This window comes from Sinohyriopsis cumingii, chromosome 13 (genome assembly GCF_028554795.1).
Source record: "Sinohyriopsis cumingii isolate HCF-2022 chromosome 13, ASM2855479v2, whole genome shotgun sequence".
NCBI classification, from domain to species: domain Eukaryota; kingdom Metazoa; phylum Mollusca; class Bivalvia; order Unionida; family Unionidae; genus Sinohyriopsis; species Sinohyriopsis cumingii.
The window spans coordinates 74011022-74083110 of NC_142973.1; the positions used below are offsets into that span (position 1 = coordinate 74011022).

Here is a 72089-nt window from a genome sequence, read left to right on the forward strand (position 1 = left end):
ATTGGTAAACTCGCAAGCGCTGCAAAGGTAACAAAGGCCACTGCGGCTAATTGGTTATCCAGACAGGCTATATGGCAAATCTATCTACCACCGCCTAAACAAATCAACTTCTCGCGCTTTGATGTCAGCGTACCTAATGAAGTTCATCAGGCTGATATACTATTTCTGCCGCATGACAACGGTTACAAATACGCGCTAACCGTAGTTGATGTTGCGAGTCGATACAAACAAGCGGAGCCGTTGAAAACAAAGTCGGCAACTGAAGTAGCCGCTGCGTTTGAGCGGATTTATCGAAGAGGTCCTCTGCGCTGGCCAAATCTATTACAGGTTGATCCTGGTAGTGAATTTCGCGGCGCTGTTTTATCAACGCTGAAACATCATAGCGTCGCGGTACGACGAGGTCATACTGCGCTACATCGTGATCAGGCAATTGTTGAACGATTCAATCGGACTCTCGCTGAACGGTTATTTGGATATCAGTACGCGAAGGAATTATCCAAGAAAAACGATCTCGTGAATGGGTCAAAGGGTTGCCAGGCGTAATTGCAGCGTTAAATAACGAGATTACCCGAGCAATCAACATGAGGCTCAGCGACGCGATTAAATACGAGTATATACCCGGAAAATCAAAAATAAATAGCGTTTCCAAGCCGATTCTCGGCGATGTCACTGTTAGATATCTGTATGAACCAGGAGAACTTGAAGGCGGTAAAAAAGGGCTACTGATCCTATTTGGAGTGTTACCACACATAACATATCAACGATAACACGATCAACCGGTAGGCCACCGATCTATAGACTGGATTCAACTGCTCCTCAGCGCGGATTTACACGCGAGCAACTACAAGTGATACCTGACGATACTCAATTACCCCCGCGTGGTCTTAACTAGCGCCGTTGCGTCTATTGCACTCAAGACAGGTCAACCTCACATTGTTTTTGACATGACCGAGACTGTTATCGATTCTATCCATGGTAAATTGGCGAGCGTCTTTATCCGAATAGCGCCAACTCATTATACAATTGCAACTCGCGCAGTGATTATTCTGTTGCTGCCGTAACGCAATTATTAATTCGGCATCAATATCAAAACGCCACTGTTTTTTTTTATCCTGTTGGCGGTAATCCGAGAGTTTTCTATCGATGACGCTTGCATCGATGGCGACTTTGTCGCCGGCTTCGTCGGTGACTCCGTCACTGACTCCGTCAATAACAATTCTTCGAAGTTGATTTATCCTCCGTACTCTGGACACTGCAAGATAGACTAGATTCGACCATTCGATGCGATTATCAACCATCCAAACAATTGTATCCGCGATAGTCAGTCCCTGCGAGGAATGTATTGTTGTTGCGTATCCTAGCGTCCACGGGGATTTATCAGCACGTAGCGCGTCCTCGACGACGCTGATATCAACGAGCACGATATCATTCAGCACGAGAATTTGTTTTTTTGTCCCTGACGCTGTCGGGCCCGGGATTTCAACTTCAGTGTTCTGCCGCCGTGTATCCGCAGGTCTATAACATAACGGCACTGGACGCGTTGGAAACTTTTCCTTATGCAACGTAAACAACTTCCTCTGAAGTGTATCCCTGACTATCTTTCTACTCGCTACAATCAAATCATTTGGTCTCCATGTTTCCCAGAATTCATTTAACGGTGTTTCCGGAATCACCTCGCGGATTGTTTCACATTGAACTCTATCCGGCTGTAATCTGATTAGTTTTTTAACCTCGCGCAGTTGTTCATCAAGTGCCCGGTAATCAGTATCGGTTTCTTCATAATAGTCCACGAACCCGCTCAACCAATCATGTGGACCCTCGCCGACAAATGGTGGTGGTTGGCCATGGTCGCCACACATGATTACCGCTGTATTCGCGCGCAGCAACCCATCAAGAAATGTTTGTAGAACATCTAACGAAACAGTACATATCTCATCCCAAATAATAACGTCAGGAATAAATTTTTCTCCCATTCGATCAGGAGTCCACTCACCGCCGCTGTATCGAAAAAAGCTGTGATAAGTAACGGCGTCAACATTTCGTTGTTTTATCTCTCGCGCTAGTCTATGGGTCGGTGTAAGCACGATTATACTTGCCCGCGTTCGAAATAATTCAATTGCCCGAGTCGTCTTTCCTGACCCGCCACAGCCGCTTAAATAAACCGTCTTGTGTCTACAAATTGGATCAGAACACGGTGGTGCATTAGACCATTCTGATAATTTATCATCGCGTAAGTAGTTGTTCTTAACGGTGACATCTGCTGACGGGGAATAATCGCGTCGCATTTCATTTTTAATTCTCCATGTACCCCAACTCTCGTCCGGACTGGTAAACTCGGCTATGTTTCCCCTATACTTCGCGTCAGTATAAAACGAATCAACGGCTACTCTAACCGCGGTGTCGGGGAATCTATTTATCATCGAGAATAAATTGATAGCGGCATAACCCAGCATAGATGCCCTCAAATGCGGGTATGCGGGGCTGTCTCCGTCGCTGTAGGTAACAACTGTACCCAACTTTGTTCCATTGGACAAGAAAGCTGTTTCACAGTTCACGTATCTATTTTTCGCCACTGCGTCCTTGATTACGAAATCATATTCTGCGTCATCTATAATCAGCCGTGAGCAATATCGTTTGTAGTCGTAGTTTTTTCCACCCTGTGTGAACTTACCGATTATTCTTCTACCGAGATCTTTTGCCTCTCTGCTTCGTTGGTTGAATACCCTCCTGGACCATTCGATGATATATTCCTCGTCGGCATCAATGCGCTTTCTGGACTCGTCAATTATACTATCTAGACGCTCCGGTTCTGGTAACCAGACTTCAGTCTGCGCCCGGTATGATATAATCGCGTCACTGACAATCAACGAAACTAGCATTTTACAATCAATCATATACCGTAGCAGCGCTATTGGCAGCCACTTCTTTTCAGCCATGTGTCTACCGATCCAAATATAACAACAGCGATGAAGTCCTGCCGCGAACTCAAATGATACTATGCGAGCGAATCCAGTTAAATCAAAATCAGGCAGTGGTCCATTAATAGCAACACGAGTCATTTCATGTCTGGGGTGTCCAAATCGTTTGAAATACTCAGCGGCGGATCCATACCCGAGAAAACTCGCTGGATAACAGGCAACCATATCAACCGAGATCATAGCGTCGCGGTTGTATTCAGTGTTCCATAGTCCACCGTGATAGTATTCCAAACAACTGGATTGTATATCCGGCAGAAATTCCTTGCGTGTTGGCCTCCACGCATTTTTCCTTGCTGCAACATGAGCTACAACCGATGGAATCGTAAAACAATTTGTTAGCAGTTGTTCATCATGCTCCTCAAATTCTATGGCGGTTTTTTTCATCTTGTTGTGAAACGCTTCAGTGCGATATAATTCACCGTTTGGTCTTACAAACTGATCAAAGGTATCCGCATCGTTTTCAGCGCTGCGAAGTAACCACACTGATACAGGGTCGTTTTTACACAAACAAGCAATAGCATCAAATAGTTTCCTCTCCGCGAGAAAACCGTCCTCTCCCAAAAAGTCCCCGGGGATATACTTTACCGTTCTATCCCGTGGAAACATTGTGACCGCGGGCGTCCACGCGTGTTCGTTATGATCAATAATTTTGATTGGGGCTCCCTTCGATTTGTACTTTGATTCGTGTAATACTTCACCGGTTATCGTTGTAACGGTTATTGGAAATCTCAACGACGTTTCCAATCTCGCTATGTCGCCGATGGTTGCTCCTCGCTCTTTTACGGTTAGTTCCCACTGGTTGATTTTGCTGCGTCGTAAATCAGTCAATTTGTTTCCTCGACACGCATTTGTAAAATGCTCTATTATTCGTTCTGCGACACAATTTATCCCCGTTGACTGTTTCATTGGTTTCAGTTTTCCGATATCAGGTTTCTTATTTAACGGGTATATTCCATAAACAACTGCTGTTTCAGGATACGCTCGTTCATAGTATGGTCTGTCAACTCCGGTTAACAACCCCGGCTTGGAGTCGCGGCTGACAATGACTGTTTTCTTGTCGTTGAGAACTGGTTCAAATTTATCACGTATGATCCAATCACCTGATTCCACCCGGACAATGAATTTTACTCTGAAGAAATACTTGCTGGAACCAAGTTGTGATATTATCGCTGCTGCGCGGTTGTCGTTCATGGTAGCATCAACAACACCATCAATTCGAAATGTTGACCAACTATGAGATGCACCATCACGCTTGAATTCATCGATACAATCGCGTATTTTACTCAACAGGGTTTTATCGTTTATTAACGCTTTTGGTACGTCCTTGAGGACTCTATCGAGATTGAATTTAATATTTTTCCAGGGCTTAATTGCTGCTAATCTCTCAAACTCATCCATAAAATTAAAACAAGTATTTAAATGAAACAATATAGTATAATGAATCACTGCAAATGGTTAATGATTGGGTCGACAACCCCGTGCAATAAATCATGTAGAGGTGAATTCTGCGGGTATCATTTACAAAGCGTTCGTAATGGTTCTCTTGGCCCCCTCCCGTGCTTGGTTTGTCGCGTTGGTGTAAGAGGAAAATCGCAGTTGTGTATCAATTGTGGTGGAAAGAGATACAGAGAGTTAAAACGTTATTATGACAAACGAATTAAAAACGCCGTCATTGATCCCACCGCTGACTTCGTCATCAAAACCCCCCAAGACTACATTGAAAGGTTTATGATTAAACCAAATAATGAATTAGACAAGTAGTATTATTATACAAATGGACCAGGAATTTCAGCCGCATCCCCTGCTCGTCAATTACGAGGCATCTCGCGACGGCGTTGTTAGGAACCGTAGACTGAAGAAGCCGGTTGGCGCCGTAAATAATCACGGGTATTTGATATTTAGTGCTGGAGGAAAAAAATATCTCTGTCACAGAATCATCTATGAATGTTTTTGCGGACTGATCAACGACGGTCTCGTTATTGATCATATTGATGGATGCCCTCAAAATAACAAACTGTGTAATCTGCAAGCTATCTCTCAGAGCGAAAATACTAAAAAAGGCCAAACTGGTAAGTGTTCAAAGAAAGCAAAACCCGTAAAGTCATTTGATACAACAACGCACGAAGAAAAAACATTTCAGTCGATGAATGAGGCAGGAAAATACTTCAGTATTTGTATGCCCGCAGTACGATTTGTTGCAGAAAATATAACTAAAACAGCGATCTCAAAAAGGACCGGACACAGAATTCGATTTTCGTATGTAAATATCAGCGAGTGACAAGGTCACCGTGACGAAGTCGCCGTGACAAGGTCACCGTGACAAGGTCACCGGTGCCTATGGCGCTGACGAATTGTCTGTAAAAATAACACACTGCGGGGGGGTTCATTTTTTTTTATTTAAAAACAAGATGTTCTGTAAGAATAATGAATATCGAAGACGTCAAAAATATATTATCCGAGATTTCAAAATTAAAAAATCAGGGAATTGAATTATCTGATGGTCTCGACAGCGAAAAAATACTATCCGATTATGAGATTATTAACGAACAATCGAAACGGGGGCGCTTTACCCTGGCCCGCGAGTACTTTTTTATAAAACGATTACAACATACGATTAATGAGAACTTGTACCACAATGACGCAAATGCATTCATTGGACTATTTACCGCCGTTGAAATAATACGAAAAAAACTCGGACGTGTTTATGAACGACGCCGGGAGATTGCTAGTAAAATCAAAAACATTAGAAGGATTATAGACGGAGCCCCCGATGGCACACTCGGCGAGAAATTAGAAACTGCTTCGCAATTGCAATAATGGTAGGTGAATCACTTACTACTCGGCTGGCCAGAGAGCGGCTAGCAGCGCTTAAAAAGTTCATACCGTTACGAGACAGGGTCCGAGAACAACTTCAAACGCGGCAGCAACTACAAACTGATTTTACTGTTGGAAGCGAACAACTGTTTGCCCCGGTAACTAAAGCGACTAGGGATGTTACAGCGGCAACAGAACGGGCAATATATGGAGATATTCCTAAGGAGGGCGAACGGAAAGAGGCGCCTCTTCTTCCTGTACTTGAAAAGATAGCAGCAGAGACAGAACAAACACAGCAACGGATAAAACAACTTTCCAGTGATATAAAAACCCAACGAGAGAGTATCAACGATTAGCTGATATTGATGATTCTGAACAGGGTGATGTTGGTGAACTTCAAAAAATCTCCACTCAAAGAGGGGTATCCTTTGTGGATAAACTCACTGAAGAGGCTATAGCACAAATAAAACGACCTCAATTACTGAAACCTGACGAGTATAGGATTTTTGGTAATTTTGCCGCTCAAAGCTATCATTCAAGAAAAAACTTTTTAAAAGACGAGTATAAAAACAGTAGTATAAAACGAGATGACTGGGTTAATTGGTTGTATAAAACGAATAAAGAGATTGATCGCTTGGATACTAAAGAATTGGGATATAAAGAATTTAAAAGGGGAATCGATGATTATGATATACAACAACAGCAAGAACAGCGAAAAGAAAAAGTCCAAAAAAAGCTGGTTCTAAAAAAACAAGCGGAGAGGGGTATCCAAGTGGTAGTGGTCTAGTTGAAAACGCTTGTCCTGGTAGTGTTCTCAGTGATATATCACGGCTGGAAGTACTAATCGGAGGGAAACGAGCCGGAAATAACTCTCCGGAAATAATCAATGAGGCCGCTGATATCTGCAAGCGGTTATTTGCAGGCGGTATCATGGACATTAATGCATATCGAACGCTCATAGACGAGTTAGTGGATGATTAATTGAAAAACCGGTGTTTTTAATAAGGATGATCATACACTACAACCATGATAAACCAGTACTTGTCTACGTGGTAAACTCGCGATTGCCTGTTTACCGCGCGTACTATGGAGATGGTCTCGGTAGCACCATTGCGGGGTTATTTACAAGAATGGCTCCAAAAGTAGCGCCGTTAGCCAAACAATTAGGAATGAAGGCTATTGATGTTATTCGTGATAAGGGTATTGATGTTGCCGGAAAGGCGCTTTCAGCCGCGCGGGACAAACTAATGTCGTTGGTGAGAAGAAAAAAACAGAAACTACCGGTGATGCCATCAACGACAGTAATGCATGCGAATGTCAGTAAAGTAATAAATAACGCCGTGGAAGAAAAACTAGAGTCGTTGGCGATGGCTGAGCCATCCACCGATGCGGCAACCAACGCGCTCATGAACGCAATAGCGGGAAGTGGTCTACGACGAAAACGACGTTGATGGATTTCAATTGAAAACATCAACACGATAAATAACAGAAATGTTTGCGCGAACCGCTGATCCCGCGTTTGATATGGATGCCCCAGTGCGCAGGGATGATTCTGTTCGTGATTATCAGTATTATTCTTATTATGCAGCGCAACCCGACCTACGATCGCGAATTGAACTTCAAGTCCAAGATACCAGTAAATACTTTCTGCCGTGTGAAGCGTTTATCGAAATTGAGGGAGAACTCGTGACAAATGCTGCCGATAATGCACCGTACGCAGATGACGATCGTGTTCGAGTTGGTTTTGTCAACAACGGTATCATGGCGTTATTTGAGAGCGCCATATATCTTATTGACGGGCGAGAAATTGAATCAATAGAACGCGAGGTTGATGTTGCAACGACGATAATTGGGTTAGCGAGATACTCGGATGATTATACAAGATCGGCGGGCCCATCTATGATGTTCGCAAAGGACTCCACCAATAACGCTGATCATCTTCAGTACATCAACGTGCTGACGGCAAGAGATACCGCAGTTGCTGATCAAGCTGAAGCAGCCAATTCAGACCGCAGGGCAAGACCGGGCGCTGATTTTAATATTATAAAAAGTCTTAACGGTAATTACAATATGGGATTCGCAACACGAGTAGGGATGTTGCAAGGACAACGCCGACAGTTTTCATGCGCGATTCCACTGCATCACATATTCGGATTCTGCAGAAACGTCAGAAAAGTTATCTATGGGGCTAAGCATACAATCGCGCTAACGCGAAGGGGCGATGATAACAATGCAATATGGCGTACTGCTGGCGTCGCTGCCGGTAAGGTTGTTTTAACTAAAATGGCATTGTGGATGCCGGTGCTAACTGCATCAGTTACCACGGAAGCACAATTGTTAGCATTTATGGAACAGGGAGGGAAATCGTTGTTGAGTTGGCTAGCGGTAACAACTGATGCTAAAGAGGATAACGTCGCCGATACGTTTACATGGCACCTGGCATCAAAACAGGGTGTTTCAGCCCCGCGTCATATATTCATAGCGCTGCAGAATAGGAATCGATTGGGCAGTCAAGAACACAGCCATATGATATTTGATCAATTAGGAGTCAGGGATGTTTCGCTGAGAATAAACGGACAACATGAACCATCCGAGGTTATACAGCTTAATTACGGCGACAACCATATCGCACGTGTGTACCATCGATTGCTGTCATATATGGGTCGCGATCAAAACGTCGACACTGGTTTGCAAATATCACAACTTGATTTTAAAAAACTGTATCCGATTTATTATTGTTCGTTGGAACATCTTGATTTAACGAGACAATCCGTCGTTGATATACACTTCCGAGCTCGTATAGCCCCCCCGGGTGGTGTTAATTATAGAGCGGTTGCTGTCATTCTCAGCGATAAATCAATGCTGCTAGAAGGTGTTGGTGGACGAATGAGAATCGTTGATGCGCCAGTAGAAAACATGTAATTGAAAACACAAACGCGTTTACAATAAAATGTCGTATAGTGTTGTCGGCGTTACACTAACTGATGGTCAAGTCAAGAAATTACGATCAAAGTCGGCTAAACAATGTGGGACCACAATAACGCTGAAGCCGTCGCAGATGGCGGGTGGTAATCATAAGATATCGTTGACGGCGCGTCAAATAAAACATTTCAATAATGCGATGGAGAATAAAAAGGGTGTTCAAATAGATTTCTCAGCCGCAGCAATTAAAAACATGGAAAAAACCGGTGGGATATTTCCGCTGTTAGCTGCGATTCCAGCGTTGATCGCCGCGGCGGCTCCAGCAGTGGCTAAGGCGGCGGCGTTGGGGGCCGTTGGTACCGCGGCGGGGATGGCATTAAAAAAGGCAACCGGGAAAGGATATAAAAAAAACGACCCGTAGCCGGAAAGGGTCTAAGACTACCGGGAACCCCGTATTCATGGTACTCGGGAAAAGGTCTGAGACTACCGGGAACCGTTTAATGACTCCAATGTCTAATTTTGATTTAATAGACGCCGCAAACGCGCTAGCGATAAAAAACTTCAGAGGTGTTTTCATGAGGGATCAATTACCGGCGGCACCAAGGAGTATTGAAACCGGCATAATTAACCTCGATGGGTCCTCCGGAGCGGGAACTCATTGGGTTGCGTACGCGATTGATCCGCGTGCGATCGTCTATTTTGATTCATACGGGTTAGCCCCGCCGAAAGAGTTCATGCGGTATATCCGGGCGTGTTCAGCCCGGGTTTTTTATTCCACGCTGCCAACACAGCAATTAAGTGACCCACCAATATGCGGCCGTGAGGTGTTAAACGTACTCGCGGCGATTTCATCATCGCGGAAACCACCTCATGTGGTTGTAAACGAATACACTAGTGGGGTCGTAGAGGCCCGGCGGGTTAATTAGAAACGCTGTTTTTTTTTTACAATAACGATGATTGATATCTGGGGACGACCGGTTTCGGCGCTGAAAAAACCCACGGAAACGCCCGCCACCGGTGACATAAAAAAAACTAATTGAGAATGAAATCGCTGATACGTTGAATTTAACCAGTGTTGACCCGGGCGAAATAGTTGTATTTCAAGACCGCCAGGGTAAATTGAAATCCAGTAATGTGTCGCTGGATGACGTTTTAATACGACAGCGTAATGCCGCCGAGAACACTATCGCGTTGTATACCAGTGACGGACGACTCAAACCGGGTGAACATATATCGACGGTGACGGATAGGATAATGTCAATCCGAGACGGTTTTACAATGTTAGATAAATCGGTAACCGAACTTGACGCGCAGGTGAAAAAATCTGTCACCGAGGTGGAAAAGTCTGTCACCGGTATACAACTCACTACCGCTAGTTTTTTTGGGACCCCGACGGTAACCGAACCAAATCTTGCAACAATAAAAAATACTATTTTGGAGTTTACAACGCTGTCGGGCCAATTTCACACGTTACGAAAAAATGTTAATAGGATCGATGGCAACGTTGATAAATTCTTTGGTAAAAAAAATGTCAAACCGGATGAGATTACAACAACTATAAATGATATCACTGCGTATGGACAGGAAATAAGAACAATCAAAACTGATGTTACAGCGAATACATATGAAATAGGAACAATCAAAACTTATATTGCAGCAAACAAAAAGGATGTTGCAGCGAATACATATGAAATAGGAACGATCAAAACTTATATTGCAGCAAACAAAAAGGATGTAGACGCGCATACACAGGAAATAAATACACTCAAAACTTATATAGGCGCGGATACAGGGGAAATAGGAACACTCATTACTAATGTTGCAGCGATTAAAGACAAACTACCTAGAATGACAGAGCAACTCGAAAAAATAAAAATCCATCATGAGAAAACCATCAGCACGGTATACACAATTCAGTATGGATTTTTAGATTGGACTCCTACGAATAATACAGTAGATATCACCGCAACTGTTTGGGGTATTTATCGATTGACATTGATTTCAAATGCGAAGTTCAATATATCATCGCCGAATTCAACCGGGTTTAACAATGCAATATCAACAATCATTGACAAGAATGCAACCGAACGGTTTATAATTTATGCCGTTGATAGTAATATATTTAGGGCAAACATTACATGGTATGTGGAATTTGTAGCGAATCTAAGTAATTAAAAACACTAGCTCTTTTAAAATAAAAATGACCACCAGGGTAATTGAATCAGAGGTATCACCAACGTCACATCAATATCGATTCGATACCGCAAAAGAATTCTCCGCAAATTTGAAAACGCTTTCCGAACAATACCGCGCAAAAATAAAAAAATACCGTCGTAAAATAACCGCCATCGACGCGGTCGTGTACTCGGTGTCGGGTATAGTAGCCGGTACCGGCGTCGTTTTATCCACGGTGACCACGATAGCCCCGATCGCTGTTCCAATCGCTGTCTCCGCGATGACAACAATTGCTGGAGTCGCCAACGCAATCACCAGGAAGATATCATCGTGTTTTCAGAAAAAACTCAACGAGTATACAGTAAAACATCAAATAGTATCCGACGCGTACTCGAAATTATCCGGGTTGATCTCGCTGTCGATCGATAATTCGTTTATATCCGATGTTGAATTCTCCACGATGGTCCAGTTGTATAACTCCGCGATGTCAAAAATCGAGGATTTTCAACTGGAAGCCGGAACCACTTCAATAGACTCTGGTTATTGAAATTAGACACAACGAATAATAATAATGTCGCTGAACCCCGAAGGGTTTCAATTACTTCAACGGATCGCGGAGAACACCACTCCGGTACAAACAAGCATGATATCGATAACGTCAACGAAACCCGAATTCAGTGTGAACTTTCCATCACCGGTTCCAGTGAAGGAAATAGCGCTGGCAAAATTGCGAGTATATCACAGTTGGCCTAATATCCGAGCGGAAGCATTTAACGGACAACAACCCAATAACTCGCTGGTTTTCGCATGGACAAATAAACCCAATGGAACCCCAGACTGGAGGGAGGTTACAATACCAACTGGGTCATACCAAATAGAACAAATCAATAACGAACTTCAACGCAGGATAAAATCGATCACAGGAAAAGAATCAAAAATCGCTATTACGGTTCATGAACCGACGTTATCGTCGACGATTGAAATAAGCACACCGGGGTATATGGTTGATATTTATGGTAGTTCAATAAGAACCATACTGGGTTGGCCCGAGAATCCACCTAATGAAATTCCCGCGGACTTGCACACGAATGCGCAATCGTATCATGAAATTATTACCAGTTATCTGGATGATTTGTCTATTATAAAAAGCACGTTATTACCCAGCAGGTTCTTATTTCAAGACAGGAATACCATGCAATGGTATTTTCCGTATAAGGAAACTCCTGAATCGTCCGCCGTGGTCACAATTAGTTTAAATGATATCGCTAGTGCTTTTATCGAGATTAATCATGATTACCAATCACAACTAGAACAGCTACGGAAAACAAAAGCACGAAAACACGTTGAGGTGTTAAATCAACTTGTATCAGACATGGAATATATTAATAAACGAATCGTTGAGACAATATCTGCTAACAGCGATGATAATAAGCAAAAATTCCTGACCGAGTATAATATCATAGAAGCCGATTTACCCGATTTCAGGTTTCCAGGATACAACGCGCCAGAACTAAGAAAGTCTCTTGATGATTTTCTCAGTCCATCAACTTATATTCTCAGACACGATAACGGAGATGGTGGTAGGCATATTGCCCCACACAACGTAAATATCGCATCGGTGATAGCAATCAATCTAGTGTGTGATGCTATCGAAGGGAGTTACCAGGTGGATACCAAGCAATCAAATCAGGCTCAACAGGGGTATATCCTTTATTCGTTTTCACCAACAGCCCCTCCGGGATTTTTAATCGTTGAGAGCCCGATTAATCCGGTCTATATGCGATGCCATAATCGGTTTTTAACGAGAATTAATTTCAGACTTACCGATCAGTCAAATAACCTAATTGATCTGCAAGAGGAGGAGTTAGTGATCACTCTGTTTGTAAGATCATAGCAGCAGGGGGGGCGATGACATCGACGCGGTCGTCGATGTGTTTACGACGCTGGGGATCGACGCGCAGAAGGCATTAATTAAACCAAATGACGATTGGACGATCCCCCGACGACGACGTCGTTTTTTTTTTACCAGGCGCTGACGACACCGGATCCGCAGAGTGCAGAAAGTATTAATTAAGCCAAATGACGATTGGACAAAATGTCGGATTCGCCCCCCCCCCCCCCCTGCTGCTCATGTCCAGCAATTGTCAAAGACGTCCTAAACTGGAAGCGTTCAACGTGTTTGGACTCGATGACAAAAAGGCGGGCGATAAACAGTTCGTAGTCTATCCACTGTTGATTTCTGCCACAGCTTCATAACGCAGTATCAATTTACTGCATTACCTAAACCAATTAAGCCGGTTATGCCTATCTCAATACATGGAGCATAAAAATCACGGCTATTTCTGTTATCGCAGCTTGCAATGCTTTCCTCAATCTCAGCGACAAACAGGATCACCTCTCGTCGGGATACTGTCAGGAACTTCAAACTGTACAGATGTCACGCGATTAAACGCTGCAGTTCGAACATAACCAGAGAAAGTACGTGCACACGTTTTATATCCGTTATAATTGCGAGGCCACACTGGAAAAGGTAGAAGGATCCTCGCCAAATCCAAACCATTCTTTCACCCAGATGGAACATAAACATGTCCCGCGCTCGATCGGCTGCTCCATCGATGAACGCTTGTCTTCTCCGTATCGTCAGTATCTCGGATAGGATTGCACCCCTGGTTCAGTGAGCAACTCAAAGCAGAATTGAAACTCATCCAAGACACAACAACGCCGATCAATGCACTTACCAAAGTACATGTACAACTTAGACAACACACCTCAGCTGAACAATGCCACATCTGCGAAGAGTACTTCAAGCTGCATGATCGCAAAGTCAGAGACCACTGCCATATCACCGGTCACTATTGAGGAGCTGCTCATGCCATTTGTAACCTACGCTTCAAAGATTCAGACTTTCTTCCAGTCATTGCGCATAATCTACGAGGATATGATGGGCATTTCATTGTGGCAGCTCAATCATCCTCGTGTCAGATCGATTCTTGCCGAAGTAGGAACTCAGATCAAATGCACACACACACATTCTAACAGCATCTCGATCACCACTGGACCTTTCCGATTCATCGATTCGTTTCAGTTCATGTCGACATCGCTGAAATAACTCACTAAACACTGTCCTCAGTTGACCTGACTCGAAAAGGAATTTGATGATAAAGCCGACCTTCTCAAGCAAAAAGGAGTTTATCCCTACGAGTACATCGATTCATCCTCACGCTCTGACGAAACATCGCTACCATCCCAAAAAGACTTATATTCTCATTTCAGTATGACAAGAATCTCCGATTACGAATATCAGTACGCGAAAAGATATGGAACAAATTCGGATGCAAGACTCTGCGAGATTATCACAATGTTTATCTCAAAACGGATGTGCTCCTGCTCGATGGTGTCTTTGAAAATTTCTGACTCAAATGCTTAAGCCATTACCAACTCGATCCACTCTGATATTTCTCCTCACTGGGTCTTTCCTGTGACGCCATGCTGAACAAATCGGTATGACCTTAGAACTCTGCACCAATCCATATATGTTCATGTTCAACGTTCATGTTCATCGCCAACCATAAATGCTATTTTACCGAGATCTCAGCTATCCACCCCATCTCCACGACGATCATAACGAGTATTCCTTCTGTGCTGAATAAATTCTTGTCGACAACTCGATGCTCTCTCCTGAACAGCTGAAACAAAAGGAGCAGTTCGGACTCGGAGATGCTATTGTGAAAACTCTCATACCCAATCTCAACCATAAAACCCACTACAAAATGCATTATCGTCTGCTCGAACAAGCTCTCCAGCACAGACTCGTTCTCGAAAAGTTCACCGGGTACTCAAATTTCGTCAATCTCCGTGGATGAAACGCTACACCGATCTCAATACCCAACAACAAGCCAAAGCCACCACGGACTTCGAAAAAGACTTCTTCAAACTCAAGAACAATTGCGTCTTCGGAAAAACCATGGAAAACATCAGACATCGCAAGAAAATCGAAATCGTCAATAACCGACGACGACGAGTTAAGCTCGTGGCCAACGATGCCTTTTTCAGCATGAAAATCTTTGACAAAGAACTCGTCATCATCGAATCCAGAAAGACCCATATCTTGCTGGACAAACCTATCTCCGTGGGAGCTCTCCAAAATGCTCATTCTCGAGTTTCACTACGACTTCATCAAGCATAAGCACGGTAATAAAGCCCCACTATCCATGACCAATACCGACTCGCTCGTCTACGAAATTCACAATGACGATGTCTACGCAGACATCTATAAGCAACGTGAACTCGTTCGACTTTAGCGTTTATCCACGAGATCATCCCTTCCACTGCGATGAAAAGAAAAAGGTGCTAGGACATTTCAAAGTTGAAACATGTGGCTTACCCATCACGGAATTCATGGGACTAAAATGTACTGCATCACTTGTGACGATGGCATCCTCATGAATAAAGCCAAAGTTGCTGCTGCTTACAAAAGGCCTAAAATAGACTCGTAGCAATTATTTTTTACAGAGATTTATCTACATTTATGTTGAAAAGTCTTTGGCTACTTTCTTCAAGATATGAATTTGAATTTTGAGCAGATCAGAATACGCCTACTGGAAAACCAAAACCTAAACAATTTCACAAATTGCGTCCATATAATAATCTTTAGGCAGAATATCTAAATATCTGAAGAAAAAAAAAATTTCAGTTTAGTATATGAGGGATAACAACGTCCAGTATTGGGAACTACTTGTAGTACACTACAAGAACAGAAATTGTGTATTTTTTATAATTAATCCTTTGGAATTGTCACTCGACAGAAAGACGCAACGCAGCGCTGTTACGTATGGTACAATACAAACCCAACTTTTCGAGCTAAACAAGCTCTTCGTCAGGGAAAGATACAATTGACACCAATCACAAATTAATTATTTTGCCTATCACTTAGAGAATGAAAATATTTTGACCTCATATGTGTGTGTATATATATATATATATATATATATATATATATATATATATATATATATATATATATATATATATATATATAGTTATGCAAAATTATGTATTTTGTATTAAATCATAGCCTATTTGTGATCTAGATTTTTAAAGACGCATCTTATGCCGGTACCAATTGCACCGGTAATCTTTTGTCAATATAGTGGACTGGTTCAATGATGTATTCATTTGGAATGAGTATTCTCAAGTATCTAATTTTGATACCGTCCGTTGACCAAACAGTATGAACCTGGTGAATATGATCGTTAAAAAAACACTTTCCATGGCCTCTTCAGATATGTAAATAGTTGGTCTTGATTGGTTTGCTTCATCCACTTATACAAGGCAGTTTTATTACTCTGAATTTTCTTTTTTTTTTTTTTTGTTCTTTGTAATTTTTATTGAAAACAAACATTTCCTCGTATGGGTGGTGGTTTTGCTGACATGGAAACTCGTGACACGTTTAAGCCACAGGGACTCGTATCGTTGCTTGCAGTTTACCAGTCATACTTGTACTATCTAATAACTAGTTATTATATAGTACATGTATGACAGGTAAATTGTAAGCAGCGATAAGAGCCTCTGTGGTTTAAGCCTATTCGTAAGAAACTATCTGGCTTACATGTTTCCTCCAAAAGAAAACGACAGAAGTGTAATCTGTTTATGGTAGTTTGTAAACATTTATTGCTACCAGAGACCAGTTAGTAGTACAGTTGCAGTCGATTTCGCATTCCAAACTTTCAGCATTTGCACTTGAATGCTGATAAAGTAAATCACACTAAAATGTTAAATGTTGATACGAGAGTGTGGCAGCCAATGTTAAAGGACTGCACCAGAGGCCATTGGTATTTCAGAAATCACAACAACAATTACACGATTGTTATCATATATAATTGCAGTTCTGTATTTCTGGCATAATTCCCTTATGGAGTTGTAATTACAAGATAGTGCCTTCATTTTAAATCATATATGGTTATAATTTCAAGATAAATTACCATCTGATTTTTAAAGCTGCATGCAGTTATTAGAAACACCAAAAATATGCTCCATAATGGAAATACAAAAGTATTTGTGTTTTCAGTATATAGATATATAGATAGATGCACACACACACTAACACACACACACATCAGTGTACTTACTACAATTATGGTTTTTATTTGTTTGGATAATAACACTCGTCAAAATCAACTTTGATTTAAGTGATTTTCATACAAATTATTTACTTCATTCATTGCATAGGTCTTACTAAGATTTTAAAACTAGGAGTCCAGGGCTCCTATTTTGGTAAAATGTGTAATGTCAGTGAATCCTTTGGTACTTCAGTACTTTGCATTCTGTCTTTATGTTATGATTTTCCATTTATCATACCTGTCCAGTCAAGTACAATGAAGTGATGTCACTGCATGAATTGTTCTAGAAATATTTAAAACATAAACAGCATCATTATCAAAATCACTTAAAGTTGATTTAATGATGAGCATTATTATTCAAACAAATACAAATTATAATTTTACTGTGTAAATCTATGTTATATACAGCAAAAACATGTAAATACTTGTGTATTTTGGTTATTGAGTGTATTTTGCTGTTTCTAGTGACCCATGAGTCAATATAACCATGTGAGCCTTTTTAGCAAGAGAGAAAATCCAGTGTGGTTTGAAGGAATTATAAGAACTATTTCTGTAATCGGTTTTTCTTTTATCAGGTTATGAACTTTTAATTCTTTAAATCTGAATCATCAGCGGCATGATGATTATCATCGGCTTTACCATAGGATTATCACTCCTTTGGCAGTGTTGTGAACAGTGGCAGTGATAAACATTGGCTGAGGTAAGATAATTCCCCTGGGTTTGCTCAGCACTATAGTGGTTATGGTTTTTGTTAAAGTTTCGCATACTGACTGGTCACACGTCTTCAAACTTATGAGGAGTAGTTGTCAAACATGGACAGTATAGTGAGGAGAACAGCTCTTTCACATTCATACATTAACATGCAGGAAAATGTGTGAGACAAATAATTCTTTTTAATTTATAGTTTCATATTTACATTTTCAGCCTGTGTATGAAAGGCACAAAACAGATTTTGCCATCTCTACAGACAAGTCAATGATTGATCTCAGAGAACCAGCAGTCAGACTTATGAAGACTGCAGAAGACGCAGAGTCAGCACTTTTTCTCAGATTAGGAGCCATGACAATGCCGGAGATCACCATCATGAACCTTATCAACTGGGTGGCAGCATCGGCCATGATCATTGGAGGAGTTTTCCCCTTTATCCCACAGTACTTAGATATAAGGAAAACTGGGAATTCTGAAGGGTTCTCTACATTTGTCTGTCTCAATCTACTTATAGCGAACACATTAAGGATACTGTTTTGGTGAGTACATTCCGTGAGGATATTATACTCCTCAATAAATAAAATAGCATTTTTGAACATTAATGAAATAGAGTTTAAGTAACATACCTTGTATTTAAATCATTAAGCTCTGTACAATACTTTTACTTTCAAAGAAAGAATTTTTATATAAGAAATTTATCAAAACTCATTTTTAAGATTTTTTATTCATGCATTGGCTCACTATAAGGTGAGAACGATGACTTGGAAACCATGCCTAAATGTTTGGAAAGTATAAGAATAAAATTGCAGATGTTGAGTACTGTGGAAAAATGGTCTATCCATTTTCAATATACAAGCCTTTTAAGTTTATGACTTGAAATCTTATGTTTATTTTTTGTCATTGATATTTGAATCATATTTCCTGCTTTATTTTTAAAGTATGTTAATTTGATAGCAAAAAGTTTTATCTAGATAACCGATTCATCGTTTTTGGATATTTGTTTGTTATTGAAGTATTGAAAAATTTGACTTCATAATTAGGTTGGACAGATTTCACTTACCTGATGCCTGGGACAAGCTAAAATTTGACAGGCCCAAGTTTATAAGGCTCTTACCCACAGCAAGTCTTACAGAAAGAGACAGTTTGTGATGCTATGTGTTTTGCAGATATTATACTCAGCAAACTTACATATATGACTTTTATTTAGCATATGTATGTAACACATACTTCTGTATGTAAATGTGTGCAATTTAATTCAGATCTCCTTTATTTCATGATATACTGTCAAAATCTGTCACTTTCTTCTTGTTAGTGTCAAGGTAAGTCTTGCATTTTTTCGCACAGATATAATAAGAATGCTTAGAACATGTATTTGAAATCAGACAAATAGAGAATGAATACAGTCATGTATAGTTAAAGATTTAAAATTTTTAGGAAAAGTCAATTGGGTACCTGTCAATCTGAATGATCGGTTACCTGGGTACCCGATCAGAGTGAAATTATATTAACTGTGAGCCTGAATTCCTTTTGTTGCAAGTTCATCCATGCCCCTCCTCAAGGTATAAACATAATTGTTACTAATACGAGTGGCAAAATAGCGCAGTCTGAGCATAAAATGAGTAATCTATATATTAAATGTCATAATTACAGAAAACTGCATGAAAACATACATTTATTTATGCTACTTACTTCGATCTGCATTTAAAATTCTTGTCACAGATTGACTAAATCCATTTGGATTAGTACGAGAATACAGACACAAAACAAAATGATAAAATATTTAAATACAACATTCACTTTAACTAATCTTCACATGTTTAACTTTTGCTGAAAGGTCATAAAGTTATGTAGACAAATCCTTAATGCTGTATTATGTCACTGACCTGTTTCAGAATTGATAAAGCGCTGTTTGTACTTTTCCTGACACAACATGTTCTTCAGTTTAGCAAATCCTCTCCTAACATTTTTTAGTCATATAACAACCACAAGCCTCATCGGTTTCACTGAATATTTGGCACCGTGTTTTTCTTTTTTTAATATAGACTGGTCTGCTACATAAGTGTGTATCAGACAATAATGAATCCATGACACATGGTTTCAAATTCAAGAAACCCATCTACTTTCTTGGAAATGCATCATGAACAGTTACTGTAAATAGAAAAAAAGGAAACTGTTTGATGTACATAGACAAATGGTCGCAGACATTGAAAATATAAGTTGATTAGTAGACGGAGGTCTGCAGTGTGACATGGGCCTCAAACTGTACTCATTATTCTTTCTCACTTGCTCCTGACGTTGTCCACATATCTATCTACATGTACTGTTAGATGTATCTTTTTAGATAACTTAAAAGCTGATAAGAAAACCCCAAAAATCTGTTTATTTGTAGAATTTATGTAATACATTTTTAAGAAACATTATTTTTTTTAACCATATTTTTTAAAATTGTGATTTTATGTTATCATGGTTTTGGGCAAATTCCAAGGGATAATTCGATATTCCAGTTGGCTTGCAAATAAACTATTTCACTTTTCCTAACATTTGTCCATCCCGAATCCTATAATAGTTTTTTCGTTTAATTTGTAGTGTTTTTAAGTACTTAGCTAAAAGTTGGGACTTTTGATTACATAGCTTTCAGATATATAGTAACAGTAATATGTACCTGTCACCTCTTCCTGGATTCAAGTCATCACATCCAGGCTCTTAATTCCAACCTCCAATTGGCATAGAAAGTTCTGTAACAGAAAGAACACAGATTCAGTCTGAATCCCAGTCCTATTATTCTTCTCTTTTCTTTGGATGCCTTTGCTGTAAACTTATACAAACTCACTCATGGAGAATTGCCTTTGTTTTGTGTTAAAAAGATGCTTTTTGGCATTTTAGCAAAATGTTTCATAGTGCAAATCACTTCTTTGAATGTTATTTTAGCTCAGATTTCAGGACTTGATTGTGCTGTGTTTAGCAAGCAGTGCCCAGTTAAATTTGTCCCTTTCCCATTATCTGTTGTTAGGCTAAGCATTGGTTGCCCATTTTTGCATCTGGTGTTTTATTGCCATTTTCTTCTAGTTGCTCTACAAGAGTGAATTCATAATGGTTTCCATTTTAGTCTGATATGAGAATATTTTTATTATACTTTCCACTTTAATGTGAAATTGAAATGCAGTAATTTCAATTTCATCATAAAATTAGAATATCTGTCATTTCAATTTGTGGCCCTGAGTGGAGTGTTGTCTAATGCTCTTGCCTTTACAGATCACTCGCACATCTCATTTCTCTCTGTGTGAGTTTGCGTCTTGGCTCAACCCATGTGAGCATGTGAGAAAGCTTGTTAGTAACTTCCTGTGGGTCGGTGGTTCTTCCCAGGGTCTTCCAGGTTCCTTCCTCCCAGAATATATTGGCTGCCATATATGGTTCATCATGTGCTGAAAAATGGTGTTAAAACCCCTAAAACCAAGCCAGTCATTTCAACATGAAATTTCACAAAGTGTGGGGAAATGTAGACACCAAAAGGCCCCATAGGAAAATCACCACACCTGTTTGGCTTGTACTAAATGTGTATGCATGGATGGTTGTCAGCTTTGCACTTTATGGTCTGATGAAAATATGGACTTTACCGTGTTAGCCTACTTATGAAAAATGAAGAAAGACCTTGTTTCCTCGATCACAGGGGGATATGAAATCTTTTTCACCTCTATCCAAGGAGGGTATGGGATCTTTCTCTGAGTCCTGTGGGGCTCAGAAAAGGACTGCTTGCTTCAAGGAGGGTATGGGATCTTTTGCTTCTTGATCACAGGAGAGTATTGATCATTGTCTTTGTTAGAGAAAAGTTGTGCACCTTTAGGGCAAGCATGTTATGGGTTCTGTTTTTAAGGTATGCATCGAATGAAGCTGTGAATAACAAACACATCAATCCTAGATTATATGTTTCAGATTTTAAAAGTATACAGAAAGTTGTATATATGCTACACTTACGAGTCGTCACTACATTATTATTAGTGACTATCTTTTGTTGATTTTGCTTACCTCTGTGAACTGGATTACTAGGTCAGTATATAACCAGATATATTAGTCTCTGGGGTTACTAAAGCTTTCAGCTTTAATGGTCATCCTTAAAATATACTTTGTTGTTTGTTTTTTTTTTTTTTGTTCTTTTAATAAAGCTTGCCTCATTTATTTATTACTATTTCATTTCCAGTTTGCTCCAGTTCAAAATATGGATAATCATTCAAATCTGCTGAGAATGTTTTTGTATTTAAGAACACTCAGTAAGCCTTAAACTTGCGTAATTGCATCCAAGTTACCTGTGATTCTTATCTTAAGTAGTAGTTGTTCTGTAATTTACATACTATTCATTTTACTGTTTTACGATCGAGCTGGGTGATAATTGGTTTGGGACAAAATCTGTTATTTCTGATGATTATTGAAATTTAGTATCTAAACTTGTATTATGTAAACTGAATCTAAACCTTTCTCAGATTGTGATTGACATGACTGTGAACAATTTATTTCAAAGGCTAATCCCTAAGATGAAAATGCTTGCTTGGAATCAAGATTTCCACAATATTGCGCAAAGATTAAAAATTTCCCAAATTTCTTGGGTGTTTTTGTTACTTTCAAAAATCCTTCTCCGATGGATGGATTTTTCCAGCACAGCCACATAGCTCAATTTGGATAATAATAATAATAATAATAATAATAATAAAGGCTTTATTTTCAGAGGGTGACAGTTACTAATGAGAACTAATCTACCTTGAGGTCCTCTATTATGTACATATAAAATACAAGCTAATAATAACATATTCACACACACACACACATATGAACACACACACACACACTATATATATAAACTGTTCACATAAACGCTACATTGATGCAGAAATGTAAATGAAGTACAAGAGGTGGGTGGTGTAATGTGTACTGTAATAAGTGCACCATTTTGTTTTTTATTATTTGTTATGATTTTATCCATCTAATACACCTATTGTGGAAGGAAGAGCTATTTGGAGCTGATTTAATATCATGTGGATATTATTCCAAACATGGACACCTGCATATTAAAAGCTATTTTTTATTAGCTTGTTTTATAGCTTGGGTATTTTTTCATTTTGCCCTTTTAATGATCTTAGATTTGGGTTACCAGTAGATTCTCTGTAAGATTTTCTCTTGTTAAGTTGGAGGAAGTCAAATTTAAGGCTACAGTAACACCAGATGTTTTATATTGTACAAGATGTACTCACTTGGATCCAACTGCAAACAACATAGAACCATATCTGCTTTGACATAATGAAAGCAGATCAGGGTCTATGCTGTTTGTTTCTACTGATTAGACTTATCATGCTGCATATTTCCAGATCTGCTATGTGACAGTTGATCTGGGCCTGTGTACTTTGCAGTTGGATTTGACTTGTAGGGGAGTATATACAGTAGATTGTTATTTCTTAAAATTGTATATTTTCTGTTTCCAGGTTTGGTAAACATTATGAACTTCCCCTTCTTGCACAGAGCATCATCATGATTATCACCATGCTGGCCCTAGTACATGTCTGTGTCACAGCCAAGCACAAGTCAGAAATAATTTCCTCCAAAGTCAGAAAATTTTCAGGTAATTTGTGCTACATTTTTTTTACTGGTAATTGTTTTATAGAAGTATCTATGATTCTGTGTATTCATGGATATCTTAGGATCTTTAGATTGTGAATGATTTGGCATCTGTGTTTGAATGATTTGTTGTTTTTATATACGTCTCACAATACCACATGTACCATGCAATGCATAAATGTGGTAAATATTTGGAATCTCTACACTAGGGGAAGAGTCAGGCAAAAGTTACCCACCCCTACTTATGGGTTACGGAAAGCTTTCATGTTCTGAGTACAATATCAACTGCTGTCTTTTTTGTTCTGACTTCCAAAAAGACAGCATTGTGTAGAGTGTTCCACAGTTGACTGGCAGTGAAACTTTAGGCTAAATTTTCAGGAATATCTCACAGACTTAGCAACTCATTTTGACACTTTTCCACAAATTCAAATTTAATTGATTTTTTCAGACTATACTTTGATATATTTTTCCTGATTGAATCAAATTTTGACACAAGCAGATAGATGTGTTTTCAAGTTCCATTGACAAACATTTCAGTTATCTGAAATTTGATAGTATCCAATGAATGCCAGTTTTAGATGACGTCAGAAGTTGGTTTCTTTAAACAAATGATATAAAAAAAAACTTACTAATGTTGACAAAAGTGATTAGATAGCTGAAATATATCTCAGTGAAACTTGAAACCATGTCCACTTGTTTTTGTCAGAAAAAAATGTACAACAAAGTCTCAGCCCTTGGATAAGAACAGCTACATTTTTGTCTATAAGACAATGGAAGGGGTCCACAGAGTGCCATTGTGCTATGCTCAGTATTATGCAACAGTCATTTAACTGGAGATAATGATGAATGCACATTCCCTAAGTGGTGGTGGTAATGGGTATGAGCATAAGTGCAAAGCTTGTGCTTCTACTGCAGAGTTAACATCTTAATGAATGCAAGAGTTGATGGTTTATTATCTGTTCACATATATGTGTCAAGATCAGTCTGTAGACATTGTGACCCACTTTAATTTTTTGTTAGATTCCATACAAATCTGAATAATGTACAGTCAGACCTATCCTAACCTTTACATAGTAGTCATCTGGTGACAATGGCATTCTCATTTCCCACAGTAAGTTTCCTACATAAATGTTCTATGTAATGGTCACCTGCTTTCTGTGGTTAGTGGCCAGGTGTTTCCTAACCAAACACTGGTTTATTGCTGCTGTAAGCAGTCAGAGGAGCATTTCTACAGTGACCACGCTGTCTATGTAAACTAAATTTTATTTGCAAACCTTTCTTATCTCACTTTGACTCACCTTACTTCAGTCATATTGTCATTGTAAGTCAAAAGTATCAATATGTCAGTTTTAGAAGTGAGACAGTTTGTATCATTAGGGTAGAGAGTCAAAGCATTTGCTGCATGGTGGGAAAATAGTCAGGTTATTGCTGCAGAAATGGAAGTCATCTTTTATGCCAGTATGACACATACAGTTCATTATCTTCAACTATTTGCTTGTGAATTAATGTTTTCTCTGATAAAAATAAGTTAATCTTTAAGAAAAGATATCAGTTACATCCCTTTTCATTAGGGTCAGGGGTCATTAATTATCTAAAACTTGTCTGTAAAGGCAGGCAAAATTTCAGTTCATGGGTCACAGTGAATAGCTATATGCTGCTTCCCTATTCACTACAAGGCTTCACAAAATCTTTTGGTCTCAACAATTTGAGCAGCTGGCTAATGCTGATAATGTCTTTGTCAGCTGTTAATCAGGAATGAAATTAGTGCTTTCTCATTGTGCACAAAATAAACGAAGATGAGTTATTATTTTAAGTCAGTAATCATTTATTTTATAAGATGGAACAAAGTGGGCAGGATACATTAATCTTGTGTGGAACAAATTTGGAATTATAACATATTTTATGATTTTGTTGTATAGTTCACCTACAACACTCTTGACAACAAAATAATATTAATGATAATAATGAAAACAATAATGATAAGGATTATGATATTCAGTACCTTGTGCTTTTTTCCGAAACCAATTTTGAAAGGTGAACCTCTTTACAGTGGTCACCTGTGTACAAAGGCCAGTTTTGCCTTTTCGCATGGGTAGCCACTACTTAAAGGTTTGACAGTACCTAATTCTTCTGATTACAGCATGAGTAATTGTTAAGCAATGAATGGAGCCCTTTTTTCTGGATGGACTATATGATTCACTATTAGATTGATTGCATGATGATTTTCAGACAACATGGCTATTTAAGCTATGTTTATATAGAGACAGCTTTATTATTTTCTGGGGCCCCGAGTGGCCGAGTGGTCTAAAGCACTCTCCATTACAGATCACTGCCATCTCACCTCTGCGTGGGTTCGAGTCTTGGATTCGGCTAATGTGGGTATGTGACAAAGCTTGCCAGTAGCTTCTCGTGGGTCGGTGGTTCTTTCCAGGGTTTTCTCGGGTTCTTCCTCCACCATTAATACTGGCCGCCATGTATAGCCTATCGTGTGCTGAAAAATGGCGTTAAAACCTACAACAACAAAAAATCATTGATTTCTATTTTTTGTAAAGCAGCAGCTGATAATTTCAGCAACCTGAAGCAGTTAGAATGAATTGATGATTAGCAATTGCTCAGTTAGGCATGTAGATTAACTGATGTATAAATTTGGGTGAGAAACTTTTTTGTGATCAGTTCATTGTTTGGTGTTTGGTTGTATATGCCGATTGACTAAGCAAACATCAGCTGGCTGTTGTTGACCTGGACTAAATATGGTCATACCAGGATGCATGAAGACAAACATAAAGAAGACTCATTGGTATTGGTTCAGTATTAATTAGATTAACAGTTATTGGCTTTTTTAAGTGCCTGCCGACATCTTTCAGAAATAAGCTAAGATCAAAATCCATTGATGAACTATTGACGCAGCAGAAAGTAAAATATACTCAAAATTAGAAAATTGTAACATCTTTATTTGTATGAGTTATTTTCTGGTACAAAAAAAACAACATATCTTGCCATATGATTAAATCAGACTTTTTAATTTTGAAACTTGGCACTAAAACTTTGACTTTGTGAAATTTTAGGAGCTAGGCCATGATTATGTTATTTCCATATTTGTATTAAAGCATGCTGTAGAGTGGTTTCACTGCATATCTGTGTATGGTATATCTGTATATAGTATACATATTTATGGTATATCTGTGCATGGTATATCTGTGCATGGTATATCTATATATGGTATATCTGTATATAGTATATTTGTATATGGTATATGTATATATGTTATACCTGTATATGGTATTTGTATATATGGTATATCTGTGTATGGTATATCTGTGTATGGTATATGTGTTATGGTATATCTGTGTATGGTATAGCTTTATATGGTATATCTGTGTATGGTATATCTGTAATGGTATATCTGTATATGGTATATTGGTATATGTATATATGGTATATCTGTGTATGGTATATGGTATATCTGTGTCTGGTATATGTATATATGGTATATCTGTATATGGTATCTGTGTATGGTATAGCTTTATATGGTATTTGTATATATGGTATATCTGTATCAGATATATCTGTGTATGGTATATCTGTATATGGTATATGTATATATGGTATATCTGTATATGGTATATGTATATATGGTATATATGTATATGGTATATCTCTGTATGGTATATCTGTATATGGTATATGTATATATGGTATATCTGTATGTGGTATATGTATATATGGTATATATGTATATGGTATATCTCTGTATGGTATATCTGTATATGGTATATGTATGTATGGTATAGCTGTGTATGGTATAGCTGTATATGGTATTTGTATATATGGTATATCTGTGTATCAGATACATCTGTATATGGAATATCTGTGTATGGTATATATTTGTATGGTACATCTGTATATGGTATATGTATATATGGTATATCTGTGCATGGTATATCTGTATACGGTATATCTGCATATGGTATAGCTGTATATGGTATATACTTGATTATAGGTTGAATCCAGCTGCAAGACAGAACAGGCTCAGATCTGCTACCACATAATGTACCATCAGATCTGGGTCCGTGCAGTTTGTTCTTACTGATCATTAAAACAGACATGAATCCTTACTTGAAAATTTTATTTTAGCAAAGTATTTCTTGTCATATAACTAAAAGTATATATCTTATACTACATTGAAATTGACTAGGTATTTTTCAGTATATAGTTTTACTTTACAGTTGTTTTCATACCTGGGGTAAAATTTGTATGTAATTTAATGTCAACATTGATCTTTTGTCATTGTATTTACTGGTATTGTCATGTTAGTGTATTGATGCATCAATCATACTAATCAGTCACGTCAGTCGTGGTGTTTAAATTTTATATCCTTGCAACCATCTTTTCCATTCATGGAAGTCATAAATGCAGCATATGAATGTGAAATGTGTAATTGTTAAAATCTTATCAAGTGACCATTGTTCCCACAATAATACCATGATGTTGATTTTATTGACTTCAGATTCTAGTGTCCCACACTCCTCACTTCATTCATCTAGTCACAATCATCAGACTGATTCCACTGAAAGTAGTTTTTTGGGTAGGTAACTTAAATATAACCCTGTGACAGCAAGCTAACCAGTCTGCCTCATGCAAAAGAGTGGTTTTCTCTTAGAATGAACCTAGGGTATGTAAATATATAAACACTAGGAATTTCAGATTTTAAAGTTTGAAATTTTAATTTTATGTATGAATCATTATTATTTCATATTCTTTAAAACCTCTGCTAGTCAAAGAGAAAAAAAATGTGTTACTTCTTTTCAAACACAATTGACATAATTCCTAACATCTTTTGGAATCTGTGCATTTCCACTAAATTAAATTATGGGATTATGGAGTATTATAAGTCACCAAATGAACATATTCTTTGTAATTGTCTGATTTGGAGAACATTTTTAGTGCATTTAGTGTAACTATGCAGGCAGGAAACCATATATGGGCATTCTGCTGTTAAGTATGTAAAGTTATTATATTTATTTGTCTGCAAGGTAAACCTTTAATCTAAAATATGTAGTTGATCCAAGAGATAGGAGGGCAGATTTTCTTCATTTATTTGCTATACATGTATAACCATGTGCAGAAAGACATAGGTAGAATTAGACAGACAGAAATAAAGAAATCTAATGCATAGTATTGCTTCAGCATTGCTTCTTAAATTTAAAAAAGTAGCAATAGTAATGAAACAGATAAAAAAGGACTGGAAATTTATTTTATATCTGGGTTCATTCTGAGATGGGAGATTTGATCAGTCCAGCGCTTGCTTATCTCGCACTGCTGCATTGAAACTTGCTGCAATTCTTCTGATCAGCAGTCAAATCCAAAGCATTTTCCCATATATGCAATGGCATGTTTCCCATACATTCCACTACATTGTGCAAGCATGTTAGTTTTTATTTTGCACTTCTTTCTTGGTTCTTCCTCCTTTAATTCCCTGTAAACCAAAAAGCACAGGAAGATCTCTTTAGTATGGTAATTTTCTGAATGCCAGTTTTGTTCCATTCTGAATAGTTACCATTAGTGAAGAACTGTACAGTCAAAGCTGTGCATGTTGGCCCCTTGTGTGATTAAATGAAAGTGTTCTTTCTGGAAAAGTTGTTCTTACAGACAAGTACATGTTATGTAGGCAAACCAGAAGATAGAATGAAGGATGGACAGAAAAAGTCATGTAAAGAAAAAGTATGCAGGTTGATCACATAAGGTAAAGATAAAACTATATTATATTAAAAAATAAACACTACCTATATGATAACTGTTTGCTCTATGCAATATGTCAGTGGGAGTAATAAATAGTGGTTGTTGGTCATTTTAGGCAGGTGATTGCTTTATACAAGCAACTTATATGGGAAGGGAATATAAAGATATTTTGCTGTTAACTTACGAATGGTACTGACAGTATGTATGGTTGAAAGGCCAGGTTTGACTGTATCAGTTTAGGAATTTTAAAATATGACCCCTCAGACCATGCTTTTCTTTTCGTCCAAGTTTTGATTACAATATTTATATTTATATTGGTGCATTATTGTGCCTAGACTCCACCCAACCCCTTCTCACTCTGCCAGCAAGTACCGTAGATGATGGGCACAGATTAACATGTCGCATTATGACAGCTGTTTTGCTGTATTGAGTAAGAATGTTAAAAGAGCCAACAATCTACAAATGTTAAATGAATCAATCATTTGCAGATGATTTTGCTTTTGATTCAACTTTGTCTGCAGTAACTTACATTATTCATGCACCTATGTTAATTTGCATCAATTTATTTTCAGCATGGGATCATGCACCTGATCCTAAATCATTTGTGTTACTTGAAGTTAATAATCTTGCCCCGGATCTAAGTCAGTGATATCACTCTTAATTTAGGGTCATGCCTCTGACCCAAATGAATCATGTTACTCTCAGTTACGGCTAACATTGGTACGTGAGAAAGCCTGCCAGTAGCTTCTCGTGGGTCAGTGGTTCTTCCCAGGGTATTCCAGGGTTCTTCCTCCACCAACTATACTGGCCGCCATGTATAGCCTATCTTGTGCTGAAAAATGGCGTTAAACCCTACAACAACAACAACTACTCTCAGTTAAAGGCAATGTCCCTGGTCCAAATTAATTAGTGATGTTACTGTCAGTTAAAGGTAATGCTCCTAGTCCTACTCACTGTTACTCTTAATTTAGGTTTGTGCCTCGATCCAATCAGTGATGTTATAGTCAGTTAAAGGTAATGCCCCTGGTCCAATTCAGTGTTACTCCTAATTTAGGGTATTACCTGCAATACAAAACTGATGTTACTGTCATTTAAAGGTAATGCCCCTGGTCCAAATTGGTGTGACTCTTGATTTAGGGTTGTGCCCCTGATACATATCATTGATGTTACTGTCAGTTAAAGATCATGCCCCTGGTCCAAGTCAGTGTTAATCTTAATTTAGGATCGTGCCTCAAATCCTAATCAACCACTCCAGTGGCCTAGTGGTTAGAGCGTCCACCTCGGATGCAGGAGATTGTGGGTTTGATCTCTTGCTGAGTCATACCAAAGACTTTAAAAAATGGTACTAACAGCTGCCTCGTTAGGCACTCAGCATTAAGAGGTTTGTATCAGGACTGGTCAGCCTGGTGTCAGGATAATGTGACTGGGTGGGACATCATGCTACATGACTGTGGCATGATGTCCCAGTGCTAGACGTCACTATAAACTGCCACACTGCAGACATCATAACTATATAACTGAAAAATTGTTAAAGCTACATTAAAAATACAAATCACACTCACACACACTCAAATCCTAACCAGTGTTCTTTCTATCAGTTATAGATCATGCCCCTATCCAGATCAGTGATGTTATTTCTTTCCAAACCAGTGGTGTTAATATCAGTTAAAATTAGTGATGTTGCTCACATTTATTTGTCATGCCCTGATCCAATCAATGGTGCTACTCTCAGTTAAGGGTTATGACTGTTATCCAAATCAATAGTACTACTATCAGTTAAGGGTCATGAGTGTTATCCAAATCAATGGTGGTGCTACTCTCAGTTAAGGGTCATGACTGTTTTCCAATCAATGGTGCTACTCTCAGTTAAGAATTGTCAAGGATATTGCTGTTTACTGTTTGGTCTATAATGGGGAAACTAGTGTGAATTTATTTATATCCATTGAAATAAATTTTGCAGAAATATTTTTCTTTTACTGTTGGGTATTCATGGAAGTGCATGGAAACAGGAAGCCATTGATGGTGAAGGGGTTCCTGTAGTCTTCTAAGATGGGTCTTTTTTGTTTTGGTCATCTAATTCATGCTTTGTAGTAGCCATTAAATCCTCAAAAAAATAGGTACTCCACTAGAATAAAGGAATTTACTGTTTTGATGCTAAGCGATGTATGCGCTTTATTTTCATGCTTTTGCAATTTTTCTTGAAAATGATTACTGCTTTGTAATTCCTGTGAAACAGCTTTCTAGCACAGCTGTAAAATTTATATTGAGTTGGTTTTATGTTTTGTTGATGTTTGACACACTGATAATTAAATAATTGCATAGATTTATTTTATCCTCTGTATACCATAACCTTACATTATAGGATATGATATGAAGATTTGTTCACCTAAGGCAAGTCATATTCCACAAGGGTGAAGCCCCCCCCCCCCCAAATGGAACATGACTTGTTGCAGGTAAACAAATCTTTATATATCCCCTAAACAAGGGCAACAAATTGTTTATTATACTGAATCAAACAAGAGAAAAACATGATCATATGATGGACGTGCAATATTTGGTTACCTGACATATGTCATGATGTGGGCATTCAATGACACTTAATTTTTTGAGGTTTGATAAAATTGGTATACAATTCAGCCATCATGACTTTGAACTTTTGATGTAGTCCATAACCAACAACCAACAATCACATTGATCTTTCAGGATCATCACAATAGCATTGACCTTTCATTAGCATAGTTACTTAGTCCACTCTAAAAATATCTATAATGGTCTGCATGCTGAATGTGTCAGCATTCTAGTGGTTATCCATTTTTTAGGTTTATCTGAGTTCACATTTTTGTTCATCTGATGCTATTATTCCTCTATCTAAACTGTAAGGTAAACAAAAACTTTCCATGTGGGATTTTTGTTTAATCATTACCATATAGACCAGTAAAGTATGCAACAGCAACTGCAATTGGTTTAGTTGCTTATATTTACCATATTCTTGTAGTTAATGTTAGCCACTAGAAACAAGTGTCACATGCCCTACAGCAAGTGCCCATGTCTTCCATCGGCCAGTTTGAAATTGTACTCCTAGATCACAGGTTTTCAGTGTTTCAAGTCAAGGAAGAAAAATACTGCCACCATATGTTGACAAAAGATGAGCACTTGATGATCTTGTTTCTTTATGTGTTCACCATGAATAGCAAGTAGTTTGACTGTGACTATTTATTCTGATAATAAGTAGCTGATATGTGGATTAGTGTCAGATCATACTAATAGACATCACCAAACACTTACTTAAAGAATGATATTGAGATAATTTGTGATTGACAGTTTTTACAGTAAATGATTGTTGGGAAAAATGTAAAGTTCCATTATAATTTTTAACATTTTCATTTCTTGCATAATTAGTTGCCTGATGGGGTTGTCACATTGGGAAAAAATGGATGCCCAACATTAGTTTTTTTTATTGTCTCAGGGTCCTGGGCAGTGGATGTTTCTTGCCCTGCTTTCTCTCTCTCTCATATTTGCCACTTTCATTGTCTAATCATTTCAGCAGGTTCCATAAAATATAGTTGAATCTTTGATTAAATAAATATATTAGTCTGCATCAGTATTTTATGCTTTATTTTGAAATGGATTGATAATGTGTGATTATCAAATGAGGACTTTGGAAGTTCAGTATATAAACCATTGACCAATTGTTCTGTCTGTCCTTCTGTCTTTCCCATCTTGATAAAAGGCTGAGTTTCCAAACCAGATGGCTTAACTAGAAATGGTCTGTGTAATTAATCTATCAGTAGGACTTTATTACCAAACCATCTCAAAGAAGATGTGAAAAATCCAACACTCATTCCATTTCAGTAATCTAATCAAATAAGACAGGGCTGTCAGGGACCCATACTTCTGGGTCAAATATGCATGAAATTTTCAAAAGATGTACCTTTCTCCCTGTGACATGCCCTATTTTCTCCCAGGATGCTCTACCCTTTCATATTTTGGTCAGCCATGGCCAGTCTGTGGAATACTCGTAGCTAAAGGCTAAATTTAAGTACGGTAAATGGACATGAAGCCAGTGTAACTTATTAACAGTTAATTATTTAGCTGTCACAGATTTAACCTGGTCTATTTAATTGTTGTTGGTGGTTGCCTTGCTATGCAAAAAGGACAGCAATCCTGTATAATGTTGAGAAAACTCTCTAAATTTGTGTACATCCACTTACTCACAAATTCAGCCCTCTCCAATCATAATGCATTGGGAGTACATTCATAACCTCACAAATCCAGCCCTTCCCCAACATAATACTTTAGGAGTACATACATTACCTGCCAATGTCTTCTCATTCACCATTTTTCTTTTATCAAAGTCTATGAAGGCGGAGATAACAAGTTTCAGCCAATTCATGCATTTTTGCCATCACTGACCTCCTACACGGTTACAACTCTGTCATCACCCACAAAACGACAGCCAGAGCATATCAGGACTGAGCAGACTACTGAACTAGCACTGAGATTGTAAGGGGGCCCACTTGGACCAGTTGTGGACAATCCATCACTACCTATAGACCCGGGACAGTCCATCACCACATGTAGACCTGGGACAGTCCATCACCGCATGTAGACCTGGAACAGTCCATCACCACATGTAGACTGGGACAGGTTATCACCACATGTAGACCAGGGATAGTCCATCACCACATGTAGAACCAGGACAATCCATCACCACCTATAGACCCGGGACAGTCCATCACCACATGTAGAACCAGGACAATCCATCACCAACTATAGACCCGGGACAGTCCATCACCACATGTAGACCCAGGACAGTCCATCACAACATGTAGACCTGGGACAGTCCATCACTGCATGTAGACCTGGAACAGTCCATCACCACATGTAGACCTAGGACAGGTTATCACCACATGTAGACCAGGGATAGTCCATCACCACATGTAGACCCGGGACAGTCCATCACCACATGTAGACCCGGGACAGTCCATCACCACATGCAGACCTGGGATAGTCCATCACCACATGCAGACCTGGGATAGTCCATCACCACATGCAGACCCCAGTACTCTAATAGCCAGTATTGGACTTGAGTATCAGTCATCAGCCAGACAAAGATCTTGTTCACTCCAGATCTGCAATATCTTGACCTGTGCCACCCACCACCAGGACTGTGTATTGTGATCTGTCTTCCTAGTATACCCAGTTGCAGACAGAAGGTCTAGACAGCACATGGCACCTGATGTTCATACTCCCAGCTATCATGGACCCCAAATCCAGATCTGAATCCCAGGACTGACTTAGAATGGTCTCACTGCATATTCAACCTACCCCTCTGATGTGCAAAAGTTTGTAGATAGCCCTCCAAGAGGCAACTAATCTTGATTGCATCCCTGTAGTAGCAGAGATTCCCCTGAAAACTCTGCCTTCACATCTGTCGAGACAACTGCACATACAGGTTTTATATCCAAACCCAGAAATGCTGAATGTGCATGCTTGGTTAAAATCAAACAAGCTATCAGAAAGAAACATTTCTCTGAACATGTTGAGGACAGAATTGCTGGGTAAGAAGCCATCAGTGGCATGACACGTCTTTCCATTACAACTGTATGGGATTTTTTTAGGAGAATCTATCTCTGATCATAATCAGGGGCTACCATTCTTTGATTTGAGATGCGTTTTACCATCATGGAAGGGACCACAACAAAGACCTCATTAACCTTCATGCCAATTTTGATTTGTCTTGACGTGGTCTATTGTCCAAAATCGAATCTACCAGTACATGGGTTCAGATGTGGTTGAACAAGGCCCACTTTGAAACACTTCATAAAGCTTCATTGACACACCTTTCATACAAGAATTGCTTCCTATTGGCTTGAGATAGAGGAGGACAAAAAGTGAAATTCTTGCTTTAATATCAGTCTGCTATCTTCATTTTTGCCATAACGGTTCAGTTTCTTTCAAGACAGCCACAGTTTTCATTCCCATGACTTCTGTTCATGGGAAGTGAGTCTTTTGTTTTGAAACCACTATCTTCTTAAATACTTCTTACCAAGGTCATCTTGACGGCCCATTGGGGTAATGAAGTGTTACTTTAAAGCATGCTGAGACAATCTGAAGAGGGAAGTCCTACTTGTTAATACCACTAAAAAATGAAGGCATATTTCATTTATGCTCTGTCATTCTGAATTGGTTGTATTTTCCACTCTTTGTACAAGGATTTAATTTCCTGTGCATTTCAGCTGATGATCTTAGGGTATTCACCACCACCAGCATCAGGTTTGAATGCAACTGTTCTCTGACTGTCATCATTCAAGTCATGGGATAGAGGTCAGAGATGGCATTCTCCAGCTTTTGTCTCAGAGAAATTTCATCCCAAGGTGCCTAATTTGGCCATGTGGGACCTGTATCTGCAGTGTGAGGGGCTGCCTTGTCAAGTCGTTTGGCAGCTTGAAAATGATGTAAATTGCAAGGGGCTGCCTTGTCAAGTCATTTGGCAGCTTGAAAATGATGTAAATTGCAAGGGGCTGCCTTGTCAAGTCATGTGGCAGCTTGAAAATGATGTATATTGCAAGGGGCTGCCTTGTCAAGTCGTTTGGCAGCTTGAAAATGATGTAAATTGCAAGGGGCTACCATGTCAAGTCATTTGGCAGCTTGAAAATGATGTAAATTGCTCTTCTGCTGCTGGATTGCAGGAGTTAATATTTTTCTCAGTACTGTGTTCATTGATGATGTGCTAACCCTAGGCCAGAGTGAGTGGCAGCTACAGAGTAAGGGGATGTAATTCCCTCCACATCTTCATATTATGATCAGGTAATATATTTAAAGCATTCAAGATTTTATTCAAGTCCCTCAAAGAACTTGTTGATATGGCATATAAATACATATTGGCCATATGCCATGTCAGACTCATTTTTATCTGCAGTCCTGGAAGAAAGCATATTTTTTGTGTATGTAGCATTGATATAATGTATATTTATCAGCCATCAGTTTAATATGAAGATTTCATCAGGCCCATGTTTCATATTAGATAAAACACTTTGTTTTATATATAAATTTTGCACATGTACTCACAAATTTCTACAATAAATAACTTGCTTCTGCTTTATATATTTGTATGCCATTGTACAGTTAATCTACTGATAGCTTTGCTATGAATAATATGTTGCATTTATATAGATAAAACTAATTTCTGTATCTTCCGTGTCCAAGTTCTTTTATTTAGGAGAATGGATAGTCATTTGCATTGCATTACAGTTGAGTGCATTTACAAAACCAAGCCACAGTTTTGCTAAATTTCCAAGGATCAAATCAGGCCACATCCCCAATACAACCCTGATTTAGCTTTATGTCATCTTTGGCTAAATCCCGTTATCAAAAGTTTGCTGAGGTGCAGACAGTTTGAAAGCTACAATACAGTTGAGAGTGTAGTTTTCTGGTGTATGAACACCCAGCCAAGAAGTGAATACTATGTGACTTTGAGTGATTGGATAATCAGAGTGAGAAAGTGTGTACAGGTGCAAGGGGAGTATTTTGAGGAGGTACACTGATATATTGTGTTCTGATAAAGAACTGTTGCACAACACACTAGTATTTAAAACATTTTAAATACATCTCGTATAGTAGGAGAAAGAATGAACCTCCAAAGTGAAGAGCTTCTAGCATAGATAAAAGTAACTAACACTTATAGCTTGTATATATTGTCAATAGACACTTTTTAAAATACTGAACACCAACTTCATGAAATCTACCCAAGTAATAATTGTTTAAATGCATGGTGTGGGCATTATGTCAGATGTGAGTAGATGGTTCAGGTGTAGATATGAGGTAGATTTTTGGGGTGAAACAAAACAGAGAACCACAAGATAAACTTGTACCTTGGATAGATAACTATAGTAAAAGTCACACAGGTCATGTAGGCATTCAACACCAACTATTTCAGTAATGGGTGTCAGTTTTTAGTGTTTGATTCTACATACCTTTAAGTGGCAAATATTCACTTCATTTGGAATCTTACGCATCCACGTTCCTTTGGAAGGTCATTATTTACAAGCCCTGAGAAGTGCATACGGCTAAATCGATGTTAAAGTACGTAGACATTTTTAGATGAAATGAACCTAAAAACACTTGTAAGTGAACAGAATTTCTCCTTTCAATACTACATTGCAAGAAACATTGCAGATGTTTGATTACATCATAAATCCAATGATATCATCAGTAATGTGAATGAGTGTATTTATGTGGAATAGGACTCCTGTGGGATAGGCATTTCCCACATGAATTTCTCACATGGGCACACTGTGTCACACATAACAATAAGAGAAATAGGTTTTATTTGTCTGACATCAGTTGCAGGCATTGTTGTCATGATTATACTGTCACATGTATAACATACATGTCACTTTTCTGACATTGGCAGCAGGCATTGTTGTCAGTAATAGGATTTTGTGTCACACATACATAGTATAAAGACAAATATGTCACGTTTCTGACATTTGCAGCAGGCATTGATTGATGTCAACATTAAGAACTATGACACAAATATACAGCAATGAGAGAAATATGTCACTATTTCTGGTATCAGTTAGCTAACTAAATGATCCATGTTCTTGTTACTTATCCTGTGCAGTGGCTACTAAAAAAACAATACATTTAACTGAATATTGCTAAAAGCACAAAAAACAACTTCTGAATTGCAGAACATAAATACCCAAAGCGAGAGTGTCAGTCTCCAATCACTTCAAAATCAGTCTAATTACATAAATAGTAAACAAGCTAGTTATAATACTGAATTCTTGTTACTTATTACAAGTCAAATACTGTAATTACCCTTGGTCTTTGGATGCCTAAGAATGATTATTTTGTAAGGTCCAAAGTTTGGGGAATAAACTAAATCCAAAAATACCTTCCTACCAGTCAGTTATCAGAAATATTAGATTAGTGTGGGGGATACTGCATATGTGAAGTCAACTGGTTTACTTTTCCATTTCAGTACAGTAATTCCTCACCATAAGGCCCTTCTTTATAACATGTCCTTCATTATAACATGCCCTTCATTATAACATGCCCTTCATTATAACATGGACTTCATTATAACATGCCCTTCATTATAACATGCCCTTCATTATAACATGGACTTCATTATAACATGCCCTTCATTATAACATGTCCTTCATTATAACATGGACTTCATTATAACATGCCCTTCATTATAACATGGACTTCATTATAACATGTCCTTCATTATAACATGCCCTTCATTATAACATGGACTTCATTATAACATGCCCTTCATTATAACATGCCCGTCATTATAACATGGACTTCATTATAACATGCCCTTCATTATAACATGTCCTTCATTATAACATGCCCTTCGTTATAACATGTCATTATAACATGGACTCCATTTAATTCACGTTTGGTAAAATTGTACTCCGTGGCTTCCATATACATCGTTATAATGAGGGAATACTGTATACGTATTAAGTACTTGATTTTAATGATTGAGTAATTAATTATTAGGAAATCTGTATCTCTTTTGTCTTAAATTGTACATATTCAATAACGTTACCAGTCTTTTTTTTTCTTTAAAAAAAAAAAAAGAAGATCTAACATGAAAAGGTCTAGGCATTGAATTTGTGATGCAAGTGTGACATTGTTGAATACATACTTACATTTTTATTTTCTGAACATATTCCCAGATTTTGACACGCAGTATTTCTGGAAATGGACAGACTTTGCAAGTTACATCCAATTCATGGTGGCATTTTCAACTGTGATGGGGTTGATAACATACATTCTGATCAACTTTTGGCTGTATGTGGAAACAATTGGCTTCTTGGCAGTGTTTGCAGAAGCAATGCTGGGAGCACCACAGTTTTATAGAAACTATCAGAACCAGTCAACTCAAGGAATGAGGTATATTGTAGTATTGTAGTTACTCTATGTACTTGCTTGTTAAGTCCAGTCTAACTGCAAACAACATAGACCATGATCTGAATTCTAACTGCAAACAACATAGACCTTGATCTGAATTCTAACTGCAAACAACATAGACCTTGATCTGAATTCTAATTGCAGGCAACATAGACCATAATCTGAATTCTAATTGCAGGCAACAAAGACCATGATCTGAATTCTAACTGCAGACAACATAGACCATAATCTGAATTCTAATTGCAGGCAACAAAGACCATGATCTGAATTCTAACTGCAAACAACATAGACCTTGATCTGAATTCTAATTGCAGGCAACATAGACCATAATCTGAATTCTAACTGCAGGCAACAAAGACCATGATCTGAATTCTAACTGCAAACAACATAGACCTTGATCTGAACTCTAACTGCAAACAACATAGACCATGATCTGAATTCTAATTGCAGGCAACAAAGACCATGATCTGAATTCTAACTGCAAACAACATAGACCTTGATCTAAACTCTAACTGCAAACAACATAGACCATGATCTGAATTCTAACTGCAAACAACATAGACCTTGATCTGAACTCTAACTGCAAGCAACATAGACCATGATCTGAATTCTAACTGCGAACAACATAGACCATAATCTGAATTCTAATTGCAGACAACATAGACCATGATCTGAATTCTAACTGCAAACAACATAGACCTTGATCTGAACTCTAACTGCAAACAACATAGACCATGATCTGAATTCTAACTGCAAACAACATAGACCTTGATCTGAACTCTAAGTGCAAACAACATAGACCATGATCTGAATTCTAACTGCAAACAACATAGACCATGATCTGAATTCTAATTGCAAACAACATAGACCTTGATCTGAATTCTAACTGCAAACAACATAGACCTTGATCTGAACTCTAACTGCAAACAACATAGACCATGATCTGAATTCTAACTGCAAACAACATAGACCATGATCTGAATTCTAATTGCAGACAACATAGACCATAATCTGAATTCTAATTGCAGACAACATAGACCATGATCTGAATTCAAAGTGAAAACAACAAAGACCTTGATCTGAATTCTAACTGCAAACAACATAGACCTTGATCTGAACTCTAACTGCAAACAACATAGACCATGATCTGAATTCTAATTGCAGGCAACAAAGACCATGATCTGAATTCTAATTGCAGGCAACAAAGACCATGATCTGAATTCTAACTGCAAACAACATAGACCTTGATCTGAATTCTAACTGCAAACAACATAGACCTTGATCTGAACTCTAACTGCAAGCAACATAGACCATGATCTGAATTCTAACTGCGAACAACATAGACCATAATCTGAATTCTAATTGCAGACAACATAGACCATGATCTGAATTCTAACTGCAAACAACATAGACCTTGATCTGAACTCTAACTGCAAACAACATAGACCATGATCTGAATTCTAACTGCAAACAACATAGACCTTGATCTGAACTCTAACTGCAAACAACATAGACCATGATCTGAATTCTAACTGCAAACAACATAGACCATGATCTGAATTCTAATTGCAAACAACATAGACCTTGATCTGAATTCTAACTGCAAACAACATAGACCTTGATCTGAACTCTAATTGCAAACAACATAGACCATGATCTGAATTCTAACTGCAAACAACATAGACCATGATCTGAATTCTAATTGCAGACAACATAGACCATAATCTGAATTCTAATTGCAGACAACATAGACCATGATCTGAATTCAAAGTGAAAACAACAAAGACCTTGATCTGAATTCTAACTGCAAACAACATAGACCTTGATCTGAATTCTAATTGCAGACAACATAGACCATAATCTGAATTCTAATTGCAGACAACATAGACCATGATCTGAATTCTAACTGCAAACAACATAGACCTTGATCTGAATTCTAACTGCAAACAACATAGACCTTGATCTGAATTCTAACTGCAAACAACATAGACCATAATCTGAATTCTAATTGCAGACAACATAGACCATGATCTGAATTCAAAGTGCAAACAACAAAGACCTTGATCTGAGCTCTAACTGCAAACAACATAGACCTTGATCTGAATTCTAATTGCAGACAACATAGACCATGATCTGAATTCTAACTGCAAACAACATAGACCTTGATCTGAATTCTAATTGCAAACAACATAGACCTTGATCTGAATTCTAATTGCAGACAATATAGACCATAATCTGAATTCAAAGTGCAAACAACAAAGACCATGATCTGAACTCTAACTGCAAACAACATAGACCTTGATCTGAATTCTAACTGCAAACAACATAGACCTTGATCTGAATTCTAACTGCAAACAACATAGACCATAATCTGAATTCTAATTGCAGACAACATAGACCATGATCTGAATTCAAAGTGCAAACAACAAAGACCTTGATCTGAATTCTAACTGCAAACAACATAGACCATAATCTTAAATCACATAATGTGCTCACAGATCAGGGTTTATGTTGTTTGTTATACTGACTACTAGTTACAAATTGCATAGACCTAGAACTGCTGGTGCATAATTTACAGATCTGGGCCTTTGTAGTTGAACGCTACTTAATAAGCAAATACATATGGTAAATACTGTGCATACATCTGTTTTTGTGAGCATGAATTTTGTATGGTTTTTAAAAGAAATGTCAAGTTCATTATTGCTACTCCTCCTAGACTAGTGGGAAGGTTTGCATGACGTATGACACATTCATCCCAAGGTCTAGTTGATCCTAAATTAAAATGGTTCCCTTCAGACAATCCAGTAAAGCAGCAATCTTGAAAATCATTAATACCAAATGGATGGCTATATTGACATGAGTTTTTCATTCTGAGACTTCCTATAATCTCTAGCTGGTCCTAAAGACAATGGTGTTGATCCGATGACATCCAATATGGCTGCCACAATAGCCATCTTGAAAATCTTGTTATGGATGGATTTAATGAGCTAGGGGTTTTGCTAAAAGATGGTGTCTAGTTGGTCCTGGATGTAAATGGTTCCACACAGACATCCAATATGGCTGCCATGATGGCCATTTGTAAAATTATGCTATTGCTATTCTTTCTGAATTAATAGTTCTATTGATTTATGTTCACTAAAAGACTTCTTTTGATGTTTTGTTGGTCCAAAATGAAAATGGTGCCAGTCTGGCATCCAATATGGTTTCCAGAACAACCATCTTGAAAATTTTGTTATTGCTATTCCTTGAACTGATGGTCATATCAGCATGGGGTTTTTGCTTGAAGACTTATTATGATGTCTAGTTGGTCCAGCATGAAAATTGTACATGCCCTCAGCTAATATGGAACAGTGGTAGCCATCTTGAAAATGTTATCACTACTCATGCTGTAGAGATGAACATATCAACATTGAGTTTTCACTAAAAGTTTTATGATTTTTAGTTGGTCTGAGTAAAAGTGGTGCTATGGGCATGCCCTCATTCATTCAAATTCATCATCTTGAATTTTTTTTTATATCACTACTCATCCTGAAAATGGTACTGATTTTATATCCAAATATGTTACTGTTTCTCCTCATGAAATAATGGTCTTATTGACATGGGGTTTTCACTAAAGGACTTCTTAAGTCTAGTTGGCCCTATGCAATGTGTAGCTAATTCTAATGAAAATCAAACATTGCACCATAACCATCTCAGATATATTGTTATCTTTGCTTTTCGTGCATGTTTGGTAGCAGTGATATTTGGTTTTCATTGAGACACCTGTTAGAATAAGTTAATGGTTCTGAATGAAAATGGTGGAGATCTTAACCACTGATATATATGTGCTTTTGTGAAGGAGTTCTGAAAATGAGACCTAATTGACTTTGGTGTCAATTCAAATGTCATTGCTTGCAGTTTTGTACCTCATTGAGTTTATTAACGCACTGACTTGTACGTATAAAATTGAATTTTGACTAGACTTTGTATTTGGTTGCAATCACATGAAGAAATTGATTGTACTCTGAAATTGATTTTATGGTCCAAAGTCTTGACTTAAGTTTTTAGTTGTACTGGGCTGTAATTAGCATGACATAAACAAGTATGAATGGATTTGTATGATTTAACCAGTTAGTGGATGTTTGTAAAGAATATATTGAATGATACCACTTCAATGACATTTAGTTTTTTTTTCTCCAAACAAATTATGGTCAGATCTTAAGCAAACCTATCATGTATTTATGTCTTGACCATACCTGAGGAAAATTCGGAGATGCTTCACAAGGCAACAGAAAGAACATCCAGATGTAACTGGCTGAGACGTGATGAAAATAAATGGCAGCAAACACAGACAGGCAGTGTCTGATCAACACTGTTGCCTTGCCATCTGAAAGGTGTGCCAAGATAAGGGGTGAAACACACAGGGAAAGATGGGAATTTGGTTGATAATGTCTTGTAACCATAGTCTATCTGTACATCAACACTGATTTTATCTTGGAAACCAGTGACTTCCAGGAAAGTCTGGATGGCAACCAAGGACAGATTGATGACCCTGGAGAGACAGGTGGCTATTAGGAAAGACTAGTGTTTGGGCGAGATGGGTTGGCACCTCATCTTGCAGTCCTTGTCAAAGGGCAACCACTTGCAAGCTACAACAGAAGAAAGAGGAGTGCAACCCCAGGGCCTTGCAAGTGGGGTTGATAGGCCAAAATGAACAGATCTAATGGTAATGAAATGCTTAATCCAAACAACATTGACAGGTGGTACTTTAAAAACAAGGTGCCTTATGGGTAAGTTAGAAAGAACATTCAAGGGCTGACAATTGTTCAGTCAAGGAGGGAATATTTGTCACATGACAAGCAGCAACAGTCAACAAAATCTTCTAGTGAAGCACAGGGGGTTTATGATCATTTCTTAGTTTCTCTGTTGCATGCAGATACCTTTGATGCAGTGGTTGGGGGATCATTCCAGAGACATATTCTTGGAGAGATTAGAAGGTGAGCTACACGGTATGGATATGGAGGACAGACTTCCTTCTTTTCTGGAAGATACAGACAGAACACAAGACTTCTATCTTCCATGATAGAAGTCGCAGCCAGTGAGCCTTTGATATCAAATAAAGCTGATCAAGCAATCGGTTTGAAAGCAATGGCACCAGATCAAGTCCAGGAGACACAGCAACCTGCAGCAGATGAGCAGAAGGAAGGGATCCAGTGTCCAGAAAACAGCCAGTGTAGCCTGGAAAACTGGACCTGGACTTGCATTAAATACTAGAGGCAGCAATACAGGGAAGTGAGGAGAAAAAACTACATCATTTACCTATACTTATATATACTGTTGGGAAAGTGAGGTTTGGACTTGTAAAGAAATGTCAGCAGAACCAACTCCAAACAGGTGTCAACAGGAGATCAGGAACATCTGCTTATAGCACAGATCATTTAGAAAGCAGTTAAAGAAAGCCAGTGAGAGACTTCAACAGAATTGTCCCAGAAGAAATGTTCCAGAAAATCCAGAACTATAAAAAGGCCTGGTGTAATCCTGTAAAAGCCTTGGACTTCCAAGTCATTACTTTATGAATAGATTAAAAAGCATTTGTTATTCAGGTATGTTGTGTTTATTACTAAAACAAATAGCTTATATAGATAGTTATTTGCAGAAAAATTTACGTATTAATCTTGTGTACTATAATAAGTAGGAAACAATTTTGTCATCAGTTTTTTTTAAACTTAAAGTGTTTTCATGCTAATGTTTTTTTTTCAGTAAGAAGATGGTGGCAATGTGGACTTGTGGTGATATCTTCAAAACTATCTACTTTATTCTTCGAGAAACCCCAGCTCAATTCTGGATATGTGGAACGCTCCAAGTTTCGATAGACATTTCTATATTTATCCAAGTTTATATGTACAGAAATCTTCCACCAAGGAAACTAGTTAAACAGCATTTAATGGCAGAATAGACTATTTGATTTGCATTTTAATTTAAGCAATTTCTGCAGTATTTGTATGATGTCACCATATCTACGGAGGTAGCACAGTGTTACCCATGACTATCTGCCATGTTGTGTCACATCAGTCATGAATTTCATTTTTGTGCAGTAACTGAATGGCTATATGGTTTCATACCAAAATCATTATGAGGCTTTCAGTTAAGAAGAAATTTATGAAGTTCCATTTTCACTGTTTTTGATAATAATTTAATAGAGCTATGACCTTTGCCTGATTTTAACTTTGACTAAGTTGCTTCAGATTTTCATTTATGTTTAAATTTTTACGTACATTTCTGGGTTTAAACCAAATATGATATGAGGCTTTCTGTTAAAAGACCTACAAAACAACAAATTTAATGGAGTTATGGCTCCTTTTTGACTTGGAACTTTGGCCTTCAAGAGACATCCAAATTTTATTTCCATCCCTTAGATGGACTGAAACCAAATTTGGTACAAGACTTTAAAATAAGAACTTGAGTTGTCATATTAGATTTTCACCATTGTCCATTTAAGTGTTATGGAGTTTTGGCCCTTATTTGACATCAGCCATTGCTCTTCATTTGTTTTGAAACTCTTGCTTCCATTCAATAATTTTTAAGCACTTAATGATTACTGCTATTACCAAATTGGGCTGATGCTTCAAATATATCTAGATCAAGTTTGATTTTCATCTTGTCCAGCACAATTTAATGGATTTATGGTCCCTTTTCAACTTAAAAACTTTGCCCTACAATTGCATCAGAATTTTTTTTCTTCTACTCAGTAGCTTTTTAAGAACTTAATGAACTGGAACAAAAATTATTATGAAGTTTTATAATAAGAAATCCTAGGATAAGTTTGACTTTCACAGTTTTCCTACAAATGTTACCTGCAATGGTCCCTGTTTTGATATAAAATATTGCCCTTAAATTTATTCATGTTGACAGGTACATCTTTGTGATGTTGATACATTTCTAGTTTGAATTTTTCTTCACTTTTTGAACTGTGATAGAGATTCAGTGTCAGCCATTCATAAAGGACTTTATATTTGTAATGCCACTTTTGATTGACAGTTTTATTATCTCCAGGGCAAGACCCTTTAAGGAATAGAAATTTGAGGGTGCTACATGTAATGGTTTTACTATTGCAGTAGCCTTTTTGGTAACCCATTAGTGAAGTCAGTAAAATGGATATTTTGCAATATTGAAACAACTTTTGAATGTCCTCAAATTTTTAAATACAGGTTGCTATGTCAGAATTGTTAATGTATTTGTAATTGTAAAAAAAAAAGTCATTTTGTGGAGCTCTGTGTCTTCAGAAGCTTTGGATGCCACAATGGCATCAGTGTATCAGGCCTTTCATTGTGGGGTCTTCCTGCCACAGATTTTCATGTTGCACATCCCATTATGTAGCCTGTTATAACTGTAAGCATGTTAGAATGCTGAATCAAGCAGGCTACTCGGTGTGGAACCTTGACCTTCATTGACTATTAGACTGGTTCCTGTGTTGTGCTATTGAAGAGCCAAACTACCAAAATGGAAGCAGAAAATGATGCTTTGTTTTGTACAAGATGCTGGTTTTAAATGTTGTACATTTTGTTTTCCAGTATAAATTTTAATTTATTTATGCTTGCAGCCTTTGTTCAAGAATTGTGATGAACATTTTAGCTATGTATGAAAAATGTATGTGAAAATTTATTTTATTCTACACTTTTTTATATTCATTTGGTAACAATGCTGAGAAATCGTCAAAAACATAATTACATATGGAGTATACAGTTTATTTCTCTGTCTACTTTTGTTTTCTTTTTTCTTTCATTCTGTGCATGTGCATTCTATACATCCTCTATCTTTAATGCACTACATGGTCAAATAAATACATCTTGTTTTTAGAAAAACTACCAAATTAAAATGATAACCACAATCCATGAATAAATGAGAGCTCAAGATTTTTGGGGCGGGTAAATGACCTACAGTTACATTTAGAAGTATGACTTTTAGCATCCTACACAACTAAAAGTCTGGTACAGTTATCATTGTGGATATTTGTTTTGCAAGGTATTTTAGGTGTGGATAGTATTAGGTTATCTTTTACACACATTTTCATTGATAAAAGGACTGGACTAGAGAAAATATAACAATGTAATAGTTTTACCCACCATGCTTTGCAGAACAAAAATGGCCAATTTGTCCATGAATTTTTGTGTTTACCATTTTCTGCTGTAAATTATATTTACCTGCTTAAAGTAGCTAAATGCTTCTGTTTTTCTTATAAAATTGGAGGGTATAGAGTGACAGCATCTATTCCATTACATTATGCATACAGATGCGATGCAATTCCATGAAACAGATATGTAAGCATATATTTGCTCTCCTTTCAGACTCTTATATAAAGTGAGAACTTTGCAGTCAGACATACTGTTTTACCTTGTCACTTTATAAACCTTGATGTGGGTCAAATTCAGAATGGGTCACCTCTGTTAAATTCAAATGGAGGCTATTTCCAAATGGCATTTCATTAAAAAAAATGTACAAAATCTAATAATGCAAGGGACGCATTGTTGATGTATTTGTGACCAGGATTGATGACCATATCAGGATCTCAGTACCTAGGCCTTGTATATACAATGGTTGTGAAAAACAATAAATGACTTTCAGTTGGGTTTTTTAAATCAGATTTTAAAAATCCTCCAAATGTAATTTTTGTAATTACAGTTGAAAGAAATGAATTGCATTCATTAAACATTTTGCCTTACATAAGAGAAACTTCAAATAATTGCTGTTGTTGTGGGTTTAACACTATTTTTCAGCACAATGTAGACTATACATGGAAGCTGGGATATCTGGTGGAGGAAGAACCTGGGAAAACCCCAGGGAGAACCAGTGACCCACAGGAAGCTACTGGCGAGCTTTCTCACGTTCCCACATTGACTGGGCCTGAGACTTGAACCAATGCGACAAATGAGATGTCATTGATCTGTAAAGGCGAGGACTATAGACCACTCAGCGGGGGGGGGGGGGCTCCTAACTTCAAATAATAATAATACTGCTTTGTTGTATATTGGAGACATGTTCATTTTTATTAAAGAGATATTTTTGTTTGACAGTCTATGTTTTTTAATTTCAAAGCTGTTAAGATGGGATTTTCCATTCTGATATGCCCTCCTAACTTTTTTTTTGTGGAAATGTATTTCCAAATATATATAAAGTAAGGACTACAAGATGAGAGGCACTGTTGGTAAATTTAATGTGCAGAATGATATAATTTCTTGTTTTAGCAATGATTTTCGGAGAATTACTTGTTCCCACAGCACTAATTGATTAGCTCTGATGAGATATGACTTGTTGACTTGGGCAGCAGTACATATATTAGTATACAGCCATCATGACATTGATTTATGGAGCACAAGAATGTTTAGGTTAGAAAAAAATGAGGCATCAGACTGGACTAAGATTCTTCATTCTTCAAACTAGGTGTAAAAAATGAAACATTTTCCATGCAAAAGAACATGAAAAGGATTGGATTAATTTGTTAAGTAACTACCACATTTTGGAATAGTCCAAATCGTTATTCCTTCTCAACCTTATAGAAATAGACCTTAACATGTTGCCAGTATGCATTATTTATTTTTGTATAATACATACCTATCTAAAAACAGGGTAGACCCATCTCTGCTGGGCAGTTTGGGAAGATAAAGACATTAACTCGGATGCCAAGGCAGACATGTGCCTGCACTGCACAGTTGGCTTCACATTATTGATGCTTAAGTAAAATAATTTGTATGTAATCCATCTTTCTTTGATAACTCTTTGTGCCTGATTGTAATCTGGATACATAGTGCGTGCCAACTTTTTTTCATTGTATGACTGACTGTATATTTATTTTTAAACTTTATGCTTGTTTACTAGCCAGTGGAGTTTTATTTCATGTTGAACTAATCACAGGAAGACTGAATTTTATGTTTTGCAAATTGTTAGACAAAATACAAATTAATATTCCAGTGAAACCATTGTAAAACGATTTAAGCAAACTTAATAGTTTCTTTTATGGGTGCTTGTCGTTGTTAGAGTATACAGGTGTGTCACAATGGTGAGATGTAGTTACATAACAATGGAGAACAACCTAGTGCTTTAAAAACAAGTACTGTTAATCCACAAATATTTCTATACGATTAACTTCAATTTTTTTCTCCAGTTATTAAAAGTCAAATTCTGACAGAATGTCTATGGTTTTCCTATCAGTAGGACCGTCTCCCCCCTCTTTCAGATGATATTGGAACTACTTTTGATTTATCTAACTAAAATATATCTGCAGTGGAGATGCCATATTGTTCACATTACTAGGTGGAGGAGGGCCAGAAATGTTACAATGATAGATGATAGTATTTATACTGTTGAATATTGTACAGTGAACTGCTTTGGATCAGACTAAACTATCCAACAGTAGATACACAACAATTCATTTATTTTATACCCTCATTTTAAATAACTGATTTTTAAATTTCTTTTCACAAAATTAAAGCGAATATAAATCTTATTTTTTAAGACAGAATCACAAAAAAAGTACATAGGATGAAAAAACCTGATTTGGTGTGCTGCTACATCATGTTAAAACTGCTATGATGGCATGTTAAATAGCAATAAGCCTATTGAGTCCTGCGTGCTTAACATGGCCAAATAAATGCTTGACAAGATCCTTTATGTAGAAAATTGACTGGATCATCGCACACAATGCGTTTGCATAGGAAGTCCTGTGCTGGGTGTATAAGAATTATTGTTCTGTTAATGAATGGTCAGACATTTGTTGAATGCACAACATTGGAACAAATTATTATACAGCTTTGCATTTAAGGTGTTTGTCTGCCCAAGATGTTGCAGTTGAAGTAAAATTTGGAGATGTAGATTATCCTGTGCAAAACTTATTTCGTACTGTCTTGTTTTGTTTGGATTCAGTCCATAACATATACACGCACATATAGTAAAGAACATAGTAAAAAGTAAACTTCTGTTGAAGTTAAAAGAAATTGTTTGAGTTTCTTGGAGGTTATGGAAGATTTTGTGTCCCATGCCATATAAAGTTTTTGGAGGAACTGATCCTATCCAACAGTTTCATCAATCTTTCCAGTTGTCATACTTTACATTCTGGAGCCAAACTAAAATGAAACGTTTGAGATGTGTGTAAGAAACTTTAGACACCTATCAAACTAATGGCCTGGACACCTTGTGCCGTAAAAAGTTTTGAAGTTTGATATGTGAAGATGATAGGAAGGTGCTTGATGTGGTATTGTTATCATATGATGGTAGTTGGTGTGGCAGTGTTATCATATAAAGATCATAGGATGGCAGTTGGTGTGACTGGTACTGTTGTCCTATGAGGATCATAGGATGGCAGTTGGTGTGACTGGTACTGTTGTCCTATGAGGATCATAGGATGGCAGTTGGTGTGACTGGTACTGTTGTCATATGAGGATCATAGGATGGTGATTAGTGTGGTATTTTATTCTTATGAGGATGATAGGATGGTGATAAGTGTGGTATTTTATTCTTATGAGGATGATAAGATGGTGATAAGTATGGTATTGTGTCATATGAGGATCATAGGATGGTGGATGGTAATTAGTATGTTATTGTAGTCATATGAGGGTCACTGTTCATTATGTCTTTAACTTTTGGTTTGTAGCAGCCACAAAATACACGAAAAACGTAAAATCACATTAATTTCTGGAGTGTAACTCAGAATCTGTTTTACATGCACAACTTGGTACACATCAAATTCTGGACTAGAGATCCCTATAACTACAAAGAAATTTAGGTTGTTGATATGTTTTATATTGCTGTGATAACAAGTTGTACATCAGCAAAATTTATTTCCAGAGTGTAAGTGAAAAGTTCGTTAACTCAAATTACAAGATTTGAGTCACATATCTAGCCCAGAGTTACCACCAGGTATCAAGGGTTTTTCACTTTGATTAATTTTGGACTTGATTTGGAAATAAGATGCAAGCTTCCTGTTCAAAATATAAACCATTTCAGCTATCGTGGAATTTTGTATACATGTCAAGCTAGTTTACAGGTAGATTCAATTGTGAGTAATCATTTATTACTGCTTTTGTCCTTACCATGAATAAAATTCAGTAAATTGGTAAAGTTGATAATTTCTGGGCTGTAATTAAAAAATTGATTTGACACAGCATTGCTCAAATTTTAATTAAAGTTACATTTAGGTTTTCATATTCTGAATGCATTCAAAACAGAGTTTCATAAAGATTTATATCTAGAGATGATCTAATCCAAATTCTTTTACCAACATTTTTTAATAATTGGCAGCATATTGGCCCTTGATTTACCCTTGATCTTTGTCCTATTAGCCAGAAGTTAGGTTTGCAATCAAGCACATCATGTCATTCTATAGGGCAGTCGTTACAGTCGGCCATCAAGTCTGCCTGGTCTTCTTCTTCACACTTCATGTCATTCTATAGGACAGACATTTTCAAGTCTGCCTGGTCTTCACACTTTGTGTCATTCTATAGGACAGTCATTTTCAAGTCTGCCTGGTCTTCACACTTCATGTCATTCTATAGGACAGTCATTTTCAAGTCTGCCTGGTCTTCACACTTCATGTCATTCTATAGGACAGACATTTTCAAGTCTGCCTGGTCTTCACACTTCATGTCATTCTATAGGACAGACATTTTCAAGTCTGCCTGGTCTTCACACTTCATGTCATTCTATAGGACAGACATTTTCAAGTCTGCCTGGTCTTCACACTTCATGTCATTCTATAGGACAGACATTTTCAAGTCTGCCTGGTCTTCACACTTCATGTCATTCTATAGGACAGACATTTTCAAGTCTGCCTGGTCTTCACACTTCATGTCATTCTATAGAACAGACATTTTCAAGTCTGCCTGGTCTTCACACTTCATGTCATTCTATAGGACAGTCATTTTCAAGTCTGCCTGGTCTTCACACTTTGTGTCATTCTGTAGGGCAGTCATTACAGTCATTTTCAAGTCTACCTGGTCTTCTTCACACTTCATGTCATACTATAGGACAGTGCTGATTTTAAATGGCTGCCAGAGCTCGAGCAGTTATACAGTCATTGCTTTTCAGTTTTTTTGTTGCGGCCCTCGTCTTCAAGAAAAAACATTTTTCAGTGGCCCATGGTGTCAGAAATGTTGGACAGCACTGCTATAGGACAGTCATTACAGTCATTTTCAAGTCTGCCTGGTCTTCACACTTCATGTGATTCTGTAGGGCAGTCATTACAGTCATTTTCAAGTCTACCAGGTCTTCTTCACACTTCATGTCATTCTATAGGGCAGTCATTACAGTCAGTCATTGTCAAGTCTGCCTGGTCTTCTTCTTCACACTTCATGTCATTCTGTAGGGTAGTCATTACAGTCATTGTCAAGTCTACCTGATCTTCTTCACACTTCATGTCATTCTGTAGGGCAGTCATTACAGTCATTGTCAAGTCTACCTGATCTTCACACTTCATGTCATTCTATAGGCCTGTTATTACAGTTATTTTCAAGTCTGCCTGGTCTTCTTCTCACATCATGTCATTCTGTAGGGCAGTCATTACAGTCAGTCATTGTCAAGTCTGCCTGGTCTTCTTCTTCACACTTCATGTCATTCTGTAGGGCAGTCATTACAGTCATTGTCAAGTCTACCTGATCTTCTTCACACTTCATGTCATTCTGTAGGGGAGTCATTACAGTCATTGTCAAGTCTACCTGATCTTCACACTTCATGTCATTTTGTAGGGCAGTCATTACGGCCATTGTCAAGTCTACCTGGTCTTCTTCTTCACACTTTTTGTCATTCTTCAGGGCAGTCATTACAGTCAGTGTGAAGTCTGCCTGTCTTCTTCATGCTTTCCAAAATTTTTATACAGATTTATGGGTTTTATGAAGAAGAAAAAACAGAGAATGATTTTGCTAAGCTGTCCAACTATGGATGTCCAAATAGAAGTGTTGCACAATTCCTCAACCATTTAAAATAAAGACTTTGGTATGTGATTGGAAGAGACCGGCACATGTATGGCACAATGGAAGAAAGTGGAAAGTTAAATAAAATAAAACAGGGCCAGGCTGCCTTGCTGTTGGTGTTTATTTTTATTTTTTTTTTGCTTTTTAATGAGGACTACATAGCCGCATTAAGTAACTTAGCATTGGGAGTTCTTATTGCTAGACTCACAGTCCTGGTTGATGGACAGTTTGTGGCATTGATAGGCTGCTAGCTTGTGACATTGTTGAACTAGGCTGCTAGCTTGTGACATTGTTGAACTAGGCTGCTAACTTGTGACATTGTTGAACTATCAGTTTGTTGCATTAATATGCTATTTGTGGCATTAGTGAGCTGTTTGTGGTATTGATAGACTGTAGCATTGATGGGCTGTTAGTTTTTAGCATTAATAAGCTCTGTATGGCAATTGCTATGCTGACATGCCTTTAAATGGCACCATGTGGCCATTGCTCTGCTGACAAACCTTTAAGTGCCACCAAATGGTCTTTATTGTTCTGACATGCCTTTAAATGGCACCATATGACCATTGCTGTGCTGACATGCCTTTAAATGGCACCATATGGCCAATATTATGCTGACATGCCTTTAAATGGCACCATATGGCCAATATTGTGCTGACATGCCTTTAAATGGCACCATATGGCCATTATTGTGTTGACATTCCTTTAAATGGCACCGTATGGCCAATATTGTGCTGACATTCCTTTAAATGGCACCATATGGCCAATATTGTGCTGACATGCCTTTAAATGGCACCATATGGCCAATATTGTGCAGACATGCCTTTAAATGGCACCATATGACCATTGCTGTGCTGACATGCCTCTAAATGGCACCATATGACCATTGCTGTGCTGACATGCCTAAATGGCACCATATGGCCATTATTGTGCTGACATTCCTTTGAACCCTAATGCATACAAACTGTCTCACATTATGGTGAATAATGTTCATGTTTCATGCAAAAGATACAGTGGTTATACAGATGTGACACTAGGGTTTGCAAAGCGTATCTAGATTTGGATTATCAAGTCAAGATTTTATTACATCAGTATCTTTTTTATAGCTTTTTTAACTTCAGACGTATTTCTTACAAAAACCTTGTTAGTCTAACTAAGCCAATAACTTCCTGAGGTAAACAAATGAAATTTTGCAGGCTTGATATTTCATGCCATTAACAGCAGTTTTTTATTTACTTTTTCTGTTATTTGACAAGCTGAAACCATACAGGTTGATAAATTATATTTTTTGTGCTTGTTTCTATTCATATGTAGATGACATTGATTAGATTCATTTTTATTAACAAAGTCACATTTTCCTAAACTTTTTAACTTTTTTGACATAACCTGTTAGGTCCTCATTGGGGGCATATGTATTCTACAAACACAACTCTAGTTTTACTTCATCAAAGAAAAAAGTGCCTTTCAGGTATTGAAACATTTTTTAAAGTCTGACAATTTTGCAGCCTGTTGTGTAGAATGACATGTTGTGATGATATATCAAGTTGTATTATTTTAGGAATGCCATTAAGCCAGTAATATGAATTTACTAATTTCATGACCTTTTGAGGTTTTTTAGTAAGGATAACTGCTGTATATGAACGTGTGCATGGATGGCACATTTTATATGCACACATAATCTATTCTTGGAAACATTGTCCAGCTTTTTAAATGTTTGTGTCAAGGATTTTAATTATACAATTATATTTTTTATACATGTTTATCAAGAATTGCAAGTTGTGATCATTCATTACATATGATTGCATGTCTGAACATCCACATGATGTGTATACACTAAATAAAGCTTCTAATATTTTACAGAAATCAATGAATAATGATTGTTACTGTGAAATTGAGTGGAAGTAGTTGTCTCCCCTCTTCCTATTATAAAGTAACATCTAAAGCATTGAAACATTGGATTAATTACTAGTCGTGGTCATATTGGATCACCTAGTACTGACCAATTAAAGGCATTCACACATGCAAACAGTCATAATGGATCACCCAGTACTGACCAATTTAAGGCATTCATACATGCAAACAAAAGGTCATATTGGATCACACAGTACTGACCAATACAAGGTATTTACAAGGTATTCACGCATGCAAATACAGTCATAATGGATCTCCTAGTACTGACCAATACAAGGCATTCACCCATGCAAACAGTCATAATGGATCACCCAGTATTGACCAATATAAGGCATTTACACATGCAAATAAAGGTCATATTGGATCACCTAGTTCTGACCAATTAAAGGCATTCACACATGCAAACAGTCATAATGGATCACCCAGTACTGACCAATATAAGGCATTTACACAAAGTGATATTGGATCACACAGTACTGGCCAATATAAGGCATTCACAAACACAAGCACACAGTCATATTGGATCACCCAGTACTGACTAATACCAGGCATTCACCCATGCAAACACAGTCATAATGGATCACCCAGTACTGACCAAATTAAGGCATTTACACAAAGTGATATTGGATCACACAGTACTGACCAATATAAGGCATTTACACAGTGATATTGGATCACACAGTACTGACCAATATAAGGCATTTACACAGTGATATTGGATCACACAGTACTGACCAATATATGGCATTTACACAAGGTGATATTGGATCACCCAGTATTGACAAATACAAGATACAAGGCATTCACCCATGCAAACACAGTCATAATGGATCACACAGTACTGACCAATATAAGGCATTTACACAAAGTGATATTGGATCACACAGTACTGACCAATATAAGGCATTTACACAAAGTGATATTGGATCACACAGTACTGACCAATGTAAGGCATTCACACAAGCACAGAGTCATAATGGATCACCCACTACTGACCAATAATAAGGCATTTACACATACAAACAAAGGTCATATTGGATCACCCAGTACTGACAAATAAAAGGCATTCACACATGCAAACAGTCATAATGGATCACCCAGTATTTTGACCAATTTAAGGCATTCATACATGCAAACAAAGGTCATATTGGATCACAGAGTACTGACCAATATTAAGGCATTTACACATGGTAACGCTCATATTGGATCACCCAGTATTGACCAACATAAGGCATTCACACATGCAAACAGAAGGTCATATTGGATCACCAAGTCCTGGCCAATGTTGTTGTAGGGTTTATTGCCATTTTTCAGAACACTATAGGCTATACATGGCGGCCAGTATTAATAGTGGAGGAAGAACACGGGTAAACCCCGGAAAGAATCACTGACCCATGAGAAGCTACTGGCATGCTTTCTCACATGCATACATTAGCTGAATCCAAGAGTTGAACTGACCATTGTAAAGCATTCACAAATACAAGCACACAGTCATATTGGATCACCCAGTACTAACCAATATAAGGCATTCACATGCAAACATCTTCATATTTGATCACCCAGTACTGAAAATATAAGGCATTCACTCGTTCAAATACAAAAGTCTTATTGGATCACCCAGTATTGACAATACAAGGCATTCACTCATGTAAAGGCATTATTAGATCACCATGTACTGACCAGTATAAGGCATTCACATGAAAACATAGTCATATTGGATCATCCAGTACTGACCAATATATTTGATCAGTATTGACCCATATAAGGCATTCACACATGCAAACACACTTGTACTGGATCTCCCAATAATGACCAACACAAGGCATTCACACATGCAAACACACTTGTACTGGATCTCCCAATAATGACCAACACAAGGCATTCACAAATGCAAACACACTTGTACTGGATCTCCCAATAATGACCAACACAAGGCATTCACACATGCAAACACACTTGTACTGGATCTCCCAATAATGACCAACACAAGGCATTCACACATGCAAACACACTTGTACTGGATCTCCCAATAATGACCAACACAAGGCATTCACACATGCAAACACACTTGTACTGGATCTCCCAATAATGACCAATACAAGGCATTCACACATGCAAACACACTTGTACTGGATCTCCCAATAATGACCAACACAAGGCATTCACAAATGCAAACACACTTGTACTGGATCTCCCAATAATGACCAACACAAGGCATTCACACATGCAAACACACTTGTACTGGATCTCCCAATAATGACCAACACAAGGCATTCACACATGCAAACACACTTGTACTGGATCTCCCAATAATGACCAACACAAGGCATTCACACATTCAAACACACTTGTACTGGATCTCCCAATAATGACCAACACAAGGCATTCACACATGCAAACACACTTGTACTGGATCTCCCAATAATGACCAACACAAGGCATTCACAAATGCAAACACACTTGTACTGGATCTCCCAATAATGACCAACACAAAGCATTCACACATGCAAACACACTTGTACTGGATCTCCCAATAATGACCAACACAAAGCATTCACAAATGCAAACACACTTGTACTGGATCTCCCAATAATGACCAACACAAGGCATTCACACATGCAAACACACTTGTACTGGATCTCCCAATAATGACCAACACAAGGCATTCACACATTCAAACACACTTGTACTGGATCTCCCAATAATGACCAACACAAGGCATTCACAAATGCAAACACACTTGTACTGGATCTCCCAATAATGACCAACACAAGGCATTCACACATGCAAACACACTTGTACTGGATCTCCCAATAATGACCAACACAAGGCATTCACACATGCAAACACACTTGTACTGGATCTCCCAATAATGACCAACACAAGGCATTCACACATTCAAACACACTTGTACTGGATCTCCCAATAATGACCAACACAAGGCATTCACACATGCAAACACACTTGTACTGGATCTCCCAATAATGACCAACACAAGGCATTCACAAATGCAAACACACTTGTACTGGATCTCCCAATAATGACCAACACAAAGCATTCACACATGCAAACACACTTGTACTGGATCTCCCAATAATGACCAACACAAAGCATTCACAAATGCAAACACACTTGTACTGGATCTCCCAATAATGACCAACACAAGGCATTCACACATGCAAACACACTTGTACTGGATCTCCCAATAATGACCAACACAAGGCATTCACACATTCAAACACACTTGTACTGGATCTCCCAATAATGACCAACACAAGGCATTCACACATGCAAACACACTTGTACTGGATCTCCCAATAATGACCAACACAAGGCATTCACACATGCAAACACACTTGTACTGGATCTCCCAATAATGACCAACACAAGGCATTCACACATGCAAACACACTTGTACTGGATCTCCCAATAATGACCAACACAAGGCATTCACACATTCAAACACACTTGTACTGGATCTCCCAATAATGACCAACACAAGGCATTCACACATGCAAACACACTTGTACTGGATCTCCCAATAATGACCAACACAAGGCATTCACAAATGCAAACACACTTGTACTGGATCTCCCAATAATGACCAACACAAAGCATTCACACATGCAAACACACTTGTACTGGATCTCCCAATAATGACCAACACAAAGCATTCACAAATGCAAACACACTTGTACTGGATCTCCCAATAATGACCAACACAAGGCATTCACACATGCAAACACACTTGTACTGGATCTCCCAATAATGACCAATACAAGGCATTCACAAATGCAAACACACTTGTACTGGATCTCCCAATAATGACCAACACAAGGCATTCACACATGCAAACACACTTGTACTGGATCTCCCAATAATGACCAACACAAGGCATTCACACATTCAAACACACTTGTACTGGATCTCCCAATAATGACCAACACAAGGCATTCACACATGCAAACACACTTGTACTGGATCTCCCAATAATGACCAACACAAGGCATTCACAAATGCAAACACACTTGTACTGGATCTCCCAATAATGACCAACACAAAGCATTCACACATGCAAACACACTTGTACTGGATCTCCCAATAATGACCAACACAAAGCATTCACAAATGCAAACACACTTGTACTGGATCTCCCAATAATGACCAACACAAGGCATTCACACATGCAAACACACTTGTACTGGATCTCCCAATAATGACCAACACAAGGCATTCACAAATGCAAACACACTTGTACTGGATCTCCCAATAATGACCAACACAAGGCATTCACACATGCAAACACTTGTACTGGATCTCCCAATAATGACCAACACAAGGCATTCACACATGCAAACACACTTGTACTGGATCTGCCAATAATGACCAACACAAGGCATTCACACATTCAAACACACTTGTACTGGATCTCCCAATAATGACCAACACAAGGCATTCACAAATGCAAACACACTTGTACTGGATCTCCCAATAATGACCAACACAAGGCATTCACACATGCAAACACACTTGTACTGGATCTCCCAATAATGACCAACACAAGGCATTCACACATTCAAACACACTTGTACTGGATCTCCCAATAATGACCAACACAAGGCATTCACACATGCAAACACACTTGTACTGGATCTCCCAATAATGACCAACACAAGGCATTCACAAATGCAAACACACTTGTACTGGATCTCCCAATAATGACCAACACAAAGCATTCACACATGCAAACACACTTGTACTGGATCTCCCAATAATGACCAACACAAAGCATTCACAAATGCAAACACACTTGTACTGGATCTCCCAATAATGACCAACACAAGGCATTCACACATGCAAACACACTTGTACTGGATCTCCCAATAATGACCAACACAAGGCATTCACAAATGCAAACACACTTGTACTGGATCTCCCAATAATGACCAACACAAGGCATTCACACATGCAAACACACTTGTACTGGATCTCCCAATAATGACCAACACAAGGCATTCACACATGCAAACACACTTGTACTGGATCTCCCAATAATGACCAACACAAGGCATTCACACATTCAAACACACTTGTACTGGATCTCCCAATAATGACCAACACAAGGCATTCACACATGCAAACACACTTGTACTGGATCTCCCAATAATGACCAACACAAGGCATTCACAAATGCAAACACACTTGTACTGGATCTCCCAATAATGACCAACACAAAGCATTCACACATGCAAACACACTTGTACTGGATCTCCCAATAATGACCAATACAAGGCATTCACACATGCAAACACAACGATAATGGATCGCCCAGAACTGGGAGACGTAACTGTGTGTTGACATTTACAGATGCAAACACTGTCATATTCAAATCGCCAGGTACTAACAAATATAAGACTGCTCTGGTGGCCTTGTGGTTAGAGTGTCCCCCTCAGATGTGGTAAGTCGTGGGTTCAGACCCAAGCCAAGTCATACCAAAGACTTATACAAATGGTACTAACAGCTGCCTTGCTTGGCGCTCAGCATTAAGAGGTTAGTGTTAGGACTGGTCAGCCTGGTGTCAGGATAATGTGGCTGGGTGGGACATCATGCTACATGTCCCAGTGCTAGACATCACTATAAACTGTCACGCTTCAGACATTGTAGTGATATGATTGAATTTTTTTTAAAGGTACATTAAAAATCCAAAACACACACTGACCAATATTAGGCAGTCACACACGCAAACAAAAGGTCATATTGGATCACTCAGTACTGACTAATACAAGGTATTCAGCATTCAAACACAGTCATATTGGATCACCCTGTACTGACCAATATATTAAATAATTGGATCACCCAGTATTGACCAATATAAAGCATTCAGACATGGAAACAGTCATAATTGGATCAACCAGTACTGACCAATGTAAGGCATTTACAGATGCAAACACCATCATATTGGATCACCCAGTACTGACCAAAATAAGGCATTCATATAACACTGTCATTTTGGAACTCTCAGTACTAACCAATATTAGTCATTCACACACTCAAACACACAGTCATATTGGATCACCCAGTACTGACCAATCTATTCAATAATTGGATCACCCAGTATTGACCAATATAAAGCATTCACACATGGAAACACATACTGGAAATTCCGGTAGAAATATACTGGTTTGTGTGGAGGAAATGTCCTCGGGGGGGATTTAATATGATAATCATACTGGTTTGTGTGGAGGAAATGCCCTCTTGGGGATCATCTTTGTGGGATTTAATATGATAATTATACTGGTTTGTGTGGAGGACATAACCTCTTGGGGATCATCTCTATGGGATTTAATATGATAATTGTACTGGTTTGCGTGGAGGAAATGCCCTCTCAGGGATCATCTCTGTGGGATTTAATATGATAATCATACTGGTTTGTGTGGAGAAATGCCATTTCAGGAATCATCTCTCTGGATTTAATATGATAATATTGGCTTGTTTGGAGAAAATGCCCTCTGACAGATCATCTCTGGGATTTAATATGATAATCATACTGGCCTATTTGGAGGAAATGCCCCTCATGAATCATCTCTGTGGGGTTTAATACAATAATCAAACTGATTTGTGTGGAGGAAATGAGGAAATGCCTGATTAGGGATCATCTCTGGGATCTAATACGATAATCATACTGGTTTGTGTGGAGGAAATGCCCTCTTAGGGATCATCTCTGGGAATTAATATGATAATCATACTGGTTTGTGTGGAGGAAATGCCCTCTCAGGGATCAAATCTGGGGGAATTAGTATAATAAATATACTGGTTTTTGTGGAGAAATGCCCTCTCTGGGATCATCTCTGGGATTTGATACAATAATCATACTGGTTTGTGTGGAGGAAATGCCCTATTAGGATCATCATTTTGGGATTTAATATGATAATCGTACTGGTTTGTGTAGAGGAAATGCCCTCTGATGGATCATCTCTTGGATTTAATATGATAATCATACTGGTTTGTGTGGAGGAAATGCCCTCTCAGGGATCATCTCTGTTTGATTTAATATGAAAAATATACTTCAGATGCATTTTTGCTTTAGATTTACTTTAGCATGGTATTTGTTGATCAAGTCCACTTTCATACTTTTGCACAGGGTTCAAACTTTAAAGAATAGGCATCACCCCCACCCCACCCCATTAATCCTTTTATAAAAAATATAATGTTTACTGGGTGTATCCTTGGGGATATTTCTTTTAAGAAAAAACTTTAGCATTCTGGTTTTGGAATGATTTGATTGAATTGGATTTCAAAGTACAGTGTTCTCTACCCTAATTTTAGAATGATTTGATTGAATTGGGTTTCAAAGTACAGTGTTCTCTACCCTGATTTTGGAATGATTTGATTGAATTGGGTTTCAAAGTACAGTGTTCTCTACCCTGATTTTAGAATGATTTGATTGAATTAGGTTTCAAAGTGCAGGCTATACTTCTGAAGTGCATCACATTCTAGATTGCTACAATAGCATGATTAATTTCATTTTCTGAAATTCAGAGGTAAATTATTAAAAAGATGAGATGATAATTTTTTAATTTTTTTATATATTTTAAAATTGTATAAGTGCAATTTCTGAAAGCAATTGTGTAAGTGCAATTTCTGAAAGTACTAATGTTTACAATGAAAATTGTTTCAGTACTTCAAGGACAAGCAAAGTTAGGATACTTTGTATGCTGTTTCAGGTACATCCTCAAGCACATGGTTTTCTTACCTGTGATAAAAAATAAACATCAATACAAGTAGATGAAAGATGTGTGTTAACGTCTCCGTGTTTTTAATGTTGTAGAGCAAACAACTATACCCTGTGTCATCCCACTTTTGGCTGTGCTCCAAGACTCCAGAGCACATCCTTAAGGACCATACAGATGCTACTGTATAATTTAATTTAGGTGTTACAGCTGAAAAAGTATGTTGTAAATTTCTACACTATCATGCATTTCATCTACAGAGCAATATACACTAGTTCCAATAGTATGACTGACAAGTACCTGAACTCTAGTACCATACACATGCAGACAGTGAGCTGTTTTAAAAAATGTACACTGTACCTACTCCACATACCAACCAATGTTATGCTAAAAGGACAGGAGCATGACATTTTCCACGATTATTCCTGGTATGGTACTAACAGATTGTACCATTTATACACTGGGATGAAACAAATCAGGAACATGGAGGTCAAAGGTCACAGGGTACAATGTTGGCTAATTCTTTTCACACTTAGATACAAAAGTCCAGGAAGGCTGTGTTTTCATCGTTATTTCCCCTAATTTTATTCTTTTTAAAATTAAAAGAACAATTTTGGGTTGTTTTTTTTTTCTTTGTTTGCTCACTTTCTTCCAGAACATTTTACCTGATCATGCATTCATTCTGTCATTAGGCTTCACTCTGAACTTTTGCACAGATTTTTCTCACTGGAATTCCTTGTTCATACAAAAGGAAATGTGTCATAGGAGAGTTTAAAAGAACCTTCATTTTTCTTTAATTTCATATCTAATTGATGGAAGTTGATTTGTGTTTGAGAGACTGTGACTTAGTTCTTATTCCATCTCATAGAAGATTACAGTCTCTGTGTGGCTGTTTGACTTCTGAAATCCAGAGAGAATGTATTTTTAAAAACTGAGGCCATAACATTCATGTATTTGTGTACAAATTGATTATAAATCTCATAAGTGCATTTTTAGAAAATAGTAATGCCAACTCTGTGAAAAATTCTTTCTGTATTTCAAGGACAGACAGTGTTTGTGTTCAGTGTACCATTTCAAATGAATTTAGGAAGCACACAGAATAAGTCAGTTTCATCAGCTCTTAGCTTTAATTGGAACTCCATTGGCTTTCATGTTAGTGATAAAAGATAAATGTCAGTCAAGTAGGTAAAATATGTGTAAGTGATTGTTAACTTTATCTACATTGTAATTGTACAGCTAACACATTTGCACTGTGCCTTCTCCACTTTAACTGGTGCCAACAATCCCCAGGAAGAAATCTTTAAAATTATCAGTTTGAGGGAGGCTACTCCAACTTCACTTCAAAGCTACTTTAACTAGTCTGTCCCAGGTTTCATGTGTAATACATGTACAAGAAAAGTCACTAATCAACTTGAAATCCAGATGAATAAAATCTACGCAAACTTATGATACTTTACAATGGTTTTATTGTAACCCATCAAATATGCACTCTCTTGGTAGAGTTATTTCCCTTGCTTAATTTTGACTGTATGCAGAGAGCTTATATACTAATAATAATAATGAGAACTTTGTATAGAGCCTAATCTTTAGAAGCTCTAAGAGCTTTACAATATCAGACAACACCTATAAGATAAAAAATATATATAATGATATGATTACAAAAACAAACACCATGAAATTAGAAAACATAAAAAACATGCTGAGAATATTTAAGGTAGAAAACATTAGGTCTTTAAGTTTGTTCTTGCAGTCGAAATAAGTGAGTTTTGAGAGCACTCTTGAATGGGATCACTGTGTCTTTGTGTCTAAGTTCAGTGGGCAATTCATTCCACGTTGCTGGGCCCTGGTATGCAAAATAACGCTGTCCATATGACTTTGTTTTCATAGTGGGAATATGATGAGCATACGATTGTCAGGAGTGTAAGTATCTTGCTGGTGTGTACACATCAGTGAGGTCAGATAGGTATGTTGGACTAGAGTCCATCAGTGAAACGTAGCACAGAACAAATTTTGTATTTGATTCTGGATTGAATGGATAGCAGCAGGGAGGTGTGCTCTGATCGTGGTACTCTAAGTATGATCCGAGCAGCTGTGTTTTGAACTTTTTGAAGTTTCTGGAGTAGATATTGAGATGAACCAAACAGAATTGAGTTACTATAGTCCAGTCTTGAAAGTACTAATGAACACAAGGTGTTTTAGTGGCATAAACTGAAAGATATTTGCGAATGGATGGAGCTGATGCGTCTCGGCTCAAGATATGCAGCCTTGCATATGTTCATGACATGTTGTTGCATTGTGAGAGTACTGTCCAGAGTAACACCTAGGTTTCGTACTGATTGTGTGAATTTAATGTTGGTGTTGCTGATATTTATTGTTTGAGGTAAAGGATGTGAATGAGAAAGTCTTTGCGTTGTGATCAGAATGGCCTCAGTTTTATCACCATTCATCTGCAGCTTGTTACATGTCATCCATGATTTCACATCAGAAATGCATCTCTTTAAACCTTGGATGGTATCATCAACTTCAGTTGGGTGGCTAGATTTGTATATTTGGGTGTCATCAGCGTACAGTTGGTGAGACACTGGATGATGATCTATGAAACTTGAGAGCGGCTGAGTGTATAGAATGAAGAGAACGACCCGTGGAACACCACAACATAGATCAACTGGGCTGGAGTGTATTCCATTTGCAGACACAATTTGTGTCCTATTGACCAAGTAGGACTTGAACCACAGTAAGGCTGTATCATGAATGCCAAATACAAGCTGGAGATGGTGAAGTAATATATCATGGTCTATTGTGTCAAACGCTGCAGACAAATCAAGGAGGGTGAGGACTGTAATCTTTCTGCTATCCAAAGCAGAGAGAATGTCGTTAACTACATATTGTCAGCATCCTTGTTGGCTGCTGTTGGCCTTTTAATATTTCGGCTCTTTTTAGCTCACCATTATGAAATAGATGATAATTATAATACTGTGTCAGCATGTGCATCCACAAATGTAAAAGTATATACATGTGTACATCTATACTGTATCTTTGTCGTTATTTCTTTCCAGGTCAGAAGCACCATATTGGAATGGTTTTCATGATACCATCCTAGGAGACCGGCCAAGCAGGCAAATTTTGTATATGTATGACTCGATTTTGGGTTATTTTTTGTTTCTTTCTTCATTTTGCTGATATGCATAAAAACCCTTAAGGCAGAAGCATGCTTCATTTACTTTTAGTATAAAAAAAATCATTAAGTTCTTGTCTCTCACACCATTCAAGATGGAACCATGAAACTTGATGATTTTACTTATCTCCAATAGTACCAGACCCTTTCAACAAAAATTTCACAATTGTCTGGCTTTGGTCCAGTTTATGCATTTAGTTAATGACCACATATTAGGTTTTCGTGTATAATGTCCTTTGTAGAATCATGAAGCTTGTTGATGAGATGCATCTTTATGAGTGCCAGACCATTGTTACATAAAAGAGATCTACAACCTACATTTCATGATCAAGTGACTTTAGTTAAATTTTATACTTTAAGTTCTTTTTAGGTGCTGTTCATGGTAGAGACATATAACTTGATGATTGCGTGCATTTCTTTTAGTACCACAACTTTACAATAGAAAAGGTCACTGTGATCTGTATTTCATACATGTTTGGTTTTTGTAGAGTTTTTGTCTTTCATTCATAACTGTGAAAGGGTGGGGCTTATAGAACCTACATTACATCATCTAGTGTCTTTAATTACATTTTTTAATTAATAAGATGCAACTTTGTTAAAATTACGTCATTACAATGACCAAGGTCACTGCGACCTTCATTGTATGATTTATTGACTATGAGTAATGATTGTGTATACCAGAGTACTCCAACAAATACCTCATAACCTCACAGATTTTTGCATTCTGTACACATACTATCCTGCCTCGAGGATCAAACTGACCAGGATACAGTTAAAACTTGGAATAAATATCTTTAATAATAATGATGATGTCTTTATTTTAAGAGAATACCATGTATAACATTAAAGCTTATCTTCGTAGTCCTAAAATAAATTAAAATGTATATATAGACACACACACACATGTAACGTCACCTTCTTAGTAAGAGGGGTGGTTAATTGGATTTGGCTGGTTTTTTCTAGAGGATGACCTCCCTTGATAATATAGCTGGGTGGGAGTGGAAAGATATAATTTCAACAGAGAACTGAGCAAGACTACTGGGAAAAAATAATGCAATACGAGCCACCTTAGACAAGAAAAATAACAAAATTTAATCAATAACAATTATCAGCACAACTCTAATTCAATCATGTCAACAGAATTTAATAGCAGGATTTAATTTAGATTTATTTCATCATAATAACGAGTGGTGAAAAGCGCGCAATCTCCACGACTGATTACATCACCTTCCTTCCTTGACCATGTATCAACGTCTTCTTATTTCCTCGAGCTTCAATCCTTCCTGGACTTCCCAGTCTTTTATTCTGAACTTGTCATTTCTTTTTTCTTCTTTTTTTTGACTTCCATCTTCGGACTCACCCCTCTGTCCCCAGAAAGATGTTCCTTAAAGGACAAAATTACCGCTAAATCTCTGTATGTACCACTTTCTACACGTACATAAAATCCCTCACTTAGGTTACTCAGAAGCATACTAGCTATCCACAATGCATAAATTCTGAACTAATCTAACAGAACACCTCCCTCTCTTCACATCGACCAGCCATAATTAACACATTAGTGGTATATCTAATGTTATGTATCTCTTTACCTACGCTACCACATGCTCGATTACTATTGCATAAAATTCTAGCTCACAGCAATCCCTAACTTACAAGATTTAAACATTAAAAGATCAGATATAAATATGCGATTATCGTTAACTCACGATGATCAATATCTTCCTAGCAGACCAAGGAAATTATTTCATATAACCCTATGAAATCCTACACATGTGAAAACTTGGATAGCATGCAATCGTCAATTCTATCAATAAATTAGTAATTGTAAAATTAAAGAGATAAATTGAACAACAACTCTAGCATTAACATATTTCCATGAAATTGAATAAACGATACATGATATGAATCCTAGTCATATCAAACACATTTGCATAAAACAAACAATCAAAAATAGAAAATTACATGGAAAATTAAAATTGCGTACCTTAATGATGTTGTCTTTCAGAAATTATGCATCCTAGCACTAAGCCCTGTCTTGTCTTATAAGACAGCCACCTGGTCCAATTTTCCTTGTTTAATGAGGAAAGCACTATTCTTTTTAGGCTTCCTTGGATTCAGACTTCTCCTCTTTCAGGATATTTAAGACAAGAATTTTGACCAAGGTCGTCACTTTAAATTCACATTACTTTCAAAGTGTACGCCTTAATTTATTCTGGCCAATCGTAAGCAGCGGTTCCTAATTTTTTCCCAAGATAATAATTTCTTTCGTCAGATTTAGACAGCATAGAATCTGTGAACTACGGTGCATATCAATTTCCCTTTGAAAATGATAATTTGACATGGGTTCCAATCAAATGTTTGTTTTTTTTAAAACAAATACCATGCACTGAAGATTGTTGTTGTTATTATTGTTAGTAGTAGTATTAGTATTATTACATTATCAAGATTGTTTATTGTGCACTGAACAACATAATTGTAGGTATATGTTGTTCTCTCAAACATGTTCCACTCAAGATTAAGGTACATTAATCCATACTAGGTATGAAATTATCACTGACTTAAAAACACAAACCGATCTTAGTTTGTTCAGGCTATAAAAACCATGTCTGGATCAGTTACTCAACTCGTCAATATCATAAGATGGTTAGCTTATATGAGAAGCCTGTGATGAATAAAAAATCAAGAAGCCATATATGGTTATTCCTTGTGACCCATGAACCAAACCTGCTGCTTTCACAGACATATTTTGAATATTTAATGACCCATGACCTAATTCGAAGGTATGCAACTTATATCTTTTCTCAGGGACTAATATTTTTTTAAGAGATAGTTTTAATTAAAAAGCAACAGATGAAGATATCAAACTATATATGTTTCAATTACATAAAAGATGGCTTCCATTTCTGCTTTGATAACACAGCTATTTTTACCACCATCCAGCAAACAAATCGCTTTGATCCTGTCATCTAAGTATAAAAACTCCTTGCATTTTAAGCCAACATCTTGATACTTTTTAGTTTGAGTTTGACTGACAGTTTGATACAGTAAATACAGTCAAGATGTGAAATGCTTAAACATCGATTCACACAATATCGCCTTTATCTAAACAATTCCTTGCCCATCAAACAAAAAGAATTGGTTAATTTGCATACAGTTGATGAAACAATTGTTTAGTTAGGAAACACCTGTCTACAGAAGGCAAGTGGCCATTAAATACAAGGCACTCTTACAGGATATTAAGAATAGCCATTGTGACTATGTTAAAGCTGAACACAGGTAAGCACTGGGACAGTCTTGACTGAAGTTGTATGGGGACTTGGGAGTCTTATATGAATTAACATTATAACATAGGTTAATATGAAAGGGGTGATATGGAAACATACTGGAAATATTATGTTGAATTGGTCCATAAGTTTTGCATGCTCTTGAGAAAAATGTTGATCAGGAAAGTATTCTTTCAGCTGACACATTTATTGTCGTTGGATGATGTCACTTTTGCTCCTGGTATGGATCAGTCAAGATGTATTGATCACAGTGATCTCCTTTTTGCTACTCAGTCTCTTTATCCTAATCGGGGTGACAAAATGCAATCACTCATTGTCAAACAAACACAAGATACTGAGATCTGTATGTTTCAGGGGGCTATTAGCAAAGTCACACGAGTATCAGTTTGTTATTTTGTGAAAAATGGGGTCCTTATGAGAAAACTGAGACCACCCAAGGTACCTGCTGGTGACTAGTGGTCAGTGAGCTATCAATGTGTCTTTACGAGGTCATATCAACAGGAAATTCTTAGTCTATCCCATGAAATTTCCTTGGCTGGTCATTTATGAGTCAGCCTTATCACAAGATCTCGAATCATGTTTTTGCCACAATCAAAAGTGATGTTTCTAAATACTGAAGAACTTTCCAAACTTGTCAAATGGTAGGAACATCCAATCAGAATGTACCAACGGTTCACCTGCAACCTATTCCTATAAATTTGACAAGCCATTTAGCCGAATAATGATAGACTGTGCCAGTCCTTTACCTCAGACAAAGTCAGGCAACCAATACTTGTTGACCATAATGTGTGCGGCCACAAGACTTCCAAAGGCAATTCCTTTTAGAAATACTAATTCCAAAATAATAATAAAAGCTTTGATAGATTTATTGTTTACCCTTGTTAGCCTTCCAGAATCAGTCCAGTCAGACCAACTATTAAATTTTATGTCTGGAATTTTCCAACAAGTTATGCATGAATTAGTCGTCCAACAGTTTCAATCTTCTGCCTATCACCCTGGAAGTCGAGGGAAAGATTTCGTCAGACTTTAAAGAACATGATTCGATCATATTGTTATGATCCAGGAAAAGATCGGAATACGGTGTTTGCTGTTAGGGTATCGGTTCAAGAATCGTTAGGTTTTATTCCTTTTGAACTGGTTTTTGGACACACTGTCAATGGACCATTGAGGTTATTAAAAGAGAAACTTCTCTCAAATGAAGATTCCAAAATTAATGTTCTTGGCTATGTCGCTGATTTCACAAAAACAAATTATCAAAGGGTTGTGAAGTAGCAAGAACTTATCTTTATGTACTCGGTCAAACATGAAATGAAATTAAGGTATGACAGAAATACAAATGAAAGGAATTGATAGTCTGGTGATCGAGTTCAGGCTGTCTTGCCCATACCTCAAAACCCTCATCAGGATAGATTGTATGGCCATATACAATTGAAAAGAAAGTAAGTGACTTAAATTATATTATTAACAATCATGGTAGGCAAAATCTTAAACAACTTTGCAATATAAGTATGTCAATGGAGTATTTTGGTAGATGTAGCCCAGTTAATCATTCTATCAATTTAGTTGTGCCTGTCCCACGCACTGAGGATGTAAACGAGGGAATGCAATCTGACTAGTGACCATGGTTTAATCAACTTTCGGAATTTAGAAATATTGAACAATCTGGATCAGACACTTTCATATCTGCAACCGCAGGGAAAAAATGAGCTAAAACGGTTATCATGTGAATATGAGCATTCGTTTTGATGTTCCAACATGAACCAATAAAACCTATCTGGACGTTAAGATTGTAGATTCTGCACCCGTGAAACAGAATCCATATAGGATGAATCCTCTCAAGCAGGAATGTTTGGAAAAATTTTAGTATTTACTGGACAATGTTTGCATAGAATCAAGTAAAATTAACTGGAGATCACTTTGTATTCTAGTGCCTAAACCAGATAATACATTCTGTAGGAGTACTGACTATAGAAAAGTCAACATTGTCAATAAACGGATTCCTAACGACAAGAATAGATGACTGCATCAACGAAATTAGAAATGCAGATTATGTTATATTGTGGGACAGAGTCAAGTTAAACCTGTGGAAGTTAAGGTTAAGGATATCTCTGAATCCATAATGCGTATCAGTAGAAAGCAATTTATGCGATTTTGGGGTATGGCTGGATATTATCAGAAATTCTTTTCAAATTTCTCAATAATCGCTGTGTCTCTTCCAAACTTGTTGAGTAAAAAATCCAAGTTTCATTTAATCTGACAAGTGTCCACAATCTTTAAAAGCCATACTTAAAAGTATACCAGTTATTTCAGCTCCAAATTTCAGCCAATTATTTCAAATATTTGTTGATGCAATTGATGTAGGGGTTGGTGGAATATTGATTCAAGAAGATACCCAAAAATCCCACCAATTGCTTTGCACTGAGAAGCACTGGCAATCAGTCTCTAGAAAATAGTTGAAGGTCAAAGAAAAGTATTTTGAAAGTAACAGAACTATTCGGTCAGTTGAGATATAATTCATGTATGGATCATTTGTGTTTGCCGATTCAATCCAAATGATCAGATTTGGACAAGCAGACTCGTCACCTCTTAGTCCGTGCCGCATCGGTATCTTTTTATATATCCGATATGAAGACGAGCCTAGTGTCATAATGTGTCAACATGGCGGAGATGTATGATCGTGGTATATGTAAAAGAAAAATAAAGCCTTTTTCCCTAAGTGAACCTTTCAATAGAACCCTTCCCCAAATTGCCTAAATTTTACTCTCACATTTTGTCTGGTTTAATGCCATTATTCATAACATGATAGGCTATTCATGGCAACCAGTACTAGTATAACTGTGTGATGTTTTACCCCAACCCCTTGTATTATACATGTATTTATAAGTCTGTAAGTGGAGCCAGGTAAGCTTTGTTTTTCCAAGTACCTAAGTTGGCTGATCCTCTTATGTAACCCAGTCTTTGTTTGAGCTCTTGAGTGGAAATCTGGCGGGAATCTTTGTACATGGGAACACGTGACGTAGACAACTTCAAAGAGCCGGAAGCCGACAATGGTAGGCTGGACAG

General features: G+C 37.6%; 1 protein-coding gene and 1 long non-coding RNA gene across 8 annotated transcripts; one reads left to right on the forward strand and one right to left on the reverse strand.

The window, feature by feature from the left end:
* The first annotated feature begins 16061 nt into the window (after positions 1 to 16061).
* LOC149785834 (solute carrier family 66 member 2-like) lies at positions 16062 to 46728 on the forward strand. 7 transcript variants are annotated; one of them, XM_089979787.1, is made up of 6 exons: positions 16062 to 16128; positions 17933 to 18255; positions 23185 to 23321; positions 27825 to 27902; positions 38758 to 38974; positions 44732 to 46728. In XM_089979787.1, exons 1-6 carry the CDS (start codon positions 16120 to 16122, stop codon positions 44925 to 44927), a joined length of 960 nt encoding a protein of 319 aa, XP_089835913.1. In that variant the 5' UTR covers positions 16062 to 16119; the 3' UTR covers positions 44928 to 46728. The 7 variants fall into 7 exon arrangements, with proteins under 7 accessions (XP_089835913.1, XP_089835920.1, XP_089835915.1 ...); XM_089979789.1 differs by having other exon boundaries at positions 16097 to 16220; XM_089979788.1 differs by having other exon boundaries at positions 16097 to 16175.
* A 5105-nt stretch (positions 46729 to 51833) lies between these two features.
* Positions 51834 to 54409, reverse strand: LOC149785835 (uncharacterized). The gene is made up of 2 exons (XR_016425463.1): positions 52675 to 54409; positions 51834 to 52611 (listed from the first exon to the last, which is right to left on the reverse strand). It is a non-coding gene; the product is annotated as an uncharacterized LOC149785835 (long non-coding RNA).
* Between the last annotated feature and the right edge of the window lie 17680 nt (positions 54410 to 72089).

Coding starts and splice junctions, on each gene's coding strand:
- LOC149785834 (XM_089979787.1), top strand. Junction 18,256..23,184: donor ACATTAAGGATACTGTTTTG/GTGAGTACATTC, acceptor TTCTGTTTCCAG/GTTTGGTAAACATTATGAAC. Junction 27,903..38,757: donor CACTGAAAGTAGTTTTTTGG/GTAGGTAACTTA, acceptor ACATATTCCCAG/ATTTTGACACGCAGTATTTC.